This window comes from Lathyrus oleraceus, chromosome 3 (genome assembly GCF_024323335.1).
Source record: "Lathyrus oleraceus cultivar Zhongwan6 chromosome 3, CAAS_Psat_ZW6_1.0, whole genome shotgun sequence".
Classification (NCBI taxonomy): Eukaryota; Viridiplantae; Streptophyta; class Magnoliopsida; order Fabales; family Fabaceae; genus Lathyrus; species Lathyrus oleraceus.
The window spans coordinates 416473835-416545923 of record NC_066581.1 but is presented as its reverse complement, the minus strand read 5'-3'; the positions used below and the strand labels follow the sequence as shown (position 1 = coordinate 416545923).

General features: G+C 40.8%; 1 protein-coding gene and 1 long non-coding RNA gene across 9 annotated transcripts; one reads left to right on the top strand and one right to left on the bottom strand.

Moving 5' to 3' along the window:
* Positions 1-29990: 29990 nt before the first annotated feature.
* LOC127127997 (uncharacterized) lies at positions 29991-39703 on the bottom strand. The gene is made up of 2 exons (XM_051057256.1): positions 38922-39703; positions 29991-35681 (listed from the first exon to the last, which is right to left on the bottom strand). Exon 2 carries the CDS (start codon positions 33326-33328, stop codon positions 30659-30661), a length of 2670 nt encoding a protein of 889 aa, XP_050913213.1. The 5' UTR covers positions 33329-35681; positions 38922-39703; the 3' UTR covers positions 29991-30658.
* Positions 39704-55847: 16144 nt separating this feature from the next.
* On the top strand, positions 55848-59409 carry LOC127127995 (uncharacterized). Of its 8 annotated transcripts, none has more exons than XR_007805601.1 (6): positions 55849-56152; positions 56245-56759; positions 57448-57880; positions 57981-58232; positions 58347-58737; positions 58918-59409. It is a non-coding gene; the product is annotated as an uncharacterized LOC127127995 (long non-coding RNA). The 8 variants fall into 8 exon arrangements; XR_007805604.1 differs by having other exon boundaries at positions 57448-58232; positions 58347-58427; positions 58582-58737; XR_007805603.1 differs by having other exon boundaries at positions 57448-58232; positions 58347-58512; positions 58582-58737.
* The last annotated feature ends 12680 nt before the right edge of the window (positions 59410-72089 follow it).

Below are 72089 nucleotides of genomic sequence, written 5' to 3'. Positions count from 1 at the left end.
TAAAATATTATTGTTAAACCCATGAAATTTGATTAAATTGTGGAAATGATGAAAATGTTGTTGTTAAACCCATGAAATTTGATTGAATATTGTTAATCATAAAAATGTTGGTGCTAAACCCATGAAATTTGATTGAATTGTGGGAATGATGTAAATCTTGTTTTAAACCCAAGAAACTTGATTGAATTGTGTGAATGATGAAAATGTTGTTGTTAAACCCATGAAATTTGATTAAGTTGTGTGAATGATGAAAATGTTGTTGTTAAACCCATGAAATTTGATTCAATTGTGAGAATGATTAAAATATTGTTCTTAAACCCATGAAATTTTATTAAATGTGTGAATAATTAAAATATTTTTGTTAAACCCATGAAATTTAATTAAATTGTGGAAATGATGAAAATGTTGTTGTTAAACCTATGATATTTGATTGAATATTGTTAATCATAAAAATGTTGGTGCTAATCCCATGAAATTTGATTGAATTGTGGGAATGATGCTAAAAAACATCTTGTGTGGACTGTTGGTTTGATCTGAGACTATTGGACTTAGAATTTAGGCAACACTCCCTATGCAAAGGACTTGGCTAATGTCAACTTTCATGAAACCAAGTGCTTGTGAAGTGAACATTCATCTGATATAATATTGGAGATCCATTTGAGTTCATCTGCAACATGATCATTGTGAAACTGTTATTTTGAACCTGTGACTTATGCCCTCTTTGAAGTCATCTGATACATGGGCAAATTTTGAAGAAAGATTATGAAGTTGTTAAGCTTGGATGTGGCTATCTTTATTTGATGGCTTGCACTTCAACTTTCTATTTGTGTATTGATTATTGCTTGATTCTAAAGTCTAAGGGAAATTTGGGTTTCTATATGACATTCTTGTCTATTGGATTGCAGCCCATTGGTCAGATCTTTTTCAACTCTCAACTTTTAAATTTGTGCTTAGGATTAGTCTCTTCATCTCCTCCCTACTTCTTAAATTTCAAAATCTCTCCCCTCTTTTAAAATCTTCTTTGATTGTATCTTTTTCTAAACTTTGACCCTATTGCAAATTAGAAACTTTGGCCTTATGCCATTGCATTTTCAAACTTTTTCTTAATCAAACTTGTAAATGAACTTAACTATACTTGACTTAAAATTTCAAAAGCCAAAAAGAACTAAGATTCATTTAAACCATTTTAGATCTTTTGTGCCTTTGTTAAACTTAAATTTTTGTTAAAAGCAATGCACTCACTTTGAAATTGATACCACGAACTACGAGGTTTTGATCCCTCATTTTTATGTTGGTCCGAAGGTCTTGTCAAACACAAAAATATAATTAATGAATTCTTTTCTCATCCCCCCATTCTATTTATTGCAAACATCTTTTGTACAAAAACACATATGCACACAAGAAAGGGCTCCCTAGGAGTACCTAGGACACTATGGGTGCTAACACCTTCCCTCTGTGTAACCAACCCCCTTACCTGTAATCTCTGACATTTTATTAGTTTTGATTTGAAAACTTCTTATCTTTGGGTTTTATTCGTACTTTTCCATTTTCCCTTGGAAACAATAAAAGCGCGGTGGCGACTCTGGTTTTATTGACGTCTAACTTATCCATAGCTTGATGGTCATGAATTTACCGTTACAGTCATGAGTAGAACCTGCAACATATTTAAAACATGATCCATTGCCAAAACAACATCAACACCCTGTTTAACAATCCACAATAATCCAGTGTAGTTCATGATGAAACAGGCATGTGCAGACAGTAGAAGACATGAACATGTAATTGTCGCAACGCGAAAAACAACCGGCGGGGAAAATACAGAGCCGCCACCGACGCTATTCATCCTATGACAGAAAGGGAGCGCATGACTAACCTAAGAAAGGGAAAGGAACGGTCTTACGACCAGAGATTACAAGGTATGGGAGTCGGTTACGCAAGAGGAAGGTGTTAGCACCCCTCACGTCCGCCGTACTCGACGGGATCCACGCTCAAAAGATAGCTCAAAGAGAAGGAAATGGTTGCTAATAAACTGCTCAAAGAATCTGCACAAACTGGAACGATAAACAGGTGGGGGAGAGAAAGAAGACGGAGGAAGTGGACTCGGCAGGATGTCGCATCCTAGGCCTACGTAGTTTGTCAGAAACAAACATCAGAGTTAACGTAGTTCGGGAAAGGGAAACATGCTCGCTAAGACATCGCGTCGTATGCCTACGTATCTTCTCTATCCAGAGGAGAATCAGAGCACTCGTAGCTCGGCTAACGCACGCTGAAACAAGACACAAAAAAGGGACGCTGCGACGTCAAAAGAAACACCTAAAAGGAAACAGAATGCCAATACATGGACTTACACTCGACTCCTAACAATAGCAAAAAGGAAACAGAATGCCAATACATGGACTTACACCCGACTCCCAACAATAATAAAAAGGAAACAGAATGCCAATACATGGACTTACACCCGACTCCTATCAATAACAAACGCTAACCAGCGAACACCAAAGAAAAAGGTTATCAGAACGAACCCCAACAAAGTAACCAAATATCCAGAATAGATTCCCGATATGTATACGAGTCACCACAAATGAACCCCAAAGATGAACCCCAATATGAACCCCAAGTGAATAACAATCATCACGAATGAACCCCAAAGATGAACCCCGATATGAACCCCAAAGATGAATGACAATCGTCACAAATGAACCCCCAAGGATGAACCCCCAATATGAACCCCAAAGATGAACCCCGATATGAACCCCAAAGAAGAACAATCGTCACAAATGAACCCCGAAGATGAACCCCAATATGAACCCCAAGTCAATATAGGCGAACCCCGAACAGATAACAGGTAACCAAAGTGAACCCCAACTAGTGAACCCCGACTAATAACAGAAGAAATCCAAGGTATGAACATACCACACACACACACGCTGAACAAACGGGTAGTCATACCAACGCCAGTAAATGCCGGAAACAGAGACTCGAAACGGTAAACACAAGTCGAGAATAAGGGTGAACATACGCGAAAACAAAGAAAAGGGTGAACACACGCGAAAACAAAGAAAAGGGTGAACACACGCGAAAACAAAGAAAAGGGTGAACACACGCGAAAACAAAGAAAAGAGTGAACACACACGAAAACAAAGAAAAGGGTGCCCGGAGAGATTGCTCTTAACCTCCTGCCTACGTATCTCATATGGTATGAGAATCAGGGCAACGTAGTTCCCCTTACCAGGGGTAAAACACTCTCCTAACCAGAGACCGGGGAAACAACAAACTAATAGGGAGACTAAGACTCGAGCCTACTAGTTGTCATGCAATCAATATCCCTAAGCTGAGGTCTCTCACAAGAACTTAACTCACTCTGGAAGCGAGTCAACTCAAGTCTAAACTCTACATACGTTCAACTTCCTCAGAAGTTAATCGTACGACTCCTGCAGAAATGGAGATGAGAAGAGGAAAGCAAATAAACACACCAACACAAGTGAACAAGCATCACACACTATATCCATACAAGAGTCTCAAACAATGGGTGGGCTTTAGTCAAGAGGGGTCATATCAACCTCGACAAACAAGCCAAACTGTAAGGGTAATCAAATGGGCTCTTAACCACTGACATTGAACGTCAGGGTGAGCAGATCAAAATGGTAATGAGGGTGAGACCTCATAGCTCTTAACCCTGGCCAGGGTGAGCTCATGACACAGAAAGCGTGGGGATCCAGAAAGTGGGATCCTTTTCCACTTGACGGACTCTGGACAAAAGATCTGGGGCACATGTTCAGAAGCATCAGCACGTAGTGCGAGCATAAAGAACGACACACTGAATAATGGGGGATCGGTTACAGATCCCTAACTTCCGTCAATTGCCTCTTCTCTTGGAGGTCTTATCAAATATAACACATGCCTCTTCTTGGAGGTCTTTGGCCACAATTTTAAACAAACACAAACAGAGCCTCTGAAGGAGGACTTGCCAGCAAAATGCCTGCCAAAAAGGTGACAGGACTCCAGACTACATGAAGTAAGAAGCTAACTACCTGAGTGGTGTGTCAACCATAACCCAATGCTCAAGCAAGAGCTAAAGCAAGTAAGCAACTAAGGTACCTGTACAAAGACTAAACAGTTAATACTTCAGTTGTAAAACCATAAGACAAGCAGTGAAACCCTCTAACAGTTACACAATTCAATGCATAAGTGCTCTAGTACAAAGACAAGACTTAAAACCTAACCAAATGACCAATCCAGGACCCATCCTTTTGCATATCACACATTCAAACACTCCCTCCAATGTCCTCATGGAGGGAAATGAAATATTTGAATTAAATCAGAAAAATCACAAGCCACTGGATCTGGAGCGCTTTGAAATCAACGGTCCACGTTTAAACAAATGAAACGCACCGTTTCATTAATCCCAGTCATCCACCCAGTCAGCGTTCAACGCTCGCGTCGCCTTGGTCAAACGAACACCATCCAATCACTCTTCCATGCAAGGCACCACATGGCACACACTCAGCAAACCCTAGCCATGACACAGACGCCGAAGCTCCGCTCCGGTCGTCTTCTCCGACGAGTCCCCGGTGGCTCCCACGGCGGCGCCACCCAAATGTTTTCCAGAAATTCACCAGACCACCACCATTCCCCTCATTTTTCCATGCTGATTCCAAATATCACCTTAGTTTCTCCTAATTCTTCCTAGGTTTGGCAAATCGAAGAAGAGAAGTTTTCAGATCCAAACTTCTAGTCACGACTATGTCCTCAATTCTCACTCAATCTCAATTCTAATCATATATTCATGACCTACACAACACGATCTTCAATCCTATAACCTAAAATCAGCAAAAGGAGAGAGTGAAAATGAAGTCACCTGGAAATGGAGATCTTTGAAATCGCGATCTCACAAGCTCAACTGCTCCAGATCAACTCCTTTGAACTTCCTTTAAAGCTTTATGCAAAAAGAAATGGCTGAAACCTCTTGAATGCACCTCAATTTCCAAATCCGTTCATCATGATAATGCACTTGAACTGCTCGATTTCTTGAAGAATTACACTAAACGATGGATGATTCTTGATCAGTGAAGCATGAGGATCAAGAATATGCAATAATCTTTGAGATTTGTGTGAAGAAAATGCAAACTCGAAGAGAGAGATTTTGAGAGAGTTTCTTCAATTCTAGATCTGAAAAATGCAGTTATGGCAGTTATGATTAGGGTTTCTCTACTTATACTCCTTGCTAATGACACTGGTAATCATCTTAGCCCTTTACTAATCATGATTAGTGAGTTACCATGCCAATTGCAAAAATGCAAATTGAGCTCACATGGCCATAATGCACGTGTTCAACCCCATGCTATGATTTTAATCCACTCAAGAACAACCAAGGGTCAGGATTTGAATATTGTTTTGCTTGCATCTTAAGCCAAGAATGAATGGTGAAGATTTGCTTCATTTTGAACATGTGTGAAGCAAGGAATATACACGCCTCTTTCATGCATGGCAAGGGCTCATTTTTACTCAAATATGGTCTATGAAGAAAGCTGAAGTGAAGCCTTGCCTTGGTTCTTTGTAAATCTTGATTTGTAGCATGGTATCATCCTTAGAACAAATGTGAAATAATGTGACTTTTGACCATGATTACTCTTGCACAATTGAGTCAAATGATGTCATTTTGAGATGCCTTGAACATGAGAAGCACTTTCCAAAAAGAATGAACCAATTTGAAGCATTATATCAAAAGTTATGCCATTTTGAATTTCCATGCACACTTGGTGAACAAATGACCATAACTCCTCAACCATCCATCACATGGACATGCATTAGGACTTTATGGAAAGGGGAGACAAAGATATACAACCTTCATGTTCACCAAAAATCCATTTGAAATCCCTTTGATATTGAAAAGTCAAGTTGAAAGTGGACCAAAAACTTGCCAAATTTGGAAACTTTGAATTATAAGTCATTTTCCATTTTTAGTAACTTTTGCCATGACCTTTGAATCTTCAATATGGATGTTTAGAATGACTAATAGACCCCATTTGAACATGATTGAGGTGTCTCAACTCATTTCCCCACCTCATAACCCACAGTTAACTGCACAATTGACTTTTGGTCCTCAGATGACCTTGAAATGTCTTGATCAACTTGCCTCTACCACTTGGTAAAATTGCTTCAAAATGCAACCCTAGCTCATGTAAGCTCCTTATAATAATCATGTGATCCTCATCCCAAGAAAATACCTCATCTCTTTGAGAAACCCTAGTTGAAAGAGTTGCATTGATTAGGGTTGACCAGAGGTCACAACCCTAATCCAGAGGAACTTGAGGATGAATTCTGAAACCTTTGATGAGGATAGAACCATGATGATGGTGATATATCCTTGCAGATAAGATGATGCTCAAGACCTTTTAAGAATCAAGAAACCCAAATTGGAACCCATACCCTCAGATGGTTGATGATCAATTCATAGAGACCTTCAGGCTTGAATCACCTAACTTCCCCATCTTTGAAAAGACTTTGGAGGATGACCTTCTCATTTTCATATGAGATGCAAAATGTAATGCCTAATACCCTAAAACATGAAATGCAATGCCCCAAACTAGTCTCAAGAAGAGGAGGGCAAGTTTTGAGGTGTTATAGCTGCCCCTATTCAATCCACTGTGAACCTGTCGATATGAACAGCCTCAGCTTTCAGATGATCAGGGTGAAGAGTGGTTGAATACCAAGAACAAACGAACAATTTACGCTCCACTGGAAATTTTCTCTTTGTTATTATTTTTTGCTTTTTCTTGAACCCCAAAAACTTTTGATTTTTTTTTCTTGGACCCCTACACAAATATTTTTCTTTCGCACGGATGATCCCTGATCACCGCATTTGAACCCCGACAACTTCACGTCACTCCTGCTGCCAAACAATGAACCCCGTTCTCCATTTGAACCCCAATCGCCTGACGATAACTCTCGATCGTCATTGTGAACCCCATTCTCTAGAAGACATCCTGTGTCTCCTTTTCTCCATTTGAACCCCATTCTCCATTCTCTTGTGATAATTCCGTTGGCAACGTCGGAAATAACACCAACCACCACTCTGATGGCGACATATCAGAGGGTACACCTTGGCCAAAGTCTAAGGTGACACATGATCAGAAGACAATCCTGAGGACCTCATCCCGGATACAATCTTCAATTCTCATCTCCATCTCCAGTTGAACCCCGTTCTCCAGAAAATGCCTAGCACTTCCTTTTCTCCTGGTGGACCCCAATCCCCGCGCTGATCGCGTAACGCTCTCCAATCTTCATTTCCATCTCTGTACGACGGAATCTCTTCCTCCAATATCGCGCTACTGGGGAATACTGTTGATTCAAAATCACGATGCCAAGCTCCTCAGAGTAACATCTTCACCAACCAGTTAAACCAACCCTCAAACGGTAACCACGGCTCAAGACTAGCTTATGCTTGCAATGCCGATGCATGAATTTTACAGCGTAATGCTCCATAACCATGGACATGCTACGTAATTAGTTATGCAAAATGCTATGCTTCTCTAAATGATGAATGCATAAAAAAGTATCCCCCCCAGGGGACGACACGAGCAACTCTGTCGAGGAACTCGATAGCGCTCCAATCTCCAACCCTACTTGGGATATCACTGATGCCGAGGAAAGAGTAACACTCACTGGGGATGACCTCTATTGAACTCGATCTGCTTGGGGACTTTACTGGGGAAAAAAACTACCAACGCACACCCCTGCCGGGGAAACAGCAACCTTCAGGCCTGGCTGCTGAGGAAACACCGACCTCGAACCCGCTGGGGAGATACAGAATATTTGACACGGAACACCCGTCAACTCGTCGAACACTGGTATCCACCCTCTAACCACAGTGTCAACTTTCCACTTTTGGGAGCTCCCAGACTCATCCGGTCTTTTCCGATTCATCACCTTATATTCTCAACTTCTCCCTACTTCAAGAAAATCAATCTCCTTAGATTCGTGCCAACTCTCCAGTCCTCAGACTTTGAAGAGTCTCCTTGATTAACCCCCTAGGATCGTCGCAATTCTTTCGTCGTCTCTACACCATTCTTCAATTCCTCATCCCTGATTGGACCTCAAAGGAGTCTTTTGTCAAAAAGAAACGCTTCGCACCACCACCTGCAAGTGAGTGAAAATAACCAACAGCACCTGCAAAAGAGATCGTTAGATAAAACGTGCCCCAGGCGCGCCAAAATTTCAACACCCAGGTCACTCTACCTTCCGAATAAGATTTCAAGTTTCAATCCTCTAAACATGCATTGGAAGAGACCCCTACATCTCAAAATGCAAAGATTCTTATCAAAATAAATGGATGTTTTTGCAATCAAAGCGGTAATGAAAACAAAAATAAAATTATTTGACTGAATATGCATTCTATTGATTGAAAAGGGTGGCTCGTAACTGAGCAGTACACAGGAAGCAATCCCTGAAAAGAGGTAATTGCGCACAAAAGGAAAATCTATCCTAATGGCAATGTGAACCCGTGATCTCATCAAGTTCCAACCCAGTTACAACCCATATGTCCTCAAGACTCTCCGCGCTTTCTGCTTTTCGAAACAAGACGCTTCCGACCGACCTCTGCTTTTAGATTATCCATGTGTCATATCCAAAGTACAAACGACCATGCTAGACGCAGTTGTTCGTCTCACTCCCTCTTTTGCCTGGACCGCCCTTTCGGGTTTTCAGTCCACCGGGATACCCTTTTTTGCCCAAGCCGCCCTTGTGGGGTTTTCGACCTGCCGGGTGTACAACTTTTTTTCTTTTTATCCCTAATTTTTGCCCGAACCTTTTTCATTTTCATTTTTTTTGGTTCGCCGGGATGCCCATTTTTGCCTAGACTATTGTATTCTTTCCGTCCAGCGGGTCTCTTATACGAAGTATTTTTTAACTGCGTCTGCATTCACAGGGGATAGAAAATCCTCACCATCCATGGTCGTCAACAACAAGGCTCCGCCAGAGAAAACCTTCTTGACCACGAATGGACCTTCATAATTGGGTGTCCACTTGCCCCGATGATCGTTCTGAGGAGGAAAGATCCTTTTCAACATCATATCTCCCACATGGTACACACGAGGTCGCACCCTTCGGTCAAAAGCACGCTTCATACGTTGCTGGTACAACTGCCCATGACAAATGGCCGCCAGCCTCTTTTCCTCAATCAGGATCAACTCTTCAAACCGAGTCCTTACCCATTCAGCCTCCTCCAATTTCACATCCATCAGGACTCTTAATGACGGAATCTGGACCTCAACTAGTAGCACAACTTCCATCCCATACACAAGCGAGAAAGGCGTTGCCCCAATAGATGTACGCACTGAGGTTCGATACCCGTGCAATGCAAACGGCAACATCTCGTGCCAATCCTTAGAGGTCACGACCATTTTTTGGCACAATCTTCTTAATATTCTTGTTAGCCGCCTCGACCGCCCCATTCATCTTTGGACGATAAGGAGAAGAATTGTGATGCTCGATCTTGAACTCCCGGCACAGTTCTACCATCATCTTGTTGTTGAGATTAGAACCATTATCAGTGATGATTCTTTCGGGAACCCCATATCTGCAAATAATGTCTCTTTTCAGGAACCTGGCCACGACCTGTTTCGTCACGTTTGCATAAGACGCCGCTTCCATCCACTTGGTGAAGTAATCAATAGCCACTAATATGAACTGGTGCCCATTCGAAGCCGTAGGCTCGATCTTTTCGATCATATCAATGCCCCACATAGCAAACGGCCACGGAGACGACATCAAACTCAACGGATTTGGAGGCACGTGCACCTTGTCAACATAAATCTGGCATTTATGACATTTTCGCATGAAGGTGAAACACTGAGCCTCCATTGTCATCCAGTAATATCCAGCCCTTAGCAACTTTTTCACCATCGCATTCCCGCTGGTGTGGGTACCAAACGATCCCTCGTGCACCTCTTTCATCAATTGGCTTGCCTCTTTGTCATCAACACATCTGAGCAAAACCCTATCAAAATTGCTCTTGTACAAAACCCCATCTTTATTCAGATAGAACGCCATGGCCAACCTCCTCAGAGTCTTTCGGTCCTTCTTATACGCTCCCTCGGGATACTCTTGGGTCTCCAGATAACGCTTGATGTCATAATACCACGGCTTTTCAACATCAGACACTGTTTCGACAACAAACACATAAGCCGGTCTATCCAGCCGTCCCACCTCAACACTAGGAACTTGATTCCACCACTGCACTTTGATCAAAGCGGCCAGAGTAGCCAAGGCATATGCTAAAGGATTTTCTTCCCTCGGCACATGGTGTAATTCCACCTTGGTGAAGAACGTCAACAATCTCCTCGTATAATCCCGGTATGGAATTAAGTGGGATTGATGCGTATACCATTTCCCGTTAACCTGGTTCACAACCAAAGCTGAATCTCCATAAATAACAAGGTTCTTTATTCGCAAATCAATCGCCTCTTCGACACCCAAGATACAAGCTTCGTATTCAGCCATATTGTTGGTGCATTCAAATGTTAGTCGGGCAGCAAAAGGAACGTGGGATCCCTTTGGCGTAACCAAAACAGCACCAACTCCGCTACCATTCACGTTAACGGCCCCATCAAACATCAGAATCCATTCGGACTCAGGGTCAGGCCCCTCCTCCGGGATAGGTTCCTCACAATCTTTCGATTTGAGAAACATGATGTCCTCATCAGGGAACTCAAACTTCATCGGTTGATAATCCTCAATGGGTTGCTGGGCGAGGTAATCAGAAAATACACTCCCCTTTATTGCTTTTTGAGAAGTGTACTGGATATCGTATTTCAGTCAAAATCATTTGCCATCTCGCAACCCGTCTGGTCAATGCTGGCTTCTCAAATATATACTTGATCGGATCCATCTTGGAAATCAACAAAGTGGTATGAACCAGCATATACTGTCTCAGTCGGCGAGTAGCCCATGCCAAAGTGCAGCAAGTTATCTCGAGCAGTGAATATCTTGTTTCATAGTCTGTAAACTTTTTGCTAAGGTAGTAAATTGCATGCTCTTTTCGACCAGACTCGTCATGCTGTCCCAGTACACACCCCATAGACCCCTCAAGGACTGTCAAGTAAAGGATTAACGGTCGCCCCTCCACAGGAGGCGTCAGAATCGGAGGCTCCTGCAAATATTCTTTTATTTTTTCAAATGCCGCTTGACAATCATCATTCCACCTGACCGTTTGATCTTTTCTCAACAACTTGAATATGGGTTCACACGTGGCTGTTAGATGAGATATGAACCGTGAAATGTAGTTCAATCTACCTAAGAAACCACAAACCTCTTTTTTTGTTCTCGATTCAGGCATTTCTTGTATCGCTTTTACTTTAGCAGGATCAACCTCGATTCCCCTTTCACTTACAATAAATCCCAGCAACTTGCCGGACCGCACTCCAAAAGTGCACTTATTCGGATTCAACCTCAATTTGAATTGTCTCAACCGGTCAAACAACTTGGCCAAGTCTACCAAATGCCCTTCTTCTGTTTGTGACTTTGCTATCATGTCATCAACATAGCATTCGATCTCATGATGAATCATATCATGAAACAAGGTCACCATAGCTCTTTGATACGTGGCACCGGCGTTCTTGAGACCGAATGGCATCACCTTATAACAAAAAGTGCCCCATGGTGTAATGAACGTTGTTTTCTCCATATCATCTGGCGACATTTTAATTTGATTATAGCCAGAAAAGCCATCCATGAAGGAAAACACCGAGAATTGAGTTGTATTATCTACCAACACATCGACGTGAGGTAATGGGAAATCATCTTTCGGGCTAGCTCTATTCAAATCCCGGTAGTCCACACACATCCTCACCTTTCCATCCTTCTTCGGTACGGGCACAATGTTCGCGACCCAAGGCGGATAATTAGTGACAACTAGGAAACCAGCATCCAACTGCTTTTGTACCTTCTCTTTGATTTTCATGGCCATCTCGGGTTGAGTTCTGCGCAACTTCTGCTTCACTAGAGGACAATCTTCTCTTAATGGCAACTTATGTACAACAATATTGGTATCCAACCCTGGCATATCTTGATAAGATGTAGCACCTCAAATTTGCACCCTACCTTTGATACATACATTTCATATTAGGTCATTAACATAACATGGTCCACTGCATAACATTGCATTGTCCATTTGCCCAAGTGCAAGCTCAGTTGACAAATTAGGTCAAACTGGTCAGGAGAATCAGTCAATCAAGCAAGCAAGTGCCATTTTCATTGAGACAAAGCCCTAGGGTGGATTTATCACGCTCATATGTTCTAAGGGTCATTTTGAAGTGGTTTGGCCAAAGATTGGATGCTCAGAAGTCATCAGTCATTGTTCAGTCAACCAGAAACCCTAGAAAGTCAACTGTGGTCAACTGTGCCTGATTTTATGGATTGGAAGGTGTGAGATGGTTTGAAAGGCCTCATTCATGTCCATATAAGTCTCATTTGACATACCAAAGACCAAGGTTGAAGATTTGGAGGTCAGATCAAAAGTTTCCAAAAATAGCAGGTGACCTGTAATTTCAACTGCCCAAAATGGAAAGTTTTTCTCCTCAAAATAACTTCATCATACAAGCTTCAAATGGAATTTTGTCCAACATGAAAGTTGAATATCTTGATCTCACCATTCCAAAAAGTCCAAGAACTTGAAATTCCCATGTGTGGTTGGCAAGATATGGTCCAATCATTTTCAGAAAATGCCCGAAATCAAAGTGGCATAACTCTCACATGGAGTGGCCAAATTGGATGGTTTTTCTTTGAGCAAATCACATTTGATGTGTACTTTCATAATCCATCACCACATTTTGCCAAAAGCATTCACACAAAAAGGTCAATTTTCAAGTGCACTAATTAAAATCCAAGGGCAAAATGGTCCAATTTGAGAAATACTTGGAATTTTGAAATGAGGCTTTTTGCAACACTTTCTAAATGTCATTTGTGACCTGTTTGAACCAAGCTTGGACAGAAAAATGAGCTGCATCATGAAGGGCATTTTGGCCACACACTTGAAAAATACATTTAACACTAATCTTTCCATTATGCTTAATCATGATTAATTTTGGATTAATGGATTAGTATATAATGTTAATTGTAACTGTAATCACGAGGCACTAATCATTCTTCAAGATCCAAACAGAAAATCACAAAAAACTCTCTCAATTCTCTCACTTTTTTCACTTTGAACTTTCACTTTTTTTCCAAATTCATCAATATTTCACCATTGTTCTTGCAAATTCGTGGTGTAGTTCTCATTTGCAGGTGTTGATCAAGTACTGTTGAAGCAAATTAGAGCTCAAATCCATCAAAAACTCCAACTGTCCAAGATCGTTCATCAATGGCAAATCGAGAGTTCAAGCATTTGGAGTATTGTTGAGCTACCAAAGTTGTACCAATCATCTTCCTAATCAACATACTTCTTCTGTTTTCGCGAATTGGATCAAAAGGAGCAAAGATTCATCAACTGCCATCGAACAAGGTTGGAATTCGAATCTAACCGTTTGCCAAATTGAGATAGGGCATTTGTAGATCTTTCATTGTAGAATACTGAGATGCTTGTAGTTTTGATTTTAATCAATTATTGAGAGAGAAATCTTGGATTAAAGTGTTGGTACCAAAACTTCTTTCGCTTGATTCATCTTGTATGCGAACTTTTGGACAATTTCATGTATATATTCATGACGTACGCATTCATACGGTTCCAACGGTATATCGCTTGTGCATTTTCATGAAGAAAAATTCGTAACCGAAGCTTGAGCTGGAAGAGTGAAGAACAACGACGAACAGCAACAGTTCTGGGAAATTTCCGCGTTAGATCCGTTTCTGTGTATGGCATTTTTCAAATTTTATTTCCCACCAAATACCGGCCAATCACACGCTGACACGCAATAAATGAACACTGTACCGTTTTGGCCATGGCAGCGAGAATTACGGTTATGCCACTGCTGTAAATTAATCACATTAATCCATTAAATAAATATTTCACATAATTAACAAAACTTTAAAAAATCATAGAAAATTCAATATTAATCCAAATTAGGTGGCAATTTTTTTGTTAGATCCCAATTTTTCTCTAGAATTTTTTAGGCATAATAGTCCATGTTGTGCTTGGTAGAATTTTGGAATGGTATATTGATCTTTATCATGTGTGCATTTTTTGTATGTTTCACCATTTTTAACATGAAATACTCATACATTATCCAAATTAATTGAAATTTCATATGATGATTCTTGACATATTCCTGGAAATTTTGGTATATCATTTGTGATTTTTGGACCTCTGGATTGGTAGATATGATTTAATTAATTTGAGTGTGACAATTTATGTCACACTAGGTTAGGTCAATTTCATGGATTTATTTGACATGCCTAGGCTTTTCCAATTGGTCTCAAATTTTGCATGCTGTGTCTTGTATATGTCTAGTTTCACCATGAATTTTTGCATGAATTGTTGATTCATTTTCCATTTAATTGAGATTTTTGATTGCTGTTTAGCATTGTTTGGTCTTCGCTTGACTACTTGACTTCCATGTCTCATGAAATGCTCATACTATATCATATGAATGTGAAATTTGATGGAGTGATTCATAACATGTTTAGGTGTAGTTTGGCTTTGGTCCCATTCATTTCTTAATTGTTTTCACTGTTTGGCATGTGATTGAAGTTGATGCTCATTTTGCTACCATGTGTTGACTTGTTTGGATGTCTGCTGACTTTTTGATTTTCATTGACCTACTTCCTGTTGTCCAAATGGCATGAAAATTGATATGTAGTTCATTGGATGTGTCCTGTTTATGCTGGAATTTTTGTGGAATTTATTGAGCTGTTTAGGTATTTGTTTGAGTGATATCATTCTGTTTGCTCCTATATGACTCATAATTGCCTAGCTTGATTTAAATTGTGCATGAAATTAAGTTGGTGTATGGTTTAGATGTGAGACCAATTGGATTCTCTTTGTATGTGATTAATGTTGATTTTGATCATGTTTCACTTGCTGTTTTGACTTTCTTCCTTCTTTTTGACCCTAGGCTTGTCCTAGTGGTCTTGTATCTCATGTTTGAATGTGATTTTCAGGTTAAGAGGCAAAATACCTTAAGGAGGTGGATTCACTTTTGATTGAGATATAATTTGACATTGTACACTAACTTGTTTGGTTTTGTAGGATGTTTGGCTTTTGAGTTGCTTGCACTTTGGTGCATTGGATTGTGTTTGTCTGTTTATAGCTAGTTGTTGAATCATTTGCTGTTTAGTTGTGTGATTGGTATACTGATGATATTTGATTGATTTCAGGTACATTAGTTGCTAATATTGCTTTGCTTTGCTTGATAAGCAATTTGCACTGAGGTATAACATTCTTGTCTCCATGTAGTCTGGAAGACCTGGCCTGTTACTTGGCCAGGCACCTGTCTGAAGTCCTCCTTAAGAGGCGATGTTTGTGATTGTTTACTTTTGTGCCAAGCAGGTAAAGACCTCAATGAGGCAATTGGCGGAACCCAAGGGATATGCAATCTATCCCCCGCTCTTCTGTTGAGTCGTCCCTCTGCTCACACCACTGTGTTGATGCATTGGGAAACAAACCCAAGATCTTGTACAATGTACAGTTGTGTCAGAGTCTTGAGTGTAGAAGGGTTCCCACTTTCTGAACCCACGCTCCTTTGTCTTAAGCTCTCCCTGACCAGGGATAAGAGCTGTGAAGTCTTATCTTCACTCACCTTTCATCTGCTTCACCTTAGCCCCTCAATGGCAAGGTTAAGAGCTAACACCACCCATGTACAGATGACTTGCTCTTGCAGTCTTACCCTTTGATTGAGCCCTTTTGTATGCATATAGTGTGTGCTATTTGTGAATGCTTGATTTACTGTTTGCTTGTGAATAGGATAGGCTGGCTCCCTGTGCCAGTTAGCTAGAAACCTTGACTTAGGGACAATCTCGCATGATAACATCTAGGCTCGAGTTAGTCTCCCTAGTTGTGTTTCCCTCTATCATCTGGTTAGGCTAGCCTTGCGTCCCTGCGTAGGGGAACTACGTCGCCCTGATCCTCATACCAGATGAGGTACGTAGGCAGGAGACCGTGCGAGGTCTCTCCGGGCACTTTGTTTTCTTTTTGTGTGTTTGCTTGACAGTCGCTAGGCTCGAGTTCCTGACTCCTTAGCGACTTGTCGCCTGTGTCTTTGTTTTGTGTTGTTGTGTGCTTGGAAGCTGATGTAAGTCCATCGAGTGGCGTTCGGGTTCCAGTGTGGTTTTGTTGGTTCGGATGCTGATGTAAGCCCAGTAATTGGCATTCAGGCTCCATGTTTGCCTTCTTGTGTGTGTTTTGGTTCGGATGCTGATGTAAGCCCAGTGATTGGCATTCAGGCTCCACGTTTGCCTTTGCCTGTGTTTGTTTGTGTGCGTGTTAGCCGAGCTACGAATGCTCTGATTCTCCTTCGTCCAAAGGAGATACGTATGCATAGGATGCGACATCCTAGCGAGCAGGTGTCGTTTCCCCTGTCCGAACTACTTTGACTCTGATGTCTATGCTTGATAGACTAAGTAGGCCCAGGATGCGATATCCCGCCGAGTTCAGTCTTATTTGTTTTCTTGTGTCTCTTTCAGCCTGTATAGATGTTTACTTCAGCAGTGTTTTAGCAACCATTTTCCTTCCTATTGTGCGTGGATCCCGTCGAGTACGACGGATGCGTAGGGGTGCTAATACCTTCCCTTCGCATAACCGACTCCCGATCCCATTCTCTTTGGTCGCGAGACCATGCTTTTTCCAGGTTTACTCTGAGCGTTTCCTTTCCCTCTTTTGGGATAAATAACGCACGGTGGCGGCTCTGTTGTTTCGTTTTCCCGCCGGTTTTTCGCGTAATGCGACAGCTGGCGACTCTGCTGGGGACATAAGAGAAGTTGACCTGTGCTGGTCCTTCTTCCCTAAGCGAGTCTCTCCTAGCGTTCTCTAGGTTAGGGTTTTGGTTGCTATTTGCTGTTAATTATTGTATGCATGATTATTATGTTGTATATATGTGCATATATGTTTGCATGCATCATACTGTCATCGAGCTGTCTTCTGTACAGGTGGTTCTTCTGTTTGGGGTGGATGTTCTGAGTGGGGCTAAAACCCAGGCCCGAGTATACACCTAGGATTAGTGTGGTCTCACGTCCCTCACATGCCGGTTGGGCATGCTGTTGCGACGTGTCACCACAGCTGGACGAGGTTCATTTGAGGGAGTCCTTCCGTTTGGAGTTATTCCACTCAGGTTGGATGATCTCATCTGAGTTGTTGACTTCGGTGACCGTTCTTTCTCGGATCTTTGATTGAGACGATCTTAAGAGAGCTGCAACAGCACACCCGAAAGGGCAAACCCGTTGAGTATCTTTGCCCGATTGTCGAGATCATTGTCCGCCTTAGGATGACCTGATTAGAATTTACCTGTGAGGGGAGGGTTGATTCTTACAGATGCGTGTTCTGATGGTGACTTTGTTGGTGACTATTGGTTGATTAGAGTCCTATTTATGAGTCGGATTTATGGATCTATTTCTGGACGCCGGAGGTTTGATCCCGGTATTGATCAGAGGGTTCCGTTTATTTCGGATCCCTGGGCTGAATTCAAGGATGCGCAGAGGTGGATATGGTTCAGTCGACTTGGGTTCAGATGACTTTGGGTTTCAGATGAAGTTGTGACGCCAGAGTTCAAGCCGAAGCTTCGATCCTGTGCCGTGTGATACTCAGCTGACCAGTCTTGGCTCCCTCATTTGCATCATAGCATGTTTATTTTCAAAAAAAAAATATGTATAATAATGCATGAAAACGTTAACCTGCATACACATCACGCACATCATACACATATCATCTTGCATAACAGGTGTCCTCGTTCCCGACTTCTCACTCCGGTTCCTGTGTCAGGCAGGATAGCTGATCAGAGACTGCATCGGTATTTAACCAGACTCAACCATCAGAGGAATATGGATCAGGTTCAGACTGAGTTGGCTGAGATGAGGGCGAACATGGCCCAGTTTATGTCAATGATGCAGGGGGTTGCTCAAGGTCAGGAAGAGCTCAGAGCCCTGGTTCAGAGACAGGAGACTGTGATTCAGACGTCCAACCGTGCTTCGCCTGTTGTTGCACCTGCCCATGCCCATGAGACTATCCATGTTGCTGCTCCCACTAACGACTATGCCGTCGGGGATGAGTTGAGAGGAATAAGGATCAATGGACAGCCTCTTGCTGCAGAGGCCAATGCTAGAGCTATCCGGGCTCCTGTTCGTCATCCAGCTCCTATTGTCGACCGACAAGAAGACATGTTCACGTTGCTGAGTGAAGATGATGAGGTGGTTAGAGTTGAAGAGAGGGACCGTAAAATTGATGCCCTGGCTGAGAAGATCCGAGCCATGGAATGTCAAAACTCCCTTGGATTTGATGTTACAAATATAGGGCTGGTAGAGGGGTTGAGAATCTCGTACAAGTTCAAAGCACCCTCATTCGAAAAGTACAACGTTACCTCTTGTCCTCGCACCCATGTGCAGGCTTACTTCAGGAAGATCTCCGCATATACTGACGACGAAAAGATGTGGATGTACTTTTTCCAAGATAGTCTATCCGGGGCATCTTTGGACTGGTACATGGACCTGAAAAAAGAATCAGTCGGAAGCTGGAAAGATCTGGGTGAAGCCTTTCTGAGGCAATACAAGCACAATATGGACATGGCGCCGAGCCGAACCCAATTGCAGAGTTTGTGTCAGAAATCCAAGGAAAGCTTCAAAGAATACGCCTAGAGGTGGCGTGAGCTAACCGCTAGAGTACAACCTCCTATGTTGGAAAGAGAGCTGACTGACATGTTCATTGGAACCTTGCAAGGTGTGTTCATGGACCGCATGGGAAGTTGCCCATTCAGTAGCTTTTCTGATGTTGTTGTCTGTGGGGAAAGGACCGAGAGCCTTATCAAAGCAGGAAAGATACAAGATCCCGACTCTTCAAGTTCTTCGAATTCTAAGAAGCCATTCTCTGGGGCACCCAAAAGGGGAGAAAGTGAAACAAATGCGGTGCACCGTCGGAGGAGTGCAAACAGAGGACAATATAGTCAGGCCGCTGCTGTGACTATTCCAGCAACCCAACAGCAACAGAGAAGACCAACTCAGCAATATCAACACCAGCAACATCGTCCTCAACAGCAGGCTTACCAACCTCCCAATGATAATCAAGCCAATACGGGTAATGAGAGGAAGAGGATCATTTTTGACCCGATCCATATGTCGTATGCAGAGCTGTATCCCTCATTGATAGAGCGGAACTTGATTACTCCCAGAGACCCGCCGGCCGTACCCGTCAACCCTCGGTGGTGGTATAGGCCTGAGCAGCATTGTGTGTATCATTCGGGTGCTCCTGGTCATGATGTGGATAGTTGCTTTCAGTTGAAGATGAAGGTTCAAGACCTCGTGAGGTCAGGTATTCTGAACTTTGAAGACTTGGGTCCCCATGTAAATCAAGCTTGAAGATAACAAGTCCTGGGCTGGCGCCGACTTTTCTTCAAAAGGGTTGTTCAAAAGTAGAAGCTGCTGATGCAAAAGATTCCGACAATTGTCATCCCTGGCGGGATCTATCACAATTGGGTCACTGTGGGCGTTCCTACAGTTGTTCATAAGTCAGAGTAATAATCACTTTGTTTAAAAACCCTTCTCCCATGCCAAAAGGAGAAGTGATGACATTGTTGGCAACATTTTGTGCAATGATATTTTCATTCAAATAAAAGCATGTTTAAAACATTTGTTTTTCCAATTGTTTTCCCTTTTCGCTTTTTGCATGAAATTGGTGATCACAAAAAACCCTAAAAACAAGAATAAAAGCAATCTTTTCATCTGCATAACGATTGTCTTGTTTGTTTTTCAAAGAGCTTTTCATATCAAAATCTTTATGCAGGTTGTTTCTTAAACCCATTGAACATAATGATCCGACGTCATCTCCCAATTTTGAATTCCCTGTATTCGAAGCGGAAGAAGATGATGTTGAAAGGATTCCTGACGAGATTTCCTGACTTCTTGAGCAAGAAAAGAAGATCACTCAGCTGCATCTCGAGGATCAGCAGAACAACCAACTGGGGCATATACATAAAAAAAAAAGAGGAGGGTGCAAAATCAAAAAAAATCAAAAGAAATCAAAAGAAATCTAAATCAAAAGAAAGAGAAAGAAAGAAACAAAAGAAAAATAACACCCTCAAAGTCCCAAGTTGACTGATGCTGAATGGATTCAGAGTCGTTACGACCAAAGAAGAGATTAATTGCCATGTGTCATGGTCAGTTACATCAGCAGAGAGTGAAGAACTCATTCGACTAGAAGGTCAAGCCTCGTGTGTTCTGAGAAGGTGACCTTGTGCTCAAGAAAGTCTTGTCTTTCGCGCTCGATTCCAGGGGCAAGTGAACCCCCAAACTATGAATGTCCATATGTTGTCAAGAGAGCCTTTTCAGGCGGTGCTTGGACACTTACAACAATGGATGAAGAAGTTCACTCGTCCTGTGAATTCTGATGCAGTCAAGAAATACTCCGCCTAAAAAAAAAAGCAAAACAGCTCGCTAAGTCGAACACCCCAAAGGGCGACTTAGGCAAAAAGGAGCGTCTCGGTGGATTGAAAACCCGAAAGGGCGATCCAGGCAAAAGTTAGAGATATTGAAAAAAAGAATTTGCATCCCGCTAGATTGAGCACCTCACACTGGGGCAATCTAGGCAAAAATTAGGGATTTGGCAAGTAACTGCATCTTGACAAGATTATGCTTGACATCTGTCGTCCGTCAGGGATTCTCGATTCGTCGTCGACTGAAGCTTTGAATACACCGAAAATTCGGAATGGTAGAGGAAAGGTCATTATGTTCAATGTAGCCCTCTCCAATATACATCACCGATTTCAAACTTGTACAGATCTATGGAGTCTCGCCCTTTGCAGACTACCATTCCATCACATCGATTTGAGCTTTTATCCAATTATTTGCACTCTTCTTTGTTTCAACTCAACAAATGTTTTGCATGTTTAATTGATAAAGTATCATTGTTTTCAAAATAAACAAATTTTTCACAAATTGTTCTTAAACAAAGTGAACATTCACAATGATGGAAGAATACTTAGGCGACCCGCAGTGCTCTCCCAAGGGTGGTATGATTACCAACAGGTAAGACATTTGTTCGTATCTCGGGCATAACTGTATCTTTTTCCTGTAGAACCTCTTGTGGTTCCTCCTCAGCGAGGTTGCTCAGTGCAGTGTTGGTTGAAGTTGTTCATCTTCATGTCCCTGGCAGTGCAGCATTCTTCCTCCGTGTCCCTATTAGCCCTATTGTGGGGCATCTCCAGTAGAGTGCTTTTTGAGCCCTATTGTGGGGCATCCCCAGCAAGGTTGCTGTTGAAATACTGTTGTGGGGCAGTTCCCCAAGCAGAGTGTTTACTGAAGACTTCAACTTTCGTCTCTCCAGCAGAGCAGTCTTCTCCTCTCCACGACATGGGTGCTTGTCTTTGGAAGATTCGGCACTTGGTGGATTGACATCCCAGTATTCCGTCGTTTCCTCGGATAGATTCCTCAACAGAGTTGTTGACATGAGGAACCTCATCAACGCCTGTCTATTTTCACCAGAGATCTGGTTGATCCTGGATATTTTGTTCTCCAGCATGAGTGAGAAGTCGGTGCTCTCCCTGCAGAGTTTTCCTCAAGCAGATTTCTTCAAGCAGAGTCTCCCCACAGAGTTGAAGTATCTGATCTTTGGGCTCCCCAGCGGAGTTTTCATCATTTGCATTTTGCATATATTAATCATTGCATCCTCAAAATTGCGTAGCATTTCCATTCAATATGGAGCATTACGCCATAGAAGAATTCAAACATATGCATTCATGTGTTCGAAACCCATCAGACCGTATCCCCGACAGAGGTGGAGCATTGTTCAAACATCTGCACGGCCCATTTGCTACAGTTGCTCCTGACAGCATTCAGGATTGGTACCCCTCGGAGAGGTTTATTTCCTCATCCGTCGGTGAAAGAAAAACCTGTTTCTCCCCAGTGGATCCTCCCCTAGTAGATGTGGGTGTGTCTGATCTCTCCATGTAGAGTCGACCCCTTAAGCAGAAAGTGTCTACCGTTTCCTTCTGTGCTCCCCACTGAGTTATATCCTCGTGGATGACGGTTGTTTCCGTTCCCTCCCTTTGGGATGGGTTTTCCCTATTGAGTTCTTTCCTCATTAGGATGAGTCTTGATTCAGTATGCCTTTTTGGATCGATCCTAAATTGGCTTCCTACTGACTGTTTTCCCTGGGGAATAAATGAGTAGTTGCTCACTAACCGGCACTCATTCATCTCGTCCTCAGCGGAATTCAGGGCTTCTACCTACTAACCGGTAGTTGTAAGTCCTATCTTTGTGGTTTTCTACCTACTAACTGGTAATTGTAAAATCTCACTTTCATCCCCTAGCAGAGGTAACCTTTGCGGTTCATTCTGGTTGTTGGAGGATTTTGTTGTCTTCTACCTTCTACCTGGTAGTTATAAATCCTTTTTTCTCACTCTGTCTCTCGGCAGACTGTTTGTTGGCTTCTACCTACGAACCGGTAGTTGTAAAATCCCACGTTCTCCCCTTGGTGGAGTTAACCCTTTGTGCTCATCCTAGTGGATGACTGGTTACTTTTTCCGTGGTTTTCTACCTACTAACCGGTAGATGTAATCCCCTCTTTGCAGTTATCAGTACCCAGTTGGCGGTATTGGTAGTCTTGTCCCCTCTGGATACTTGCCTTGATCAAGCAGTATTGTCCCCAGTGGGTCTTCCCCTTCCTTTCGGATATTTGCTTCGATTAAGCAACTTTATCCTTTTGATTGGTCATCTTTGCATACCTGGTCCTGGTACCCCGATGCCTTTCTTGTCGGTTGATTTATCCATTTAACAACCTACAACCCGGTTATGGATAATCTTCCATGCGAGTGTATTATCTACGTTTTGACGGCTCTAGATAATATATCTCATGCGCTCTTGGGTCGAAGTCGTCCTCCCCAGTTGAGTGAGATTCGTATTCCTTTGGTCGGAATCGAATGTCCATCCTTTAACAAGTTTGCCTTTGCTCTCTTCAGGATGATGTCGGTCGGTTTATCCATTTAACAACCTGCAACCCGGTTATGGATAATCTTTCATGCGAGTATATTATCTACGTTTTGACGGCTATAGATAATATGTCTCATGCACTCTCTGGTCAGTCTTTTGATTGCTTTCTCCAGCAGAGTAAGATTCGTATTCCTTTGTTCGGAATCGAATGTCCATCCTCTAACAAGACTGCTTTTCTAGCCCTCTTCAGGATGTTGAGTGTTTTGGAACACAAACCAATTCACGTTTGGTCGGTCACCCGTTTCACACCTACAACCCGGTATCCTTGGTGTTCCTTCCTGTCAGCACCCGCGTGTGTTGTTTCTTTGGTGTCGGTAAACACCATCTTTCGGTGATTTCCAGTCATGCGTAAGTGTCTGGTCTTCTTTGGTGTCGGTAAACACCATCCTTCGGTGCTTTCCCAGTCATGCGTAAGTGTCTGGTCTTCTTTGATGTCTGTAAACATCATCTTTCGATGTTCGTAACGTCGTCCTCCTTCCCTAGTGAAGTTGATTCCTCCTCTCCGTTGGTGTCGATAAACGTCGAGTTTTTCCCAATTATCCGCTGATAATTTGGTTGTGTTCTCACTCTCCCCAGAAGATTCCTCCTCTCCGTTGGTGTCGATAAACGTCGAGTTTTTCCTAGTCGTCCGATGACGTCTAGTTGCTTATTCCCCGCATATCATTTGGTAATACCAGTTGACTCCCCTCAGAGTTTCCTCCTCTCCGTTGGTGTCGATAAACGTCGAGTGTTGCCTATTCGTCCTATGACGTCTAGTTGTACCCTTCCCCAAGTGGATTTACCTCCCCGTTGGTTTCGATAAACGTTGTGTTTTTCTCATTCGTCCATGAACGTCTGATTGTATACCCTATTCTCCAGTCATTCATTAATGTCTGGTTGATTTCCCAGCCAGAATCCCCAGTAGACGTCCTATTTGGTGTCCGGTTGTGGTCTCCCTTTCGTCCGATGACGTCTGGTCGAGTCTTCCCATTCATCCGATGATGTCTGGTCTCCTTCTCCGTTGGTGTCGATAAACGTCGAGCTTCTCCCTTTCGTCCTATGACGTCTGGTCGAGTCTTCCCATTCATCCGATGATGTCTGGTCTCCTTCTCTGTTGGTGTCGATAAACGTCGAGCGTCTCCCTTTCGTCCGATGACGTCTGGTCGAGTCTTCCCATTCATCCGATGATGTCTGGCTACCTCTCTGTTGGTCTTGGTAAACGTCGAGTTTTTCCTGGTCGTCCCAGCTGATTTACCTCTCCGTTGGTTTTGGTAAACATCGAGTTTTTCCCATTACGTCCGCTGACGTATGGTTGTATCCTTTCCTGGTTATCCCCAGTAGAGTTGATTTACCTCTCCGTTGGTCTCGGTAAACGTTGAGTTTTTCCTAGTTGTCCGTTGGCATCTAGTTGAGATTTCTGATCCCAGTCATCGTGTGTCGATGTCTGGATGTGGTTGTACCTCTAACGAAGACAAAAACAAAAAAGAAGAAAATACCCAGCAGTGTGCAAATTCTACGGTTCTTGGTATTCAATCCCTGTTTACCCTGAAAGTCTGACAGTCGTTGCTCTCATCCGTTCGGGTTCCCAGTTGATTGAATAGGGGCAGCTGTAGCACCTCAAATTTGCACCCTACCTTTGATACATACATTTCATATTAGGTCATTAACATAACATGGTCCACTACATAACATTGCATTGTCCATTTGCCCAAGTGCAAGCTCAGTTGACAAATTAGGTCAAACTGGTCAGGAGAATCAGTCAATCAAGCAAGCAAGTGCCATTTTCATTGAGACAAAGCCCTAGGGTGGATTTATCACGCTCATATGTTCTAAGGGTCATTTTGAAGTGGTTTGGCCAAAGATTGGATGCTCAGAAGTCATCAGTCATTGTTCAGTCAACCAGAAACCCTAGAAAGTCAACTGTGGTCAACTGTGCCTGATTTTATGGATTGGAAGGTGTGAGATGGTTTGAAAGGCCTCATTCATGTCCATATAAGTCTCATTTGACATACCAAAGACCAAGGTTGAAGATTTGGAGGTCAGATCAAAAGTTTCCAAAAATAGCAGGTGACCTGTAATTTCAGCTGCCCAAAATGGAAAGTTTTTCTCCTCAAAATAACTTCATCATACAAGCTTCAAATGGAATTTTGTCCAACATGAAAGTTGAATATCTTGATCTCACCATTCCAAAAAGTCCAAGAACTTGAAATTCCCATGTGTGGTTGGCAAGATATGGTCCAATCATTTTCAGAAAATGCCCGAAATCAAAGTGGCATAACTCTCACATGGAGTGGCCAAATTGGATGGTTTTTCTTTGAGCAAATCACATTTGATGTGTACTTTCATAATCCATCACCACATTTTGCCAAAAGCATTCACACAAAAAGGTCAATTTTCAAGTGCACTAATTAAAATCCAAGGGCAAAATGGTCCAATTTGAGAAATACTTGGAATTTTGAAATGAGGCTTTTTGCAACACTTTCTAAATGTCATTTGTGACCTGTTTGAACCAAGCTTGGACAGAAAAATGAGCTGCATCATGAAGGGCATTTTGGCCACACACTTGAAAAATACATTTAACACTAATCTTTCCATTATGCTTAATCATGATTAATTTTGGATTAATGGATTAGTATATAATGTTAATTGTAACTGTAATCACGAGGCACTAATCATTCTTCAAGATCCAAACAGAAAATCACAAAAAACTCTCTCAATTCTCTCACTTTTTTCACTTTGAACTTTCACTTTTTTTCCAAATTCATCAATATTTCACCATTGTTCTTGCAAATTCGTGGTGTAGTTCTCATTTGCAGGTGTTGATCAAGTACTGTTGAAGCAAATTAGAGCTCAAATCCATCAAAAACTCCAACTGTCCAAGATCGTTCATCAATGGCAAATCGAGAGTTCAAGCATTTGGAGTATTGTTGAGCTACCAAAGTTGTACCAATCATCTTCCTAATCAACATACTTCTTCTGTTTTCGCGAATTGGATCAAAAGGAGCAAAGATTCATCAACTGCCATCGAACAAGGTTGGAATTCGAATCTAACCGTTTGTCAAATTGAGATAGGGCATTTGTAGATCTTTCATTGTAGAATACTGAGATGCTTGTAGTTTTGATTTTAATCAATTATTGAGAGAGAAATCTTGGATTAAAGTGTTGGTACCAAAACTTCTTTCGCTCGATTCGTCTTGTATGCGAACTTCTGGACAATTTCATGTATATATTCATGACGTACGCATTCATACGGTTCCAACGGTATATCGCTTGTGCATTTTCATGAAGAAAAATTCGTAACCGAAGCTTGAGCTGGAAGAGCGAAGAACAACGACGAACAGCAACAGTTCTGGGAAATTTCCGCGTTAGATCCGTTTCTGTGCATGGCATTTTTCAAATTTTGTTTCCCACCAAATACCGGCCAATCACACGCTGACACGCAATAAATAAACATTGTACCGTTTTGGCCATGGCAGCGAGAATTACGGTTATGCCACTGCTGTAAATTAATCACATTAATCCATTAAATAAATATTTCACATAATTAACAAAACTTTAAAAAATCATAGAAAATTCAATATTAATCCAAATTAGGTGGCAATTTTTTTGTTAGATCCCAATTTTTCTCTAGAATTTTTTAGGCATAATAGTCCATGTTGTGCTTGGTAGAATTTTGGAATGGTATATTGATCTTTATCATGTGTGCATTTTTTGTATGTTTCACCATTTTTAACATGAAATACTCATACATTATCCAAATTAATTGAAATTTCATATGATGATTCTTGACATATTCCTGGAGATTTTGGTATATCATTTGTGATTTTTGGACCTCTGGATTGGTAGATATGATTTTATTAATTTGAGTGTGACAATTTGTGTCACACTAGGTTAGGTCAATTTCATGGATTTATTTGACATTCCTAGGCTTTTGCAATTGGTCTCAAATTTTGCATGCTGTGTCTTGTATATGTCTAGTTTCACCATGAATTTTTGCATGAATTGTTGATTCATTTTCCATTTAATTGAGATTTTTGATTGCTGTTTAGCATTTTTTGGTCTTTGCTTGACTACTTGACTTCCATGTCTCGTGAAATGCTCATACTATATCATATGAATGTGAAATTTGATGGAGTGATTCATAACATGTTTAGGTGTAGTTTGGCTTTGGTCCCATTCATTTCTTAATTGTTTTCACTGTTTGGCATGTGATTGAAGTTGATGCTCATTTTGCTACCATGTGTTGACTTGTTTGGATGTCTGCTGACTTTTTGATTTTCATTGACCTACTTCCTGTTGTCCAAATGGCATGAAAATTGATATGTAGTTCATTGGATGTGTCCTGTTTATGCTGGAATTTTTGTGGAATTTATTGAGCTGTTTAGGTATTTGTTTGAGTGATATCATTCTGTTTGCTCCTATATGACTCATAATTGCCTAGCTTGATTTAAATTGTGCATGAAATTAAGTTGGTGTATGGTTTAGATGTGAGACCAATTGGATTCTCTTTGTATGTGATTAATGTTGATTTTGATCATGTTTCACTTGCTGTTTTGACTTTCTTCCTTCTTTTTGACCCTAGGCTTGTCCTAGTGGTCTTGTATCTCATGTTTGAATGTGATTTTCAGGTTAAGAGGCAAAATACCTTAAGGAGGTGGATTCACTTTTGATTGAGATATCATTTGACATTGTACACTAACTTGTTTGGTTTTGTAGGATGTTTGGCTTTTGAGTTGCTTGCACTTTGGTGCATTGGATTGTGTTTGTCTGTTTAGAGCTAGTTGTTGAATCATTTGCTGTTTAGTTGTGTGATTGGTATACTGATGATATTTGATTGATTTCAGGTACATTAGTTGCTAATATTGCTTTGCTTTGCTTGATAAGCAATTTGCACTGAGGTATAACATTCTTGTCTCCATGTAGTCTGGAAGACCTGGCCTGTTACTTGGCCAGGCACCTGTCTGAAGTCCTCCTTAAGAGGCGATGTTTGTGATTGTTTACTTTTGTGCCAAGCAGGTAAAGACCTCAATGAGGCAATTGGCGGAACCCAAGGGATATGCAATCTATCCCCCGCTCTTCTGTTGAGTCGTCCCTCTGCTCACACCACTGTGTTGATGCATTGGGACACAAACCCAAGATCTTGTACAATGTACAGTTGTGTCAGAGTCTTGAGTGTAGAAGGGTTCCCACTTTCTGAACCCACGCTCCTTTGTCTTAAGCTCTCCCTGACCAGGGATAAGAGCTGTGAAGTCTTATCTTCACTCACCTTTCATCTGCTTCACCTTAGCCCCTCAATGGCAAGGTTAAGAGCTAACACCACCCATGTACAGATGACTTGCTCTTGCAGTCTTACCCTTTGATTGAGCCCTTTTGTATGCATATAGTGTGTGCTATTTGTGAATGCTTGATTTACTGTTTGCTTGTGAATAGGATAGGCTGGCTCCCTGTGCCAGTTAGCTAGAAACCTTGACTTAGGGACAATCTCGCATGATAACATCTAGGCTCGAGTTAGTCTCCCTAGTTGTGTTTCCCTCTATCATCTGGTTAGGCTAGCCTTGCGTCCCTGCGTAGGGGAACTACGTCGCCCTGATCCTCATACCAGATGAGGTACGTAGGCAGGAGACCGTGCGAGGTCTCTCCGGGCACTTTGTTTTCTTTTTGTGTGTTTGCTTGACAGTCGCTAGGCTCGAGTTCCTGACTCCTTAGCGACTTGTCGCCTGTGTCTTTGTTTTGTGTTGTTGTGTGCTTGGAAGCTGATGTAAGTCCATCGAGTGGCGTTCGGGTTCCAGTGTGGTTTTGTTGGTTCGGATGCTGATGTAAGCCCAGTAATTGGCATTCAGGCTCCATGTTTGCCTTCTTGTGTGTGTTTTGGTTCGGATGCTGATGTAAGCCCAGTGATTGGCATTCAGGCTCCACGTTTGCCTTTGCCTGTGTTTGTTTGTGTGCGTGTTAGCCGAGCTACGAATGCTCTGATTCTCCTTCGTCCAAAGAAGATACGTATGCATAGGATGCGACATCCTAGCGAGCATGTGTCGTTTCCCCTGTCCGAACTACTTTGACTCTGATGTCTATGCTTGATAGACTAAGTAGGCCCAGGATGCGATATCCCGCCGAGTTCAGTCTTGTTTGTTTTCTTGTGTCTCTTTCAGCCTGTATAGATGTTTACTTGAGCAGTGTTTTAGCAACCATTTTCCTTCCTATTGTGCGTGGATCCCGTCGAGTACGACGGATGCGTAGGGGTGCTAATACCTTCCCTTCGCATAACCGACTCCCGATCCCATTCTCTTTGGTCGCGAGACCATGCTTTTTCCAGGTTTACTCTGAGCGTTTCCTTTCCCTCTTTTGGGATAAATAACGCACGGTGGCGGCTCTGTTGTTTCGTTTTCCCGCCGGTTTTTCGCGTAATGCGACATAAGACCAGGCGAAGATATCAACATACTCTTTCAACAGTGCTACCATTCTGCTCTTGACATTCATCTCCAAAGCGACCCTAATTTTTACTTCCTTTCTGACCTCCTCGGTGCCCAGATTAACAATCTCAACTTGCTCCTCGTGCGGTTGAATCACCTTCTCCTCTTGTTTCAACAACCTGGCTAACTCTTCCGGCAGTTCACAATCTTCTTCGCCTTCTTCTTCGGCATGATAGATCGGGTTGTCGAAGTCATATGGGGGTGTAACAGAATTGTCATCAATGAGATCCGGAGAATAATCACATCTGCATGAATGTTGATTCATGCCTTGCTTTAGGGTCGGAACGAGACGAATTAAAAGGGAGGAAAATGAAAACAAACATTTCCATTTTATTATATTATTTTTTAAACTGCAAAAATAAATGAAAAACAGAGAACACCGCTTTTGATGCGAAAAACATCCGTTTATTAATGATGCAAATAATGAAAAATGAAACACATGAGGTAGCCCTTACAATGGACCATTACGTTTCAGACGAAACGTATGGCTTTCATGCAAACAGAATTAACAAACAGAAATATTACTCTTCACGCAGAGTGACAGTGATGATCTTATCGGCTTTCCAGTTCTGGATCTCCATTCCTGGTACGCACGGTTTTATCCACGAGTCGAGCTCGCAGTCACTGTCAGTCTCTTCACCCACAACACAGATGCGGCCTGGATCTAGCATTCCAGCACTGGTGAATGTGAACGGTTGGCGACGACCTTCATTTTGTCCAGACGAGCCTCGGCCTGACTGATAACCAATCCCAAACTTATCCTCCTTCACCGCAACATCTAACACTCTTCCCCAACCTGGGGCCTCTCCACTTTTCACCACATCCACAGCCTGTTTATAAGAAGCAATGGACGGCTTCTTCTCTCTTTCAGCGAAAACGGCATTCTCCACCTTGACGGTTTCAAACGCCTGGCTTGGTGTTTCAAATATTTCACCGTCCATTTCCACGTACTTAAATGAAGACAACTGGCTGACAAAAATATCTTCCTCGCTGCAAACTGTCACGACTTGCCCATCCAAGACATACTTTAACTTCTGATGTAGAGTTGATGTTACTGCCCCAGCAGCGTGTATCCATGGATGACCCAACAATCAGTTGTACGCCGGCTGAATGTCCATGACATAAAACACAGATTCGAACACCTCAGGACCAATCTTTACGGGGAGCTCAACTTCCCCGAACACAACCCTTTTAGAGCCATCAAACGCTCTAACCACCAGATCAGTAGGCCTCAAAATCAATCCCTCGCAGTCCAATTTAGCCAAGGCCTTCTTAGGCAACACATTGAGTGACGAGCCTGTATCAACCAAAACATGCGAAAGCACAGCTCCTTTACACTCCATCGAAATGTGTAGTGCCTTATTATGATTGCGCCCGTCCACAGTAAGATCGAGATCAGTGAAACCCAACCCATGGCTGGCATTAACACTTGATACCACTGTCTCTAATTGATTGACTGTAATCTCCTGCGGGACGTAGGCCTTCTTCAAGATCTTCAACAAAGCATCTCTATGACCTTCTAAACTTAACAACAAAGATAAGATCGAAATTTTGGACAGAGTCTGCTGCAAATGATCAACAAGTTTGTACTCAGACTTCTTAATAATTCTCAAAAACTCCTCGGCCTCAGCGTCAAACTCACTTTCCGGCTCAACAGGCGCCTGTGCCGCTCTATGAGTATCCTCATTCACCACCTGCTTTCCTTTTGCCCTGGCTAAAGCCTCTGCCTTATCTCTCTGTTCTTTTTCTACATCACCACCTCTCAACGTGTTAGGTGCAAACAACCTTCCGCTGCGAGTGAAACCACTAAGCCCGACATTGTCTACCTTTGAAACGGCAGTATCAACTGCAGCCTGATCTTCCTGCTTTTCCCCATTGCAATACACATCACCACCATAGTCCCATGGCACATCACCATCACCTTCATACGAAATAGGTCCAGGTACCGTGATGGTAATTGGAACCACATCTGCCGACACTGACAAGTGGACAGGATCGAAATAGATGGTTATCGTTGAAATATCCTCATTCTCCAAGGCAACTTTCTCGAATCGGAGACTTCCCTCATCCATCATTTTCTGAACCGTCTCCCTCAACATTACACACCCATTTGCAGTTACAGCACAAGCAGCACAATAATTACCACAACCAGGAAAAATTCCATTCTTTAACAAATGTCTCTTGACCACAGACATTGGGGTCCTCAACTGATCTACATCCGTCACCCCGATTTTACTTTTATCCTCAGAAATTACATTCACCCCCATTTGACCATGCGTTGGCATGGGATTAGCATTAACATTCGGCGATGGTGCAAAATTGATGGCCTTGGAATCCACCAAGTCTTGGACAACATGCTTAAAGGCTTTACAACCCTCAATATTGTGCCCGGGAGCACCAGAATGGAACTCACACTTGACGTTCTCATCATAATTTGCAGGCCTCTGATCTGGTCTTAACGGAGCTAACGTCCTCAACTGTACCAACCCGAGATCCTTCAACTTCTTCAACAGAAGGGCATACGTCATGGGTGGCCTATCAAACTGGCAATCTGCCATCCTTCCCCTAACTTGGTACCCAGCCCTTTGTGTTCTCTGCTGAGGTGGCTGCTGTTGCTGTTGCTGTTGTGCGGGTTGATTATCAGCAGGAATCGTTACTGCAGCAGTATGCTGGTAGTAATGATTCCTGCCGTGTCCTCTTTGGGCATACACAGCACTCGAGTCACCCTCTTTCTTGCGCTGACCATTTCCGAAGGGCTTCTTCAATCCAGACGACGGAGCATTTCCTTGTATTTTTTCCATTTTCAACCAGCTTTCAATCCTCTCACCAGCCACTACTATATCCGCAAAACCAGTAACTGGACATCCCACCATCCTCTCAGCAAAAGTCCCCTGAAGAGTACCCATGAACAAATCTGACATCTCCCGATCCACTAATGGAGGTTGAACCCTGGCAGCCAACTCTCTCCACCTTTGTGCGTACTCTTTAAACCCCTCGTTCGGCTTTTGAGACATACCCTGCAACTGGGTACGGCTTGGTGCCATGTCAGCGTTAAATTGGTATTGTTTGAAGAAAGCATCCCCCAAATCCTGCCAGCTCTTTATATTTGACGATCTCAACTTGGTGTACCACTCGAGAGACCCGCCAGATAAGTTATCCTGGAAAAAGTACATCCAGAGCTTCTGATCCATGGTGTAAGCAGATATCTTTCGAACAAAGGCCTGAAGGTGAGTTTCCGGGCAAGAACTTCCATTGTACTTATCAAACGTGGGCATCTTGAACTTCTGTGGGATCACAATCCCCTCAACCAGTCCCATATTTGTCATGTCAATAGTCCCAGGAGTGGTATGGCTTTCCAGAGCCCTAATATTTTCTGCTAGTACCTGAATCTCTTTGTTCGACGGTTGAACACCATACTGACCGAACTGCTCATTCACCATAGAGAACTGATCCTCTTCTTTATCCTCCACAGCCCCAAAGAAAGGAGAAAACTGAGTTTCCTTCAGAATGTTGCCAACATGACCTGGGCCACTGCCTACAGCAAAACCAAGACCACCACCATTGTTGATGAATACACCACCATTAGTTGTCTTCCTTCTGGGATCGCCACCACCCCTAGAACCACCAAGACCATGGTTGGAGTTACCCTCTTGACTATTGCCATCATTGGCAATCGAGGGCAGCTCAAGCTTCTCCACCTTCTCGGCGATTGCTTTCTGCTCCAGGGAGAACCCTTGCATGGCATTGATCAACTCACTCATTTTCTATTTCAGCTCGAGAATGTCAACGTTGGATGGATCCATCAGTCTAGGCTTGTTGCGTCTGGTAAAGTATCTGTGCGGACGAGTTACGTGCAGAGGGATGATTCTGCGTGCGCGAGCAATGATTCCTGTAACAACCAAACACGTTAGAAACCGACACCTGCAAAATAGAGGACAAGTTATTATGATTCATGCATGAATGCAATGTTTATCCGTATGAGGAACATTCTGTCCTTCGATCCTGGCTTCATTGAGACGGATAATAATTCGACAGCAACATTCTGACATAAATCATCTGGCTTTGTCGTACAGAACTGAAAGTTGTCCTTTAGCAAAGATATCACCCGACCATGTGTGTGTTAAGTAAGTGTAACACAGAAAAGCAAATAAAGCTTTCAGATCAATCACTGAACAATAATAACCACTGTATAGCAAAAGTGCGCAACATGTGCGAGAGTCATATATCATATCAGATACAAATCAACTTTACAATCCTCCAGAATCAGAAAGAAATACGAGCAAGTGAATTCCGTCAACATGCCTGACGGTAACCCAACACATGATAACAACTGCAATAAAAATCTAATCTGAAGAAGGTCCCACAGAAGGCTCTGCATCATCAACCATCCCGGTAAACTTCATAGTGAACCTGAGCTCAGTGTTCTCCTGCTGAAGTCTTCCCACCTCTTTTTGATGAATCTTCATCTGACGGAAATAATGGTCCCTCTCAGTAAGATAGTAATCTCTCTCGGCCATAATCTTCGCTTTCTCTTCTTCCTTAACCCTCAGCTTCGCTTCCCACTCTGTGGTAAGGGCTTTGGCTCTAGCTTCCCTCTGAGTCTTCACAAGGACTTGTCTCTTCTTTTCATCTTCAATGACTTTCAAAGCTCTAGCCAACTGCTCCTTGGTACGGTCGTGCTCCTTCGTAGATGACTCTAAAGCTTGGCTGATCTTATAATAATAGGCGGTGTCTTTCTCAAAACGCTTCACCTCCTGAGTATGTCTCTTAGCCTGGTCTTCTGCTTTCCCCTTGATTTCCTGATTAGCCAGTTGAATTCCAGCAACACTCATTTCTATCTCAGTCTTCTCTGCTTGCAGTTGATCTCTTGCCCTCCTCATCTCAAGAAATTCTTCCATACTGACAGAAGAGCGTGGCTCCTCAATCAACGGATACCAAAGATCACCCACGGGAAATGGAAGACGAGTGAGCTCGACCCTCTTTCTGAGCCAATCATCAAATGGAGGAAAAGACCTGTTATTAGCTCTACCAAAAGGAATCATGCCTTTCCTTTGAATGTTGCGCCATGCATCAGACACTTGCTCCAACAATGACTGATTACCCTCAACCGGGAAGTAGAAAGACTCTTGAATCTCACGCTCGAGGGGAGGAACCTCCATAGCAAATCCCATTTGTCTCTTAAGAAGCGTCGGGTTACAATTAATACACCCTTGAACTCCTATAAGGGGCACATTGGGAAAACTCCCGCAGCTATAAATAAAATCTCGTCCAGCTACATCAATGTGAGTCCAAGCTATGTCCTTGGCTCACAAACCCATCAACTTGGTTGCCCAATTTACCGTATGGTCAAGAAAGACAAAGGCACCCTTGAAAGGAAAATATCCCATGAACCACTTATATAACAATTGAGCACAACATCTAACCAATCCTCCACACCGCTTCTCGTTCCGATTATGGATCGAATAATAAACATCCCCAATCAAGGTAGAAATGGGATTCTTCTGAGCAAACACCCGGATGGCATTAATATCCACAAAATTCGTCAGATTAGGGAACAGAATAATTCCATAAATGCTTACGGCAAGCAAAGCACAAACAGTCTTCCAATTACCCAAAACAACATGTTCCTTGGCTTTGGCCTCCAAGAAACTCAGATGAAAACCGGGCAACTTCCCTTTCTCCTTCAAACCTTTCTTAGTCACTTCCGGGCTCAAATAAAGAGCACGAGAAATCTCAACAATATCAGGTTTTTCCTTGGTAACATAAAATGGAATTTGGTTTCTGACCCGAATGCCCAGAATACCGGCATAATCCTCCATCAAAGGTCCCAACAAATAGTCTGGGAAGACAAAACATCTCAAACCCGGATCATAAAACTGGAGAAGAGTATGGATGGCACTCCGATCCCCATCTGTGAGCCTAAAAACCATCTTCATAATGCTGCCATAAGCCTCACGGAACATCCCCACATGGTCAGGCGTGATCAATGCTATCATGCCCTTCAACACGCTAATCTCTGGATCAAAGAAACTGTAGACAACATCATCTTTTAAGTCGGTCCTCATACCTGGAACAAGGATGTCTCTCATCCAGAATCTCAATCAAGAATGTACCCTGCATATGGATAAACATGAGTTAGATGCGGATAAATGTAAAATGGGAATGATGCAGATGCATGAATGCAATGCATAGTGCCATCCTCCAAGACATCTAAACATCAACTGTACTGGATTCCGGGCTCAGAACTGATCACAACCATCCAAGGGACTAAGTAACCACAAATCCAACTCAGGGGATCCGAAATAAACGGAACCGAAGAATACATCACCATCATCACAGGAAAATCACTAAACGGACAGTAACAAGATCATCTGAATAAGTAACCCCACCTCTAACCCGGGGGATCCGAAATAAACGGAACCCGCCAATAAATACCACAGACAGAACTTCGGCGTGTCAGAAATAAACATCCATAAACCCAACTTATAAATAGAACCCAGATCATGAACCGAACCAAGGTCACCATCAAAGAGTCACCAACAGAACATGTACCTGCAGGAGTCAAACCCCTCCCCTCACAGGTGAATTCTAATAAGGTCATCCTAAGGCGGATAATCGGTCTCGACAATCGGACGAGATACTCAACGGGTTTGCCCTTTCGGGTGTGCCGTGCAGCTCTCATAAGATCACCTACACCAAAGATCCGGGAAAGAACGGTCACCAAAGTCAACGGCTCAAAAGAGATAACCCAACCATAGTAGAAACTCCACAAGGAAGAGCTCTCAAAAGAACCTCATCCGGTTGTGGTATGTCACGTTGCAACAACATGTTGATCTAACATGTGAGGAAACATGAGACCATGCTAATCCTAGGTGTACACTCGAGCTTGGGTTTTAGCCCCATTCAGAACACCCACCCCTAAATCAGAGGAACCACGTCTGTCCAGAATCCAACACAGTGATAACATGATGCATGCAAACATATATGCAGATATACATATAATCACAGTATAATAATCACAAATGCAATAAATAAAGCAGTAAAAGCAACCCAAACTACCCTAAAAACTATGCTAGAGAGCGCTAGGATTGACTCGCTTAGGGAAGATGGACCAGCAAGAGGTCAACTCCAGTCCCCAGCAGAGTCGCCAGCTGTCGCAACGCGAAAAACAACCGGCAGGGAAAATACAGAGCCGCCACCGGCGCTATTCATCCTATGACGGAAAGGGAGCGCAGGACTAACCTAAGAAAGGGAAAGGAACGGTCTTATGACCAGAGATTACAAGGTACGGGAGTCGGTTACGCAAGAGGAAGGTGTTAGCACCCCTCACGTCCGCCGTACTCGACGGGATCCACGCTCAAAAGATAGCTCTAAGAGAAGGAAAGGGTTGTTATTAAACTGGTCAAAGAATCTGCACAAACTGGAACGATAAATAGGTGGGGGAGAGAAAGAAGACGGAGGAAGTGGACTCGACAGGATGTCGCATCCTGGGCCTACGTAGTTTGTCAGAAACAAACATCAGAGTCAATGTAGTTCGGGAAAGGGAGACATGCTCGCTAAGACATCGCGTCCTATGCCTACGTGTCTTCTCTATCTAGAGGAGAATCAGAGCACTCGTAGCTCGGCTAACGCACGCTTAAACAAGACACAAAAAAGGGACGCTGAGACGTCAAAAGAAACACCCAAAAGGAAACAGAATGCCAATACATGGACTTACACCCGACTCCTAACAATAGCAAAAAGGAAACAGAATGCCAATACATGGACTTACACCCGGCTCCCAACAATAACAAAAAGGAAACAGAATGCCAATACATGGACTTACACCCGACTCCTATCAATAACAAACACTAACCAGCAAACACCAAAGAAAAAGGTTATCAGAATGAACCCCAACAAAGTAACAAAATATCCAGAATAGATTCCCGATATGTATACCAGTCACCACAAATGAACCCCAAAGATGAACCCCAATATGAACCCCAAGTGAATAACAATCATCACGAATGAACCCCAAAGATGAACCCCGATATGAACCCCAAAGATGAATGACAATCTTCACAAATGAACCCCCAAGGATGAACCCCCAATATGAACCCCAAAGATGAACCCCGATATGAACCCCAAAGAAGAACAATCGTCACAAATGAACCCCGAAGATGAACCCAATTATGAACCCCAAGTCAATATAGGCGAACCCCGAACGGATAACAGGTAACCAAAGTGAACCCCAACTAGTGAACCCCGACTAATAACAGAAGAAATCCAAGGTATGAACATACCACACACACACGCTGAACAAACGGGTACTCATACCAACGCCAGCAAATGTCGGAAACAAAGACTCGAAACGGTAAACACAAGTCGAGAATAAGGGTGAACACACGCGAAAATAAAGAAAAGGGTGAACACACGCGAAAACAAAGAAAAGGGTGAACACACGCGAAAACAAAGAAAAGGGTGAACACACGTGAAAACAAAGAAATTGCTCTCAACCTCCTGCCTACGTATCTCATCTGGTATGAGAATCAGGGCGACGTGGTTCCCCTTACCAGGGGTAAAACACTCTCCTAACCAGAGACCGGGGAAACAACAAACTAATAGGGAGACTAAGACTCGAGCCTACTAGTTGTCATGCAATCAATATCCCTAAGCTGAGGTCTCTAACAAGAACTTAACTCACTCTAGAAGCGAGTCAACTCAAGTCTAAACTCTACATACGTTCAACTTCCTCAGAAGTTAATCGTACGACTCCTGCAGAAATGGAGATGAGAAGAGGAAAGCAAATAAACACACCAACACAAGTGAACAAGCATCACACACTATATCCATACAAGAGTCTCAAATAATGGGTGGGCTTTAGTCAAGAGGGGTCATATCAACCTCGACAAACAAGCCAAACTGTAAGGGTAATCAAATGGGCTCTTAACCACTGACATTGAACGTCAGGGTGAGCAGATCAAAATGGTAATGAGGGTGAGACCTCATAGCTCTTAACCCTGGCCAGGGTGAGCTCATGACACAGAAAGCGTGGGGGTCCAGAAAGTGGGATCCTTTTCCACTTGACGGACTCTGGACAAAAGATCTGGGGCACATGTTCAGAAGCATCAACACGTAGTGCGAGCATAAAGAACGACACACTGAATAACGAGGGATCGGTTACAGATCCCTAACTTCCATCAATTGCCTCTTCTCTTGGAGGTCTTATCAAATATAACACATGCCTCTTCTTGGAGGTCTTTGGGCACAATTTTAAACAAACACAAACAGAGCCTCTGAAGGAGGACTTGCCAACAAAATGCTTGCCAAAAAGGTGACAAGACTCCAGACTACATGAAGTAAGAAGCTAACTACCTGAGTGGTGTGTCAACCACAACCCAATGCTCAAGCAAGAGCTAAAGCAAGTAAGTAACTAAGGTACCTGTACAAAGACTAAACAGTTAATAGTTCAATTGTAAAACCAGAAGACAAGCAGTGAAACCCTCTAACAGTTACACAATTCAATGCATAAGTGCTCTAGCACTCAAACAAGCTCATGAGCTCACCATATCAATTAAAACCCTACAAAACAGAAATAGGTCAGAACTCAATGCATTTGTATCTCACAAGGTGAGAACAAACCCAATCATCAATGATGAGTATCCACCTGAAAAAAGCGACAAAGTTAGTTTATGTATATCCAATCCAACACAACAAAGCATAAACAAACAATGGCAGGAGATGAATTGAATCACAAATCAAGGATCAAACCAATGCAAAAGAGGCAAAGGCTCACACCGCAAAGAAGACCCCAAACCAAGTCAAAGAATGGACCAAAAACAAACCCTAAAACTGGGTCAAAACTCTAGTACAAAGACAAGACTCAAAACCTAACCAAATGACCAATCCAGGACCAATCATTTTGCACATCACACATTCAAACACTCCCTCCAATGTCCTCAAAAGGACCAGCATCAAATCAATGATCAGGTATATCAACTTGCTTATGTAATGTAATGACCAAAAATATGCACAAAATGAACTTCCAACTTAGAAAATTCATATCAAATCAGAAATGCATGCAATGACTTTAGGATATTTTGTATGAGTTCCCTATCCCATGAATGTTCAATATGTAAAAGATCAAGTCCAGAATGATGCAAATGCTATGTGAACAAAAATGCACCAATTCAATGTCAAAAATGTGACACAAATTGTCACATTTTTCTCTATGTGTCAAAAATGATGATAACAGGTGAGAAAAAAATCCAAACCAGTGACTAATAATTCATGTCATGTATGCAAAAAAATTGGATCAAAAAGCTCAAAATTGAGGATTTCACAATGCATTGAATGCACTAGGTCAATTTGGCACAATATTGATTCAAAAATTCACACATAAAAATCCAGACATCAAAAATTCTTGAATTCAACACCATAAAAAAGTAGACGCAAATACAAAACTATGAAAAAAAATTGGGACTCAATTGGACAATTTCTGGATTTTTTATGAATTAAACAAAATGACCAAAATAATTGAAATAAAAAATAGAAAATGGAGGGAAATGAAATATTTGAATTAAATCAGAAAAATCACAAGCCACTGGATCTGGCGCGCTTTGAAATCAACGGTCCATGTTTAAACAAATGAAACGCACTGTTTCATTAATCCCAGTCATCCACCCAGTCAGCATTCAACGCTCGCGTGGCCTTGGTCAAACGAACACCATCCAATCACTCTTCCACGCAAGGCACCACATGGCACACACTCAGCAAACCCTAGCCATGACACAGACGCCGGAGCTCCGCTCCGGTCGTCTTCTCCGACGAGTCCCCGGTGGCTCCCACGGCGGCGCCACCTAAATTTTTTCCAGAAATTCACCAGACCACCACCATTCCCCTCATTTTTCCATGCTGATTGCAAATATCACCTTAGTTTCTCCTAATTCTTCCTAGGTTTGGCAAATCGAAGAAGAGAAGTTTTCAAATCCAAACTTCCAGTCACGACTATGTCCTCAATTCTCACTCAATCTCAATTCTAATCATATATTCATGACCTACACAACACGATCTTCAATCCTATAACCTAAAATCAGCAAAAGGAGAGAGTGAAAATGAAGTCACCTGGAAATGGAGATCTCTGAAATCGCGATCTCACAAGCTCAGCTGCTCCAGATCAACTCCTTTGAACTTCCTTTGAAGCTTTATGCAAAAAGAAATGGATGAAACCTCTTGAATGCACCTCAATTTCCAAATCCGTTCATCATGATAATACACTTGAACTACTCGATTTCTTGAAGAATTACACTAAACGATGGATGATTCTTGATCAGTGAAGCATGAGGATCAAGAATATGCAATAATCTTTGAGATTTGTGTGAAGAAAATGCAAATTCGAAGAGAGAGATTTTGAGAGAGTTTCTTCAATTCTAGATCTGAAAAATGCAGTTATGGCAGTTATGATTAGGGTTTCTCTACTTATACTCCTTGCTAATGACACTGATAATCATCTTAGCCCTTTACTAATCATGATTAGTGAGTTACCATGCCAATTGCAAAAATGCAAATTGAGCTCACATGGCCATAATGTACGTGTTCAACCCCATGCTATGATTTTAATCCACTCAAGAACAACCAAGGGTTAGGATTTGAAGATTGTTTTGCTTGCATCTTAAGCCAAGAATGAATGGTGAAGATTTGCTTCATTTTGAACATGTGTGAAGCAAGGAATATACACGCCTCTTTCATGCATGGCAAGGGCTCATTTTTACTCAAATATGGTCTATGAAGAAAGCTGAAGTGAAGCCTTGCCTTGGTTCTTTGTAAATCTTGATTTGTAGCATGGTATCATCCTTAGAACAAATGTGAAATAATGTGACTTTTGACCATGATTCCTATTGCACAATTGAGTCAAATGATGTCATTTTGAGATGCCTTGAACATGAGAAGCACTTTGCAAAAAGAATGAACCAATTTGAAGCATTATATCAAAAGTTATGCCATTTTGAATTTCCATGCACACTTGGTGATCAAATGACCATAACTCCTCAACCATCCATCACATGGACATGCATTAGGACTTTATGGAAAGGGGAGACAAAGACATACAACCTTCATGTTCACCAAAAATCCATTTGAAATCCCTTTGATATTGAAAAGTCAAGTTGAAAGTGGACTAAAAACTTGCCAAATTTGGAAACTTTGAATTATAGGTCATTTTCCATTTTTAGTAACTTTTGCCATGACCTTTGAATCTTCAAGATGGATGTTTAGAATGACTAATAGACCCCATTTGAACATGATTGAGGTGTCTCAACTCATTTCCCCACCTCATAGCCCTCAGTTGACTGCACAGTTGACTTTTGGTCCTCAGATGACCTTGAAATGTCTTGATCAACTTGCCTCTACCACTTGGTAAAATTGATTCAAAATGCAACCCTAGCTCATGTAAGCTCCTTATAATAATCATGTGATTCTCATCCCAAGAAAATACCTCATCTCTTTGAGAAACCCTAGTTGGAAGAATTGCATTGATTAGGGTTGACTAGAGGTCACAACCCTAATCCAGAGGAACTTGAGGATGAATTCTGAAACCTTTGATGAGGATAGAACCATGATGATGGTGATATATCCTTGCAGATAAGATGATGCTCAAGACCTTTGAAGAATCAAGAAACCCCAATTGGAACCCATACCCTCAAATGGATGATGATAAATTCATAAATACCTTCAGGCTTGAATCACCTAACTTCCCCATCTTTGAAAAAACTTTGGAGGATGACCTTCTCATTTTCATATGAGATGCAAAATGCAATGCCTAATACCCTAAAACATGAAATGCAATGCCCCAAACTAGTCTCAAGAAGAGGAGAGCAAATTTTGAGGTGTTACAGTAATGACTTACATAAACACCAAGCAACATATATTCATGACCAAAGAATGTGACATAGAAGCTGGCATTAGATAGTTCAACATACCAAGGCAAAGGCTTCAAGGCCATCTAAACTTCTAAATCCTGCTAGCTTACGACATCAAGCAAACCACAACATTTTGCATAGTGCATCACCAATCCTACAAAAAAAAGGTCGTTGATGCATACCTATGAGCAACAACATTATGCAACCATGTATAGCCTGAAAGTCAATAAGCCATTGCCACTGAACCAAATTAGCTATAGAAAAAGTAAGCAAGTATCAACCCATTGCTTTGTTGCACCATAGACCCCATCAACCCTGCAGTTCAAGCATATTTCAGGTCATCTCATATTCCTTAATCCATTCACAAAGCTTACAATAACACCCTATTTAACAAGCCCTCACAATGCCACATAGTCCAAGAGAAATAAAAACAAGTAAGAGACCTAAACATGTTTTAACCTACAGTTGCAAGTCACACTTAAACCCGCTTACTACACCTGCACCTGAGCCCATTAAATAACAAGTCATAATTAAAACTTCAAAGCCAAACCCACTTGAAGTCAACCTGTTAGAACCAGTCACTATTGAAATCACCCAAATTCAATCAATTAACCAATTTTGGATCATTAACTGACTCCCCAACTCAGGGAGTTAACTGCAAACTCACTGAGTTCGTTCCAACTAATTCCTAAGCTAACTCCTAACCTAACACTAACTTACTCCAATCCACATTAATCCCAAGCCTAACCACTATAAATCATCATCTCATTCATCATTTCCAGGGCTTGGCAATTATCACCTTCAATCCTCTGAAATCATCTTCGAATCTCTCTCTCTCACCCTCACCACAAGCACTTTCCAGAATCAATTGAAGCTCAGCATTAGAGCTTCAATCCCGCTTGTGCTAAACCTTCACTAATTCTCTCACTCTCAAATCAGGAAGAAGAAGAAGAAAGATTTGGAAGTAACGAGGAGGAAATTTGGAGTCATTTATCTGAAAGTTCGTCACCGACACCGTCTTCTCCAGTAAGGCCTTTTGAGAGATACATGGAGTTGAAATTTGAGGTACATGAACTGAGTTGCTTCGATTTGAGCTCAAAGCAACTCAATCTTCTTGCCTATATTGGTAGGACTTCAGACAACCAAGGATCCAAGAGAATTGATGAGAATTGAGAGAGAATCTAAGAGAAGATTTTTTTTGGAAAATACCTTCAATGTTGTGCAGAACTTGATCTCTCTTGCTTCAATTCGTGTTTGATCTTGCTTAGGAAGCTTGCAGAAGTGGCTTAGGATTGGTACAAAGCTTTGGATCCTGGAGTTTTTGAATCTCCAAACAGTGAGATTCAAACTCAATTTTCAAGTGAAAATTCTTAGGTTTTCCTTTCAAATGTGAGGGTTTCAAGTGTGGGAGGCAAAGTTGGCGCGCAAGGGTTTCAAATCTGATGCAATGGCCTCTTATTTATAGATTAAGCAAGTGTTATTTACACCTTTCAAAATGTTACCAAATTTGGAAAATGTGATGCATGCTTGCATGGGTGTGTGCAGGCCCATGAAGTTACTTAATTAAGTCCATATGCAAGTGCGATTGAGTCTGAAAGTGGATTGGAGTGCAAGGCAAAAGTGTGCAATTGTTTGAAGATTGATCCTTGCCAATTGATGCAGCCATGTTCAGACCATACACAGACCCCTCAAACCTTATCCAAAATGAATGAATTTGGACTCTTTGGAAAGGTTAGATCACGAGGAACAACTCTTATGTTGAACACATTTCCATTTGGAGCTTGTATCATGATGAATATTGAAGTGGAAGTTTGGAAATTTCAACATGTCAAAAAAAATTCTATGTGTCAAGCCATATGTTCAATTATTCCACCTTGGCTAACGTTTTATGTAAGCATCAAATGAGAAACGTGTCTTCATAAAAGTTGTATCTCTTTCAAAAACCTTCAAAATGGTCACAAATGTGACCTAATTTAGATTTGGGATGAATGAGTTATGCATTTTTGGAGTTGAGGAAAATCACTTGTTCAATGGTATTGGTCCAAAATGACCTATAATGTATCCTCATATCACATGCTCATAAAATTTGATTTAGCTCTTCCTCCAAACATAAAATTTGAATTAGACACCTTCAATTTGATTGTGCAACTTGTAAATATTTCATCTCATAAAAATTTAGCAAGTTATGGCCTTGGGAAGTTGACCTCCAAATTAGGGTTTAGACAAAATAACCTATAATCTTTCAACATAAAAAATGACTTTCCAAGAAAAACTAGCTCTAGACCTCAACATTAAAGTTGTTTGGAATGTCATTTAGAATAACTTTTATCTTGGAATCATTTTGATATGGTGAAAATTGTAGGAGATAGGGTCTAGGAGATGAATTCCTCTAGTCAACCACCATCAACCACCTTGATAACTTGCAATTCTCTTGACTTTTTGGACTCATGGGAGATCATATATGAATAAGATGATGAAATTTGAAGTGTCCCTTGAAATATTTGATCAATTGGTGAAGAAGCTTGGTGAAGAAGTTACACAAGATACCTAGATGAACCAGGGTTTCCAAGGCAAACCAATTCCAAACTCTTGAAGAATTCTTGATCAAAATGACATGTAAAGATCATGGGAGCTCATATATGATGCCTAGAGCTATTGTGGATCATTCCTTGGTTGAGCTCTTAGTAATGAGGGTCTTAAACCCTATATGTGAACTTGATAGATCAAAGGTGATCAAGTGCCCTACCTACAAAGGAGTTAGGCAAATGCAAAGACATATTTTTGGTATTTTAATTCGTAAAAATGGTAAAATAACAAGTATGATACAATCACATGGTGCTTGGTGATATCTCCCAATACAAACCCTAATGGATGAGGGGTAAGGAGAATGCCAAGGTATGATCCCAATGCTAATGCATATGATGAGATAGCATGAGGGGTCATAGGGTCAAATTTGGGGTCTTATAGCTACCCCTATTTAAGGACATTCTAACTGAGGAGGTGAAGGTTAAAATCTTCGTATCGACTCAGTAGAATGGGCTTAAATAACAACATATAGAAACAAATTTTGGTCCCTAAGAGACCTCATGATGTGTATGATATGAATGTAAAAATAAACTCTATGTGGGGAAATATTGCCACAAAGGAAAAGAAATCAGAGAGACCGAAAGACCGCAAAGAGAAGGAAACTCGTCATCGGTTAGGATGAACATATCAAGGATTAACTCTCTGGGAAACAAATAGGGATTACAACTACCTTTTTAATGGGTATAATACGAAAGATGAGAATATCTGTCATTGGTTAGGATGAACATATCAAGGATATACTTCTTGGGGAAACGTGAAAACGAATCCGCTGGGAAGAAAAGGGTTACTTTTGCCGGGTATTGGGCAAGAAGTAACAAATTGCCAATTAAGAAGAATATTACCAGTTACTGGGTAATAGACTCTTAAGGGGCCCAAAGTATCTTTCTAGGTAAGATCTAGAAAGAAACGGTCAATCAAGACTCAACCCAATGAGGATATAACTCAAGGGGAGTGGTTCCATCCAGATAATCGACTAGGGAGGAAGCTAAAATAATAATCATCCACGAGAAAATAACTTGGTGGGGAAAGGAGAAAGGTTAAAGTCTTTCTGCTTAGGGGGCTGACACTCTATAATTGAAAGAGGACAAACACACCAAACCTGGATGGGGATAAAGTACCACCATAACAGAGAATAAAAATCACGAAAATGAATTAACAAATGCAAAAATGAAGTTATATGAATGTGTATATGTATATATGATGATTATGCTGACAAAACGATCACCAAGGATACAGAGATGTCACAGGTTTGAATCATCAATACAATTCTCGGCCAATCCACAGAAGAGGGAAACAACTGCTGGAGAAAAGAGATAAACATCCCAAAAGGCTCAACCCTAGTTGGGGAAGGAGGAAATCTGCTGAGGAAATGGTTATCAATTCTGTGGGGAATTTTAGGTCAACACTATATCAAATGGGAGACAACCCTGCAGGGGATAAACACAGATAGCTGCTTATAGACCAGGAGGAAACTCTGATTGGGAGAGAATCTGATGGCGACTGGTGGGGAGACCAAAGTTCTACCGAAATCATGCAAACTGCCGCAACAAATGTTTGTACAAGCTGGGGAACAATCATAAACTCGGCTGGGGAATAATCACCAACTCAGCCGGGGATAACGGTGAATTAACCGTCTGGAGAAATCAACAAACACCGGGCGCCGAATATGCTTTCGGGGATGAAAGAGGAATCACACCTACTGCTTTGGGGAGAACCAATAATGCTCCACATTTAGGGCTTACTGCTTTCGAACCACTGTTGATATTCATTTTAAATGAAATCGATTGCTTAAAATTAATGCTTTTATATGTTTAAGAAAACATGATTTTGATTAAAATTTTAATTTTCAAAATGATCATAATAAAATTTAAAACTACTTGGCTGAATTAAATAAGAGTAGAAACAATTGGATAAAAGCTCAACTTTATTTAATGGAATGGTAGTCTATAAATGACAAGACTCCAAAGATCTTTACAAAGTTGAAAATGGTAATTTTCATGGAAAAGGGTTACATTGAATACAATGATCACTAATCCTTCTACTAACTCTTGATATCCATTGTGCTCTTGGCAACTCTAATGGGGATGATGAATCAAAACCGACCGTTGTGCTCAAGAACGTCTTCAAATCTGAAGATCAGCAGGATGCAGTTACTTGCCATAATCCCTAATTTTTTGCATAAATTTCCCCAAGGTGGGGTACTTAATTTATCTGGAGAATTCTTTCTGTTTTATGTCTTTAATTTTTTCCTGGATCGTCCCTTCAGGTTTTCAATCCACCGAGACGCTCATTTTTGCCTAAGTCGCCCTTCCGGGTTTTCAACTTAGCGAGTTGTTCTTTTCTTTTTTAGGCGAAGTATTTCTTGACTGCATTTGCGTTCACAGGACGAGTGAACTCTTCACCATCCATAGTTGTAAGGATCAAAGCTCCGCCTGAAAAGGCTCTCTTAACAACATATGAGCCTCCATAATTAGGAGTCCATTTGCCCCTAGAATCTGGTTTGAAAGATAGAATTTTCTTGAGCACAAGGTCACCTTCTCTAAACACACGAGGTCTGACCTTCTTGTCAAAAGCTTTCTTCATTCTCTGCTGGTATAACTGACCATGACACATGAAATTCAACCTCTTCTCTTCAATTAAATTCAACTAGTCAAACCTGGTTTGACACTATTCAACCTCAGTCAACTTGGCTTCCATTAGCACACACAGTGATGGGATCTCAACCTCTACTGGGAGCACAACTTCCATACCATAAACAAGTGAGAAAGGGGTTGCCCATGTTGAAGTGCAGATGGATGTACGATACCCGTGCAAAACAAATGGGAGCATCTCATGCCAATCCTTATATGTTACAACCATCTTCTGAATAATCTTCTTGATGTTCTTGTTTGCAACTTCAACAACCCCGTTCATCTTAGGTCTATAGGGAGAAGAATTATGTTGTGCAATCTTGAAGTCTTTGCAAAGCGCTTCCACCATATTATTGTTCAAGTTCGATCCATTATCAGTAATGATCTTACTTGGCACACTATAACGGTATATAATCTGATTTTTGATAAACCTCACAACAACTTACTTGGTTACATTCACATACGATGCCACCTCAACCCATTTTGTGAAGTAGTCAATTGCCACTAAAATGAAACGACGTCCGTTCGGAGCTTTGGGCTCAATCATATCAATTCCCCACATGGAGAAGGGCCATGGAGAGGAAATGATATTCAATAGTGTCGGAGGAACATGAATCTTATCTGCATATATTTGACACTTGTGGCATTTCTTCACAAACTTGCAACAGTCAGATTCCATTATCAACCAATAATAACTTGCTCGCAACATCTTCTTTGCCATTGCATTTCCATTGGAATGAGTACCAAAGGAACCTTCATGGACTTTATTCATCAATAGGTCTGCTTCGTATCTATCCAAACATCTGAGCAAAACCATATCGGAATTTCTCTTGTACAATACATCACCATTCAGGTAGAAATTTCTAGCTAATCTTCTCAATGTCTTCTTATCTTTCAAAGATGCCCCAGACGGGTAAATCTGATTTTGGAGGAAACACTTGATATCATAATACCATGGTTTTTCATCTTTGATCTCTTCAACAGCAAACACATGAGCTGGCCTATCAAGATGCATCACAGTAAAATTAGGAACTTCATTCCAATACTTCACTACAATCATTGAAGCCAACGTTGCAAGAGCATCTTCCATCCGGTTCTCATCTCGAGGGATATGATGAAACTCAACCTTTGTAAAGAAAGTTGAAATCCTCCTCGCATAATCTCTATATGGTATCAAACTGGGTTGATTAGTCTCCCATTCACCTTTGATTTGATTCACAACCAAAGTTGAATCTTCATAGACATCTAAATGTTTGATTCTGAGATCGATGGCCTCTTCAAGCCCCATAATGCAAGCTTCATATTCTACCATATTATTTGTACACTGGAAAGTAAATCTAGTTGTAAACGGAAAATGTGTGTCTTGAGAAGTAATAATCATTGCCCCGAATGCCATTACCGTACTGATTAACAGCTCCATCAAATACCATGCCCCAACGGGAACCAGGTTCTGGCCCTTCCTTAAGCAATGGTTCATCATAATCTTTCATTTTCAAGTACAAGATCTCTTCGTCAGGAAAGTCATACTGCACTGACGGGTAGTCTTCAATTGGTTGGTGAGCCAAATGGTCAGCCAAGACACTACCTTTAATTGCTTTCTGATATCGGTATTCAATATCATACTCTGATAACAACATCTGCCAATGGGCAATTCTCCCAGTAAAAGCAGGATTCTCAAAAATGTACTTGATTGGATCCATTTTGGATATCAACCAAGTGGTATGATTCAACATATACTGACGCAGACGCTTAGCAGCCCAAGCCAATGCGTAACAAGTCTTTTCAAGCATAGAATACTTAATCTCGCAATCGGTGAATTTCTTACTGAGGTAGTAAATAACATATTCTTTCTTTCCAGTCTCATCTTGCTGACCTAGAACACATCCCATACTTTCATCAAGCACAGTCAGATATATGATCAACGGTCTTCCTTACACAGGCGGAGACAGAATGAGAGGTTCAAGCAAATATTCTTTGATAGTGTTAAAAGTTTTCTGGAAATCCTCGGTGCAATCACAAGATTGATCTTTCCGAAGAAGCTTGAATATAGGCGCACATGTGGCAGTCATGTGCAAAATGAATCTTGAGATATAATTCAAGCGGCCGAGAAAACCTCGGACTTACTTCTCAGTTTTTGGCGCAAGCATTTCTTGTATTGCTTTGACCTTGGTATGATCAACTTCAATACCCTTCTCACTGACAACAAAGGCCAACAACTTACCAGAACGAACACCAAATGTACACTTATTGGGATTCAAGCGGAGTTTATACTTCCTCAAACGCTAGAATAGCTTCAACAAATGCTCAACATGTTCCTCTTCACTAATAGATTTAACAATCATGTCATCAACATAGACTTTAATCTCTTTATGCATCATATCATGAAAAAGAGTGGTCATTGCTCTTTGGTAAGTTGCACCAGCATTCTTTAAACCGAAAGGCAGCACTCTATAACAAAATGTTCCCCAGGGTGTAATGAATGTGGTCTTCTCCATATCTTCGGGTGCCATCTTGATCTGATTATATCCGGAAAATCCGTCCATAAATGAAAAGACTTTGAATTTAGTTGTATTATCTACCAACATATCAATGTGTGGCAGAGGGAAATCATCTTTTGAACTGGCTTTATTCAAATCTCTATAATCAACGCACATACGGATTTTCCATCTTTCTTTGGCACAAGCACAATATTGGCCAGCCATTGCGGATACTCAGTGGTCACAAGGAAACCGACATCAATCTACTTTTGCACTTCTTCTTTGATCTTCACTGCCATATCAGGACGAGTTCTCCTCAACTTCTGCTTGATTGGCGGGTATTCTGGCTTCAACGGCAATCTATGCTCCACAATCTCAGAATCCAAACTAGACATGTCTTGATAGGACCAAGCAAACACATTTGAATACTCTCGGAGAAGATCAATCAACCCCTTCTTAACGTCTAGACACAGACGAGACCCAATCTTGACTTCCTTTACATCATCCTCGAAACCCAAGTTGACTAACTCAATCTGCTCTTCGAATGGCTGAATGGCTTTTCCTTCATGCTCAAGAAGATGAGACAATTCATCACTTACTTCTTCATCACTCTCTTCCTTAGTCTCAAGCACAGGGAATTCAAAATTTGGAGAAGGAGAAAGATCATTGTATTCAATGGGTTTAGAAATCAATCTGCATAATGATTTGATATTTTGATTTTAAGTGAATTGTGACCAAATATTATGCAGATGGACAATTATATTATTTATTTATGTTTCTTGTGATTACCATTTTTCAGAATAAAGCAAAAAAGTAAAAATAAAACATCATAGATGTGGATGAATAGAATTATATTTTATTAATGATCAATTTGAAATGCCCAAACAATGTTCACTTCTCCCTTAGGCATAGGAGAAGGATTTTCAAAAACAAATAAAAGCAATTACTTAGATCGATGCATAATAACAGGAATATCAACAATAATCCAATTGTTGCAAGCCTTTCCATGCGTCACAAAATTGGTGTAATCTTCCTCTTCATCATCCTCTACAACAGCAGCTAAGTGTTGTTCATTACCATGAATGAACCCTCCGCTACGAATACTGAGTTGCACATCTTCAGATCTAACCTTGGATGAAACTCGTTGGAATCCCAAACTGGATCTGCTCTTGTTGTCGGAGACCACTACCATTTGTCCCCACTGATCAGACCGACCATCTTCACCAATCTTCTTTGCATCTTTGAATGAGGACATGGGTGCCCTAACTCTCTTTTCTTCAGCAATAGATAAGGCTTGGAACGGAGTTCCAACCTCAACCTCAGCTTCTACATAAGAGAAAGATGGCAGGTGACTAACCAACAACGCCTTCTCCCCGCCAACAATAACAAGCTTCCCATTATTGACAAACTTGAGCTTCTGATGCAACGTTGAAGTGACGGCTCCTGCCTCATGAATCTATGGCCTTCCGAACAAACAGCTATAGGCCGGGTGGATATCCATTACTTGAAAAGTAATTTGGAAGTCACTCAGACCTATCTTCACATGAAGGTTCACCTTACCAATCACGGTCTTGCGAGAACCATCAAATGCCTTGATGATCACGCCACTATATCTCATTGGAGCTCCTTGATATGACAATCTGGAAAGAGTTGATTTAGGAAGAACATTCAATGAAGAACCGGTGTCGACCAACACATTCGACAGAGCATCCTCCTTACAATTCATTAAAATGTGTAAGGCCAAGTTATGATTTCTACCCTCCTCAGGGAGTTCTTCATCACAGAAACTGAGGTTGTTGCAGGAAGTGATATTAGCCACAATATGATCGAATTGATCCACCGTAACATCATGTTCCACGTAAGCTTGCTCTAGAACTTTCTGCAGTACTTCTCTATGTGCTTATGAGTTTATCAATAAAGACAATACTGAGATCTTGGAGGGAGTTTGGAGCAGTTGCTCCACCACGTCGAATTCACTCTTCTTGATCAATCTGAGCACCTCATCATCATCATTAGGCTTCAAGCCGCTGGATTCACCAGACTGACACCTTGGAGCACTAACAGACTCTACCACAGGTGCATCAACCTTCTTATTGACAAACAAATCCTCCATATTCTTTGGGAACACCGGCCCATACACACGACCACTGGTCGTAGGCAAATGAACCTCTTGACCATTCTCTAACATGGTAGCATTATATTGATACGGATCAACTTTTTCGGATGCATACGGGACCGGGCTCGCTAACCGTATAACCAACGGGTATATCGATCTATTGTTGATGTTGTTATTGTTGCTGCTATCATACTGAATAACCACTCTCTCGGGAGTCTTGAAAACAGGGACTATGACATTCACATCGTCACCTAAATGACGGGATTGGAAGATTTGAATCATGCCTTCATCCATCAACCACTGGATGTCCCTCTTCACAATCACACAACCCCTAGGATTGACACTGCAGATTACACAACCATCATGGTCGTGCTCACAATCACTAACCAAGCAAATATCCTTGTGCATCCTCACCAAGGACCTTCTTATGAAGCGCACATCGTATATTTTGAAATCTCGGGGACAACCGTCCACCATATTAACAAATGAATTTCCATGGGCGGGAAGTGGGTTAGTGAAGCTAGCGAAAATATACCCGAACGTATCGCACGCTCGAAAATACAACAGAGTCGCCATCGAACTTTATTTATCCCTAGAGGGAAGGGAAAACATCGATAAAACCCGGGGGAAAGAGATATACTGGGTAAGGAAGTCGGTTATGCAAGGGGAAGGTATTAGCACCACAAACATCCATGGTACTCTATGGGAACCGTTTTGATTGTTCTCGCTCGAATAGGTGTTATCTAAAGATTACTCGCAAAAGAATGAAGGGAAAGGAAGGGAAATAGATAAAGTTCTCGGTGAGGATTGGGGCCCTCATGCCTACATATCCTCATAGTGCAATGAGGAATTCAGAGCTTCGTAGTTCAAGGAACTAGAGGCAGGAGGTGGAAATGAGTGTGATAGAAGGTATGATTTGAGCCAAAGAATAGTGTTGTTTGAACTCCAACAAGGGTGAAAATGTGAACCCAAGAGTATAACTGGTGTGAACCAACAAGTCAAGGCGTATAACACTTGTATCACTATATTGGAATAACCAAAAAGAAAGGGTTGCCTAAGCACGACTGCAAAGTAAGTAAGAAGATGTTTGTCTAAGCAACATGGACTCACAAGACAAACAAGTCGACTCTTGGTTCACAAAAAGGGTACAAGATGGAGCACAAAGGTATAATGTATTTGGCTCAAATAATAGGTATATCACATGGAATGAAAGAAGGTAGAATATGAAGGTATCACGGAAATGAATGGAGTGAACTGACCAAAGTCACATAATAGAGTATCTAAAATAGAGTATCTGGTGATGAGTGATTGAAGAAATAATGTTTGAAATTGAAAGGTGAAAGTGTATTGGAATCCATAAGAGAAGTGAGATCTCTACCATAGAGGGAAACAACGTTAACCAATATGTGGACTAGCAGGCCGCCACGGTAGGGTTTTGGCTAAAAAAGGAAGGAATTAAATGTTTGGGGTTGTTTGCCCAAACAACTCTAGGTAGGAAGGCGGACTACATCAGGTGTCCTAAAAAGGTGTATATGGAATCCCAAAGAAAGCGTATTTCGGTGTTAAAGAGACAGTATGTCACTGGGTGAACGATTTATGACCAGAGGTAGATAACGGATAGTGAAAGATATGAATGATGTCCTAAGGCGGAGGAGGAATAATTAGAAGTATGCTCGCCAAGGATTCGCATCCTCGTGCCTACGTATTCTCATTGTGCAATGAGAAAGTCAGAGCAATCGTAGTTCAGAACTATAAGAATAGAAAGAGAGATGTTTGTCTAAGCAACAAGGTCTCACAAGACAAACACCAAGTCAAGGAACGATTTTAGTATTGGAGTGCAAGGAGTTGTGTGTCACTTGCTGGGGAATTGGCGATTCGAGATCATATCAGGATAGTATCTTGGATCCAAGATAAGGATATACTCTCAATCGAAGAGCAAGGTAGGCATTCACCAATACGTGGACTAGCAAAGCGCCACTATAAGGTAAAGCAAAAAAGAAAGACTGAATTAAGTGTTTGGGGTTGTTTGCCCAAACAACTCTCGATTGAAGAGATGGACTGTCATTAGGACGTCCTAAAAGGATTGGACAAGGAGTCCAAGGAGAAGTATGATTGATCTCAAAAGGATGGTTTAGATTGCATGAATGGAGTAGCAATAGATTAGGTAGATTGATAAATAAGACAGGTTGATAAATAAGATAGCTCGCGAAGAAACTGGGTTCTCCTGCCTACGTACCCTCATTGTGAAATGAGGAAATCAGAGCTTTTGTAGTTCATCCCACTAGGCAAAAGAAATAAATGATTGAATTAAATTGAATAGAATGATGAATGAAGTAAGAGAGTGAAGTGATAAGAGACTTGACAGTCGATTGATAGGAATCACACTAAAGTCTATGAATAAGGACAAACGCTTTGAATATTTGGGGCATACGCCCCATATACAAAGTCGCTCTAGACAAGGGTAGGAGAGCCTCCCTCTCATCATTCCTTATTACTTAAGACTTGAAGCGCATGATACTTCTCTTGACTGACAAGTTGCTGGTGTAGAATCTTTGTTGTTGATCCTTGTGTAGATGTTGAACTTGTATGAAGAAGACTTGGTAGTTTAATCGGTTCGTATTATACTAAAGTTTATGAACAAGGGTGAACGTTTTTAATATTTGGGGCATACACCTCATACGCAAAGTCACTATAGACAAGGGTAGGAGCAACTCCCTCTCATCATTCCTCATTACTTAAGGCTTGTTTCGTACAATTGGAATCGTATTTACCAAGTGTTGACCTTTAATTTATCTTGTATAATCCGCTGCTTGGTGTGACTGAGGATGCCTTGCTTGAAGATCTTGTCTTGATGCCTTGAACTCCACAGCTTGGAAGAAAAGTCTTGTTAAGTGACCAAGGGTCTTTGGGTCACTCAATTTAGACTGTGGGATTATATAAGTTCAAAGGATTTAATTAATCAAAATTGTTTTTGGTCAATTTAATCGGGAATTTGGTTTTAGTTTTGAAGGGAACTAATTTTGGATCTAATTAAAATTAGTAATTGTTAGAAGCTATTCTAAGGGGTCATGCATTAGAAATTGATTGAATATTCTAAGTTAGATTAGAAATCCTAAGGGAGCATGTCAAAATATTGATTAAAATCATAATTAAAATTCTATGTTAAATTCTATTCCTAAAGGAGTGTGTATTCATGATCAAAAAACCAAAATACACCCAAAAAGGGCAAAATGATCAACTACAAGAATATTGATATTAGACTTCTAACTAAGTAAAACTCAATTAAAGTCTAAAATTAAATCCTAAGCAATCTTAAAACCTAATTAAACTAAAGATTAATGTTTCTAAACATTATGTTAGTTATTCTAAAAAGGGTCTAATTAATTTCTAAATCTAACTACTCAGGCTAATCTAAAATTAGTCAAGATTAAAGAATAATTCTAAAAAAACAAACCCAAGAATGAGTGGGCCTCAGGGCCACTCTATGCAGGCCCGCGGATGGGGATGCAGGCCCATTGTAGTATGGGGTGTGGATATAGTTCAGGTTTGTTGGTTTGGGCCAAAAGTCCAAACCCACTTAGAAAAAGGGATTCGATCCAATCTCTCCGAGAAGCGATCCAAGAACAGCTTCGAGCTTCCCAACAAACGCCATGAATGAAATGAGATGCGCCTCGCCGGAACGCGATCCCGCACCACCACATCGTCGAAATCGTTCATCAAAAACGGAGTCTCGCTGTAATCTAGTTCGCGTACCTTATCTTTGGATCTCATACGAACACAAGAGCAAGAACGAAGCCATGATCTCGTTGCCGGAATCGAAACGAAGGGAGAAATTTACCGGATGAACAAATTTACGAAGGCACACTCACCAAATCAACAGGTAAAGATCGCTCTCGATTCTTCTGAATCTTCACGAACCGCCTTCTTTGTTGAGTGAGTTAAAAACATGATCGATTTCTTCTATTCTTGCAGAGCTCAAAAAGATGAAGCAGAATGAAGAACGGATTTGGGGATCGGAACCTCGAAGAATGGAGTTTTCAAGAGTAAAACTGAGGAGTCAAACTTTAGAGTTTCAGAAGATTGAAGTTGAATCATGAATTCCCCATTCCGAAGATTGAAAGAAGGAATTCTCAAGAGTGACCGAATGAAGAAGATTAGAAAGAAGGTTGACGCAGAAGATTGGGGAAGAACAAAGCCGGAAGGGATTGAAGAATTCCAACAAAAATGAAAGATCACGGAATCATTAACATTTCGGAGGAACTGTAGTTTGAAAATTCGAGCCCTAATTCCACTCCCTTCAAGTCAACAGAATGGACTCAAGGCCAAGGACTTCAACCGATATCAAGAACAACATGGAAATGAGGCTAGAAATTGGCACAAGTAATGGAATGAAATCATGACGCCTTGAACATGAGTTACCATAAACTGAAGCAACTTACCAGAATGAAGCGACGCCGAGGCTCCGGTGTCGTCGATGCCGTTCACAGGTGACTTTCTTTGCGTGTTTTCTACAATTTCTTCTTCTTTCTTCTTCTTCTGAATTCGTGAGGGGTGAAAATTGAAGCTTTGATGCTAAGCTTCAATGGCTTCTTTGAAAGAGAAATAGAGCTCTGGTGAGGGAAGAGATTGCAAGAGAGAGAATGCAGGTTCGAGCAAAATTGCAGGGGATCCAAAATGTGAGTGATCCATCCCTTAAATAGAGTTGAGGTTCGGAATTTGCTAGCTTCGGATTTAGGTACGGAATTAGTTAAACATGGTTAGGAGTTAGTTGGACTCAACTCACTGAGTTAATCACAAACTCAGTTGGTTATTTTATTCTCACTCAGTTAGTTGGGATTTTCTTTTGACAATTGTAGGGTTGGTTTAAGTTTCAGTTAATTCTTTTCTATGTCAGTTGGAGAGGATTATTGTGAGGTAGGGTTTGGGTTTTTTTTAGTTCTATTTAGGTGGAGGAGTTAGTTATGAAGTGTTGTTCAGCTGGTTGGTGAGGGATTCAGTTGTGCGTCTCTTGGCAGTGGTTCTTAACCTTCTGTATTCTTCTATTACCAAGTTGCTGAGCGGTTCCGTTCGGATGTGGATCGAATCTGTGGTGAAGTGAGTTAGAAGGGGTGATTTGAATCGTTTTTCAAAAGAGTTTTTGTTATGTTCTGAAATTTCAAGCTTATGATTTTGCAGGGTGTTCGGTTTCGCATAGCTGTCGCTTGGGACGCTTCCTGCTTGCCATTCTCATTTCCTGTTTTTCTGTGGTATAGAAGTTCTTGTATGACAATGTCTCTTCAACATTATCAATCCCACACTTGTCATTGGCGGAAGCTGTTTTCTTTGTAGCAGATAGAGAGTATCGGCCTTCACTTGGAGCAATACTTCTGAGTATAAGCCTTTTGACAACACCTTTGTAAGTAGTTATAAAGCATAACCACCTGTATCAAAAGTCCTCTCCTTCAATAGTTCAGCATCACTTTGCCATTTCCCGAGCTTTCTATAAACCTTCAGCAACTTCAACCGTCACTCTCTGACCCAAACGAACAACCTTACTCGATTCCACGCACTTGTTATAGCACCGCTGCGCATTTTCTACTGTCATGAGCTTGTTTGGTATCATAATAAGGTTAGGTTAACTTGGAGTTGCAAGGTTTAATTTGGCATGTGGATTGCTGAACTTTGTAGTGAATTTCTTCGATCATGCTTTGGTCCACATTGCAATGCAGGAACGGGTGTTGAATGATTTTCCAACTGGTTTGTTGCAGCAGGATGTTTGTTTGGCTCAGTACCGAATTTGAGGCAGTTTGCGTGACATTTGCAGGTAGACTATCTTGAGTGCAGGTCCATTGGCATATTACAGAATGGTGGCGCATCCTGCAGAAATGGCATGCCCTTCATGTCACCTGGTTTGGCCTGTGCATAAATGCAAGCTGCTTGTTTTATTTGCTCACTTTTCTTGTACATGAATGGTTCTGCAGGTATGTCAGGTGGTCCGTTCCAATGCTTATTTTGATTCTTTTGCTGTGAAATGATTTGTCTTGCCATGAGATTGTGCTCACTGGTCTGTTATTTTTTGTGAATGTTTAATGCAGGATTTTTGTGATGTGTTGTCTGCGAGACGTATGGTGACATTTGTTGTTATGGTGTTATTGCAGGTGGATCTGGTTAAAATGGTAAGTGCAGTGAAAATGTTTTGTTGATGTGCTTACTGCTTTGCTTCTTGGCGGATGACCGTAATTCTCGCTGAACTTACGACAGGTTTTGTTCCCACAAGCATCATTAGTCATAGAGTTATGGTGTATGGTTCCTTATAACCTGCAGATGCAGGTTTTGCTGCGAGTTGGCGGTTATCAATTGTTCGACGACCATGTCGCTCGGCCAAGGTAGGTAACAGGCTTTGTTGGAATTCGCCTGGAAGCTGCGAGCAGCGGGATGGTTAGTGCAGGGTATTCCAGCTTTGTTGAAGCAAAGAGTTTGATTCAGGTTAATTTTTAATTATCAACCAAATTTAGTATTTGAAGAATCACATGGAAAGTCTGTTATGGAATTTGACTCTGGATATTATATAATTGTTTTGATGGCACTGTATATGTTGGTATGGCTTGAGTTTATTAGTTGAAATAATCTTATTTATTAAGCTCATTGACTGTTATCGTGCCGCAGGATCATAGGACTTCTTTGTTGCGGGAATACCCGCCGTTACATGATAGCTATTGAAGAGCTTGTAACAGGTAGTGCACCGGAAGTAAGCAAAGCGGATTCTGCCATGGCAATGTGAGGGTCATGAGAAGAACTGACGGCAGCTTCTGATTCAATTGGATGAGGTTGTTTTGGCTATGATGCATATATCCATATTGCATGCTATGATACATTTGATATGGCATTAGCTTGTAGTTGGTACGGAGATAAAGCTATGTGCTTGAATTTTGTACATGCCAACTTTGAGTAGCCACAAATCGGTAGGAGGAACAGTGACTTGAAGTTGGTCTTGCCCATGATTACACTGCTGAACTTGCGATGCATTTGCTATGGAAGATGAGCCTAATGTGGGATAAGTTACAATTGGTTGTCTAAATAAACTTTACCGAAGTATGACAAATCTTGACAATGAGCGCATGAAAAACTAAGATAAATAAAGACATGCTATTGAATCCAGTTTGTTACATAAATTTCTACTGTTTCACTATTATGATTTTATATAAGTACTGAATATATGTCACAAAGAAAACTATATTAATGGAAGGATCTTAATCCACGTGCACTGCATAAAATGCTATCACAAATATTTGTAAGCAACGTGCATAATATATTTCATATTATCTTTACTTTTTTTATATATAAAATATTACTTCTAAAATAGAAAACATGGTTATCCCTTTTTTAGTGGCCTCTACTGGCAGAAATGGATTTATACCACCTTGCTTTTCCCTAAGAATCTAAGAAAAACACATGTGCGCACTGTTAGTTTATTAGTGATTAAATGGTAAATGGTTTTGGATGTTTAAATACAATTAAAATCCTAAAACAAAATAAAAGAAGGATTAAAATCAACTTGGAATCAAAATCAACTTTAAAAAAATCCAAAATCCAATTAGAATCAATTAAAATTAATTCAAAATTAGAATCAATTTTGAGATTAAAATCAACATGGTATTAACATAACACCATGATGGATATAACAATGATGTGAGTCGAAAGGGCATGGAAAATGACCAATATTATCAAAGTCGAGACGATATGGATTTGGGAACGGATGGTTGACTTTGGTCAACTAGTTGACCAAAAAGTCAATCAATGACCTCAATCAACCGTTCATATTAAATTATGGTTTCAATCAATCACCAGTTTTGAATCTTTAGATGCTTGTATTAACATGAAGGCATTATGCATATGAATGACGCATGAATGAATATAGATGAATCTTAAGTCATGGGTCAGATGAAAAGTGAAAAGGCGAGGGCAAATTTTGGGGTACTACAGCTAGCTTTTACGTTCGGCGCACGGTCCTCAAAGGATACCATTCCACTTTTTACCAACTTCTGGACTTCATACTTGAGGGGGTAGCAATTCTCTATATCGTGACTGGGAGCTCCTTGATGAAAAGCACAACGGAGTTCCGGTTTGTACCACCATGGAAGTGGTTCGGGGACTTGTGGAGGATTTCTTGGTTGCAACAGGTTCTTGAGAACCAAAAAGGGATATAATTCTGCATATGTCATAGGAATAGGGTCAAAAGAGACCTTCTTCCTCTCAAAGTTTGATTGCTGATGATTGTTGGTATTGTTGTTGTTGTAGGTGTTTGTTCGTTGTTGTGGTTGTTGTTGACGTTGTTGTTGTTGAATTGGTGTTGACTGATTAGCTGAAAATACTGGAATGACTAATGATACTTGATGATGATGTTGACGGGGTGGTTGACTTCTTCTTACCTGAGGCTTCCTTTGCCTCCCAACCGAAACTGCATTAGCTTCATTCTCTTTCTTCTTACTGAAATTATTACCATACCTCTTGCTGGATGAAACCTCCTCTCTAGATAACCGTCCTTCTCGAACACCTTCTTCGAGCCTCATCCCCATGTTTAACATCTCGGTAAAATCACTAAGGGCACTGGAAATCATCAACTCATAATAGAATGAGCTCAGGGTCTTGAGAAAAATCTTGGTCATCTCCTTTTCTTCCAAAGGAGGAGTAATTTGAGCAGCAAGCTCTCTCCATCTTTGCGCATACTCCTTAAACGTCTCCTTATCCTTCTGAGACAACGACCTCAACTAGTCTTTATCTGGATCCATATTAACATTATACTTGTACTGCTTTACGAATGCTTCTCCCAAATCATTGAACATGCGGATGCTTGCACTATCCAAGCCCATGTACCACCTCAGAGCGGAACCGGTCAAGCTATCTTGAAAATAATGGATCAACAGCTGATCATTATCGGTTTGAGTAGACATCTTTCTGGCGTACATCATCAAACGACTGAGTGGACAAGTATTCCCCTTGTACTTTTCAAAGTCAGGCACTTTGAACTTCACCGGGATCTTCACATTTGGAACCAAACAAAGTTCCGCAACACTCTTACCAAACAGGTATTTACCCCTCAAAGTTTTCAACTCCTTTCGCAGCTCAAGGAATTGGTCCTTCATATCGTCCATCTTCTCATACACATCAGGGTCCTCAGATGGCTCAGAATGATATATGGTGTCTTCTACACGGGGTAGAGTATGCGCAACAGGTGGTGGCACAAACATGACCGGGCTAGATGCCGGCATGGAAGCAAATGTAGGCGCAAAGCCTTCAGGCACAAAGTTTGGAGGCATTCCCCACGGGAATCCGGAAGGCATGTTGGGTGCAAAGTGAGCAGCAGTTGCAGGAATCGTAGAGGTAGCCACCTCTGAAATGATAGTCCTCTAAGGAGGAGGAGTTGCAGGTGTTGGAGAAGACTGGTTCTGAGCAGCTAGGACTTACTCCATCATGGCAGTCAGACGGGCAATCTCGTCATTCACGTCTTTGTTTTCTTGCTCTAAATGCTCCATGATTCTTGAGTGATTGGCGTGGTTATTGTATCGATGAGTCAGTTTGGCTGAAGCACAAAAGAAACACCAATGAGACATCTGGCGAAAGAGAAATCTACTTATGCAAATGATGCATGAAATCCAATGCTTGATTATTTTGTTTTTCAAGGAACTTACTATATTATTTGCAAATATATATATATATATATATATATATATATATATATATATATATATATATATATATATATATATATATATATATATATATATATATATTCAACAATAATTGCAACAATTTGATATGGCGATAAAAATCTCTTTTATTTATATAATTGGAAGGATTACACTGAATACAATTTCAGAAACCAAATGAAAATACAAGAGAAAAGGAGACTAGTTATCCTAAGGATCCCTAACAACAATGTCAAAAGATCTGGTTGTAGACGCGTACTTCCTTCAAATGCGTCGGATCTCGGTCTCAAAACAAGCCTTCATCTGAGTCTTCTCGAGGACAAGTTGATCAACAATCTTCTTCCAAGCAACGGAAGGTTGAGGCATACTAGAGGAAGATGAAACCTCCTGCCCTCTCTGTCTCTTTATTACTCGGTCTTCAAGTAGCTCAATAAGTGCATTTTGTCCTTAGACTCAAGCTGCAACTCCTCATGCTTTTGGCTCAAAGCATGGAAACGCTCTTCCCACATATCTTTCTCTCCCTTCATCTTGGCGAGTGCGCCTTCCAACTCCTCTACATCTTGGTTAGGGAGAGTTAATGACTCAACAACAACCATAGACATAGGTTTTTCACAAGCATAAGGCATCTTCAACTCCAAAGCTCTCTTCTTTACCCAAAGAGTGTAAGCTTTCAAAGCTACACAATTGCGCAGACCAAGCTCGGATCTTCCTTTCCTATGCACATTATGCCAAGCATGCACAATCTTCTGCTTCAAATGTTGGGGATCTTTACCCTCTTTATAGAAAAGACCTTCTAACAAAGTGTTATTAGGTTTGCCTCTCAAGGGGAACCCAAGTTGACGACGAGCCAAAGCAGGGTTGTAGTTAATTCCTCCTTGTGTACCAATGAGAGGCACATTAGAGAATTCACCACAATAATCAATAATCTCCAAGTTGCTTAATGAAGGATCATACCATACTATATCATCATTAGTGAGAGACATAAGTCTCTGAGACCACCATAGACATTATTTGTTCTCCACAAAAGCAGGCGTCTGAGGTAAGTGCGAAATAAACCACTTATACAAAAGAGGAATACAACATACAATCGTTCCACCACCTTTAGAATTCCTTAGATGCAAAGAGAAGTACATATCACCTAGTAGAGTAGGCACAGGATTCCCAATCAAGAAAATTCTAATGGCGTTACCATAAACAAAACCATCAATGTTAGGGAACAAAGCCAAACCATAGATGAGTAGTAAAAAGATAGCTTCAAAAGCATCCACACTACCAGCTTGAGAAAAGGCAGTAGCTTCCTTGATGAGGAATTCAGAAGTCAACCTAAACAATCCTCCTTTCTTCACCCAACGAGCCTTTATCTCAGACTTCTTCAAGTGAAGAGCTTCAGCAATAAGATGAGATATGGGAATCTCTTCCAATCCACTAAAAGGCACTTTGTTAGAAACAGGTATTCCCAAGAGATGGGCATACTCCTCTAACGTAGGCACAAGCTCATAATCAGGAAAAGTGAAGCAACGGTAGAGAGGGTCATAGAACTGAACCAACACACTCAAGAGTCCTTCAACCACATCAGCAGACAAGATAGACAGAAGCTTCCCATGGCGTTGTTTGAAGTTCAATGGATCTAATACAAAATATGCTAGTTTCCTTAACTCTTTCAAGTTAGGACATCTGAAATTGTACTTCTTAGTGTTCCTTCGTCCACAATCCATGGTCTGAAAATATTTGCAAATAACACCTCAATTCCTTGAAATTTTCGTGTGATGAATGTTATGATGCGCATGAATGCATGAATGCAACAATCACAAATAAGGGATCACACACAAGGCAAACAAACAAAGGTCAAGGGATGAATCGAGCCATTGTCAAGATCAATCATCCATTTTGGTGGATTATGGTTTTCACCTTATCAACACCCAAGTTCCATTGATATTGACAAGACTTGATTGGATCAACCAAGAATCAAGGGTTTGTTGTGAGTCACGAGCATGGAGTCTGGGTAAGAACCATCCCAAAGGAGTGAACTAAGGATAAAAACCTATAGATCATGTTCTAAAAATTTCTCAGAGTCTTAATTCCATCTATCGAATATTACAGGTTAGGATGACTGACTCATCAACCCATAATATTCTCAAGAGAAACTCGTCTGAGTGTAGTATCGCGTAACAACTGTTATCAAGTCTACACTTGAACAGTCTCCGCACTACGTCCTAAATAGGCCAAGAGGGGTTAAAAGTTCTACGGTCCTCAGCTTCTCGGACCCCAAATCAGAGATAGTAATGCCTAACAACAAATAACTTGTGTGATATAAATAACTCCAAAAGGGTCTCCACTAAGTAGATGAGTCTTAAGCCAACTTGTTAAGTACTATTCCACACAAGTCGAACATGACTATACCATCCTCTTATCTTAATTGCACTCAAGTTCGGGTTAGAACTTATCTCACCACTCAGAGATCACCAAGCACAACAAGCAGATTATATCATACAAACAAATATACATACATCAAATACACAATTATATACACACAAAAAAGTAGGCTAAACCCACTGGAGACTACTCCCCAGCAGAGGCGCCACTTAATTTCTGTAGCGGTAAATTCATGACCATCAAGCTATGGATAAGCTAGACGTCAATAAAACTAGAGTCGCCACCGCGCTTTTATTGTTTCCAAGGGAAAAGGGAAAAGTAGGAACAAAACCCAAAGATAAGAAGTTTTCAAATCAAAACTAATAAAATGTCAGAGATTATAGGTAAGGGGGTTGGTTACACAGAGGGAAGGTGTTAGCAAAGTGTCCTACGTACTCCTATGGAGCCCTTTCTTGTGTGCATATGTGTTTTTGTACAAATGATGTTTGCAATAAATAGAATGGGGGGATGAGAAAAGAATTCATTAATTATATTTTTGTGTTTGACAAGACCTTCGAACTTGTGCCTACGTACCAACATAAAAATGAGGGATCAAAACCTCGTAGTTCGTGGTATCAATTTCAAAGTGAGTGCATTGCTTTTAACAAAAATTTAAGTTTAACAAAGGCACAAAAGGCCTAAAATGGTTTAAATGAATGTTAGTTCTTTTTGGCTTTTGAAATTTTAAGTCAAGTATAGTTAAGTTCATTTACAAGTTTAATTAAGAAAAAGTTTGAAAATGCAATGGCATAAGGCCAAAGTTTCTAATTTGCAATATGGTCAAAGTTTAGAAAAAGATACAATCAAAGAAGATTTTAAAAAGGGGGGAGAGATTTTTAAATTTAAGAAGTGGGGAGGAGATGAAAAGACTAATCCTAAGCATAAATTTAAAAGTTGAGAGTTGAAAAAGATCTGACCAATGGGTTGCAATCCAATAGACAAGAATGCCATATAGAAACCCAAATTTCCCTTGGACTTTAGAATCAAGCAATAATCAATACAAAAATAGAAAGTTGAAGAGCAAGGCATCAAATAAAGAGAGCCACATCCAAGCTTAGCAACTCCATGATCTTTCTTCAAAATTTGCCCATGTATCAGATGACTTCAAAGAGTGTTGTAGATGAACTCAAATGGATCTCCAATATTGTATCAGATGAATGTTCACTTCACAAGCACTTGGTTTCATGAAAGTTGGCATTGTACAAGTCCTTTGCATAAGGAGTGTTTCCTAAATTCTAAGTCCAATAGTCTCAGATCAAACCAACAGTCCACACAAGATGTTTTTTAGGGTTTTTTGTTCTTATTATGTACATTAAGGTCAAAAGACCATACAAACAAACAAGTATATACACAACACAATATATCACAAAATATGGTCCAAATGGGCAAAGTGAAAATGACATTAAAGTAAACAATTTGAATGGTATGAATAATGGAAAATGAATTAAAGCTTAAAAATTAAAGTGCATTAAAAGTAAATGACTTCAAATTAAATTTTAGTTGTTAGTTGATTAGAAGTTAGTATTGCTTTTGCTTTGCTTTTGTTTAAGTCATTCTTTGGAGAACACTCAACCCACTTATCACAAGCATGGATTCTTGAACCAAGACATCTTCCAAAGGAAGGAAAAAAGGCCATGTTTCCACACAATACCATGAAAGAGGGGAGACTTACAATCTCACTAACTAGAATAATATGCCTTTTGTGTCAAAATTTAGCGCTATGTTAAGAAATCGTAATTGAACTTATGTAGAAGTCACAACTATTCGAGGTCGGGCAATAGAATTTTGGTGTTAATGCATGTTAGAGACATAGTATAATGGACTACGCTCATGAAACATACCACACACAAAAAGAATATGCAAAGTGGGGGACCTAATCTCATCCATACTTGTGTTGATTTTGCAATCAACTAGCCTTAGGATATAGAGATATCATAGGTTCATGATATGAATGCATAAAGAAGGGGAATGAGATGAAGAGGGAGGGGGAATGGATTCAACACAAATTGGTCAAAGGAGGACTTTTACCAAATTAAGATCATTCATTCATTTTAGGAGATGGAATGTACATTCCCTCAATCCCCTAAATCCAATGATCTTAACTTAACAAAGTCAAATCAACCTTGACCAAGGCCCAACAACACAAGTCAAACTCACAAAGTCAATTAAAATGGCTCTACATAATTTATTTGGCATTTAAACAATTAAAAATAATAAAAATATGCATTAAATTAAATTATGGTTGGTCAATTTCCTAAAACCTCATCAAAACACCAAAGAAATGACCATGAGTTTTATCATAGGTCAAACAAGGTTAAAGGACCTTGGACAAAAAAATTCAGAATTTTTGGAAGCTTAAAAGTATTTTTTAACAATTAAAAATATTCACAAAATCAATTAAATTATGAAAATATTAATAATGATCCAAAAAATAATTTTAATTTAGAAAATGAAAGAGGATTTTATTTTAAAAAATTTGGTGAAACTCTCATATTTTTTGGATCAATATTAAATTTAATATGAATTAATGAAAATAAAACAAATAAAATGAAAATTAATTAATCAGAAAAATGTGGACCACTTGATCTCCCTCATTAATTGAGGTGGCAGATCAAGTGGATGAAAATATGCGTTCCATGGTGTACACTAGTCAGCGTGATGTTACATCTATCAGAGCATGACCCATAAGAACTACTCTAGACTCCACGCATTAGCTTCTACTCAACTCATTTCTCGTTACCTGAAAAATAGGCGTAAGGGTGAGTTCCTCAATCAATATAACAAGCATTATAGAACAACATGTAATGCTAAGTAATTAACACATTAATTCACCCTAACCAGACTACACACTCAGCAACGGCAGTATCCGTTCAACATCATATTCAACAATAACATATAGCATATATATAATATCAACCATACTCAACATCAACAACACAACACACAACACACATATAATACTGGAATACATCCATTCATATTATATGCCATACATTTATTATACAATGAGACTCTATGCATGCGGTACCGACTATTTGTGAACATATAGTTCAACCTCACCGTCCAAATCCAGACACGGCTACCAAGCTCACTAGTCCCACTCAATTGAGACATAGTGACTCACTCACTAATTCCTCACCATGGGAATTAGCTACCACCCCAAATGGGCCATGAAATGCACGCTACTCACCTAGCATGCAAACAATCAACAACAGTTCAAAAATGACTAAACTCACTAATTCCTCACCATGGGAATTAGCTACCACCCGAAGGCCACAATATGCATGCTAATCACCTAGCAATGCAACATCAACAATAATCAAGAATAGACACATGCTCACACTCTAAGCCATAATACAGTCTATTCACAAATGTATACATTCACATCATCATGTATACCATCACACATCATCAACATAATTAATCACAAAAGCATATCATATCATGCCACAAAAGCAAACACAGTATTAGCACACTCTACTAATACCTATGCCACTCAAAACAACGGGAAATGATCCCTATCACATCATATCTCAGCTAAGTCGCATCACTCAGCCTAGACAACCAAAAACTGCACAACAGTAGCACAGCAAAACACAATTCTGCCCATACGCGTATTGCCTCTGCCATACGCGTATTGCCCAAGACCTGGCCAAACCCATACGCGTAATGCCCACTCTCATACGCGTATTGCGCATTTCCTCGCCCAACTCGTACGCGTACCACCTATCCCATACGCGTACGCTACGCGTAACAACTTCCCATTACGCGTACCAACAGAGACCAATTCACGTTCAAAATGCCATCTTTTCCACCCATACGCGTAAGGCTTCCCCCCATACGCGTACCAACATCTCATACGCGTATTGCCTAGTGCCATACGCGTATTGCCCAGAAACCAGAGCTCACAGATCTGCAATGGCTTTCTCTGCTACGAGATCTACCCAATTCAACCTTCTACAGTCCAATTTTCACACAAAATGCCTTCCTATTGTCTGACTCAAAACAGATCCTATTCGATTCAACAAGGTCTAACATTTCCACCCTAAATTCCTACGAATTCTTCAGTTATATTCCAATTTTCGTTCCTCTCAACAGTTCACAAATTCAACATATATTATCCAATCATAGGTAAAACAATGGCCTATTACTACCCAGTACATATCATCCCATAATACCCTTTAATTGATGATAAACCCCCCTTACCTGAGTTAATCCGGCAGCCTCTGAGCTCCAAGCTTCTCCTTCCTTCAACCTTCGTTCTCTGGCTTTTTGCCCTTTCTGCCTCTTTTTCCCTTTTCACGTGAAAAATAACCTTTTTACCAAAAATGGGATTTTCTAAATTCCAACTTATATATTATTCCAATAAATAATTATCCCAATAATTATTATTCCAAAATAATAATAAAATAATAATAATCCAAACTTCCAATTATTCAATTAAATTAATAAATAAAATATTAATTTAAATTAAATAATTAGCTTAGTTTAATTGGGGTGTTACAACTCTCCCCCACTAAAAGAGTTTTCGTCCTCGAAAACATACCTCAATCGAACAACTCCGGATAAGCCTCCTTCATCTGGCTCTCCAGTTCCCAAGTCACATTGCCACCTGCTGGTCCTCCCCAAGCTACCTTCACCAAGGCAATCTCTTTACCCCGCAACTGCTTCAACTCTCGATCCTCGATCCTCGATCCTCATAGGTGATGTCTCAACAGTCAGGTTATCTCTCACCTGTACATCATCTATTTGGACTACATGCGACGGATCATGAATGTATCTCCTCAACTGAGACACATGGAAAACATCATGCAAATTCGCAAGTGACGGCGGTAAAGCGATACGATAGGCTACTTCCCCTATCCTCTCCAAAATCTGATAAGGACCAATAAATCGAGGTGTCAACTTCTTCGACTTCAAGGCTCGACCAACACCAGTTATCGGAGTAACACGAAGAAACACATGATCTCCCTCTTGGAATTCAAGTGATTTCCTCCTCTTATCATGATAACTCTTCTGACGACTCTGAGCAATTCTCATCTTATCCTGAATCATCTTAATCTTTTCCGTAGTTTGTTGAACAATCTCCGGTCCAACCACCGCACTCTCACCGGACTCATACCAACATAAAGGTGTCTGACATCTCCTACCATACAAAGCTTCAAACGGTGCCATACCAATACTCGAATGAAAACTATTGTTGTAGGTAAACTCAATCAACGGTAAATAACAATCCCAAGCACCTCCTTTTTCCAAAACACAAGCTCTCAAAAGATCCTCCAATGACTGAATCGTCCTCTCAGTCTGACCATCAGTCTGCGGATGATATGCAGAACTCAATCTCAGCTTAGTTCCCAAAGCCCTCTGCAAACCTTCCCAGAACTTCGATGTAAATCTAGGATCTCTGTCCGAAACAATACTCGACGGAATACCATGCAAACTTACAATCTTCTCAATATACAACTCGGCTAGCCTCTCTAACGGATAATCCATTCTGATCGGAATGAAATGAGCCGACTTCGTCAATCTATCCACAATCACCCAAATAGCCTCAAAATTCTTACTTGTCCTCGGCAAACCAGAAACAAAATCCATACTGATACTATCCCACTTCCACTCTGGAATAGCCAACGGTTGCATTAGCCCAGACGGCTTCTGATGCTCAATCTTCGACTTCCGACAAGTCAAACAAGAATAAACAAAACTCGCAATTTCTCTTTTCATTCCCGGCCACCAAAATAACTTTTTCAAATCATGATACATCTTCGTAGCTCCAGGATGAATACTCAAGCCACTACGATGTCCTTCTTCCAGAATACTCTTCTTAAGTTCAGTAACATCTGGAATACACACCCGATTACCAAATCTCAAAACACCATTCTCATCAACTCGGAATTCACCACCCTGACCTTGATTCACTAAAGTCAACTTATCAACTAAAAGCATATCAGATTTCTGACCCTCTCTAATCTCATCCAGAATACTACTTGTTAACTTCAACATTCCCAATTTAACACTATTGTGGGTACTCTCACACACCAAACTCAAGTCTCTGAACTGCTCAATTAAATCCAATTCCTTAACCATTAACATAGACATATGCAATGATTTCCGACTCAATGCATCAGCCACCACGTTTGCTTTACCCGGATGGTAAATTAATAAATAAAATATTAATTTAAATTAAATAATTAGCTTAGTTTAATTGGGGTGTTACACCACACAGTTGGTAATCACAAAGAACGCTCAAGATTAAAACAATTTGAACTGATTATGTGGCTCTGGACCATGCCACCTCATTACCGGAGCAAAGCGTCGGTCGTCTTCTCAGGCGACCTTGGCCGGACTGGTCCACTCATCACCATCACAAAAATGAAAAAGAAGGACATGATCTTAAAGAGAAAATGGCATGGATCATGAATTCGACCTCAATTCAACCTAAGTCCAAGTATATTGAGAGATACATGGAGTTGAAATTTGAGGTACATGAACTGAGTTGCTTCGATTTGACCTCAAAGCAACTCAATCTTCTTGCCTACATTGGTAGGACTTCAGACAACCAAGGATCCAAGAGAATTTATGAGAATTGAGAGAGAATCGAAGAGAAGAAAAAGTCTGGAAAATACCTTCAATGTTGTGCAGAACTTGATCTCTCTTGCTTCAATTAGTGTTTGATCTTGCTTATGAAGCTTGTAGAAGTGGCTTAGGATTGGTACAAACCTTTGGATCCTGGAGTTTTTGAATCTCTAAACAGTAAGATTCAAACTCAATTTTCAAGTGAAAATTCTCAGGTTTTCCTTTCAAATGTGAGAGTTTCAAGTGTGGGAGGCAAAGCTGGCGCGCAAGGGTTTCAAATCTGATGCAATGGCCTCTTATTTATAGCTCAAGTAAGTGTTATTTGCACCTTTCAAAATGTTTCCAAATTTGGAAAATGTGATGCATGCTTGCATGGGCATGTACAGGACCATGAAGCTACTCAATTGAGTCCATATGCAAGTGCAATTGAGTCTGAAAGTGGATTGGAGTGCAAGGCAAAAGTGTGCAAATGTTTGAAGATTGATCCTTGCCAATTGATGCAGCCATGTTCAGACCATGTGCAGACCCCTCAAACCTTGTCCAAAATGAATGAATTTGGACTCTTTGGAAATATTAGATCAATAAAAACAACTCTTATGTTTAACACTTTTCCATTTGGAGCTTGTATCATGATGAATTTTGAGGTGGGAGTTTGGAAATTTCAACATGTCAAAAAAAATTCTAAGTGTCAAGCCATATGTTCAATTATTCCACCTTGGCTAACATTTTATGTAAGCTTCAAATGAGAAAGGTGTCTTCATAAAAGTTGTAGCTCTTTCAAAAACCTTCACAACGATTACAAATTTGACCTCATTTTGATTTGGGATGAATGAGTTATGCATTTTTGAAGTTGAGGAAAATCACTTGTTCAATGGTATTGGTCCAAAATGACCTATAATGTATCCTCATATCACATGCTCATAAAAGTTGATTTAGCTCTTCCTACAAACATAAAAGTTGAAGTAGACACCTTGAATTTGATTTTGCAACTTGTAAATCTTTCATCTCATAAAAATTGAGCAAGTTATGGCCTTGGGAAGTTGACCTCAAAATTAGGGTTTAGACAAAATGACCTATAATCTTTCAACATACAAAATGACTTTCCAAGAAAACCTAGCTCTATACCTCAACATGAAAGTTGTT

What these genes read in the sequence shown, in the direction of transcription:
- LOC127127997 (XM_051057256.1), bottom strand. Translation starts at nt 33,328, where the DNA reads ATGAGTGAGTTGATCAATGCCATGCAAGGGTTCTCCCTGGAGCAGAAA.